The following is a 72,089-nucleotide window of genomic DNA, read 5'->3' on the forward strand; positions in this document are numbered from 1 at the left end:
TTGAATCGGGTAAAGGTTTGAATAGGGTAAAGGTTTGAATAGGGTAAAGGTTTGTATAGGGTAAAGGTTTGAATAGGGTAAAGGTTTGAATCGGGTAAAGGTTTGAATCGGGAAAAGGTTTGAATCGGGTAAAGATTTGAATAGGGTAAAGGTTTGAATAGGGTGAAGGTTTGAATCTGGTAAAGGTTTGAATAGGGTAAAGGTTTGAATAGGGTAAAGGTTTGAATCGGGTAAAGGTTTGAGAAGGGTAAAGGTTTGAATAGGGTGAAGGTTTGAATCTAGTAAAGGTTTGAATAGGGTAAAGGTTTGAATAGGGTAAAGGTTTGAATCGGGTAAAGGTTTGAATAGGGTAAAGGTTTGAATAGGGTAAAGGTTTGAATCGGGAAAAGGTTTGAATCGGGTAAAGGTTTAAATCGGGTAAAGGTTTGAATAGGGTAAAGGTTTGAATCTGGTAAAGGTTTGAATAGGGTAAAGGTTTGAATAGGGTAAAGGTTTGAATCGGGTAAAGGTTTGAATAGGGTAAAGGTTTGAATAGGGTAAAGGTTTGAATCTGGTAAAGGTTTGAATAGGGTAAAGGTTTGAATAGGGTAAAGGTTTGAATAGGGTAAAGGTTTGAATCTGGTAAAGGTTTGAATCGGGTAAAGGTTTGAATCTGGTAAAGGTTTGAATAGGGTAAAGGTTTGAATCTGGTAAAGGTTTGAAAAGGGTAAAGGTTTGAATAGGGTAAAGGTTTGAAAAGGGTAAAGGTTTGAATAGGGTAAAGGTTTGAATCGGGTAAAGGTTTGAATCTGGTAAAGGTTTGAAAAGGGTAAAGGTTTGAATAGGGTAAAGGTTTGAAAAGGGTAAAGGTTTGAATCGGGTAAAGGTTTGAATCTGGTAAAGGTTTGAATAGGGTAAAGGTTTGAATAGGGTAAAGGTTTGAATAGGGTAAAGGTTTGAATCTGGTAAAGGTTTGAATAGGGTAAAGGTTTGAATAGGGTAAAGGTTTGAATAGGGTAAAGGTTTGAATCTGGTAAAGGTTTGAATAGGGTAAAGGTTTGAATCGGGTAAAGGTTTGAATCAGGTAAAGGTTTGAATAGGGTAAAGGTTTGAATCTGGTAAAGGTTTGAATAGGGTAAAGGTTTGAATAGGGTAAAGGTTTGAATAGGGTAAAGGTTTGAATCTGGTAAAGGTTTGAATAGGGTAAAGGTTTGAATCGGGTAAAGGTTTGAATCAGGTAAAGGTTTGAATAGGGTAAAGGTTTGAATAGGGTAAAGGTTTGAATCACGTAAAGGTTTGAATAGGGTAAAGGTTTGAATAGGGTAAAGGTTTAAATCAGGTAAAGGTTTGAATAGGGTAAAGGTTTGAATAGGGTAAAGGTTTAAATCGGGTAAAGGTTTGAATCTGGTAAAGGTTTGAATCGGGTAAAGGTTTGAATAGGGTAAAGGTTTGAATAGGGTAAAGGTTTGAATAGGGTAAAGGTTTGAATCGGGTAAAGGTTTGAATAGGGTAAAGGTTTGAATAGGGTAAAGGTTTGAATAGGGTAAAGGTTTGAATAGGGTAAAGGTTTGAATCTGGTAAAGGTTTGAATCGGGTAAAGGTTTGAATCGGGTAAAGGTTTGAATCAGGTAAAGGTTTGAATAGGGTAAAGGTTTGAATAGGGTAAAGGTTTGAATAGGGTAAAGGTTTAAATCGGGTAAAGGTTTGAATCGGGTAAAGGTTTGAATAGGGTAAAGGTTTGAATCAGGTAAAGGTTTGAATAGGGTAAAGGTTTGAATAGGGTAAAGGTTTGAATAGGGTAAAGGTTTGAATAGGGTAAAGGTTTGAATCAGGTAAAGGTTTGAATAGGGTAAAGGTTTAAATCGGGTAAAGGTTTGAATCAGGTAAAGGTTTGAATCGGGTAAAGGTTTGAATCTGGTAAAGGTTTGAATCGGGTAAAGGTTTGAATAGGGTAAAGGTTTGAATAGGGTAAAGGTTTGAATCTGGTAAAGGTTTGAATAGGGTAAAGGTTTGAATAGGGTAAAGGTTTAAATCAGGTAAAGGTTTGAATAGGGTAAAGGTTTAAATCGGGTAAAGGTTTGAATAGGGTGAAGGTTTGAATCTGGTAAAGGTTTGACGAGGGTAAAGGTATGAATAGGGTAAAGGTTTGAATAGGGTAAAGGTTTGAATAGGGTAAAGGTTTGAATAGGGTAAAGGTTTGAATAGGGTAAAGGTTTGAATAGGGTAAAGGTTTGAATCGGGTAAAGGTTTGAATAGGGTAAAGGTTTAAATCGGGTAAAGGTTTGAAGAGGGTAAAGGTATGAATAGGGTAAAGGTTTGAATAGGGTAAAGGTTTGAATAGGGTAAAGGTTTGAATAGGGTAAAGGTTTGAATAGGGTAAAGGTTTGAATAGGGTAAAGGTTTGAATCGGGTAAAGGTTTGAATAGGGTAAAGGTTTGAATAGGGTAAAGGTTTGAATAGGGTAAAGGTTTGAATAGGGTAAAGGTTTGAATAGGGTAAAGGTTTGAATAGGGTAAAGGTTTGAATAGGGTAAAGGTTTGAATCGGGTAAAGGTTTGAATAGGGTAAAGGTTTGAATCGGGTAAAGGTTTGAATAGGGTAAAGGTTTGAATAGGGTAAAGGTTTGAATCGGGTAAAGGTTTGAATAGGGTAAAGGTTTGAATAGGGTAAAGGTTTGAATAGGGTAAAGGTTTGAATAGGGTAAAGGTTTGAATAGGGTAAAGGTTTGAATAGGGTAAAGGTTTGAATAGGGTAAAGGTTTGAATAGGGTAAAGGTTTGAATAGGGTAAAGGTTTGAATAGGGTAAAGGTTTGAATCGGGTAAAGGTTTGAATAGGGTAAAGGTTTGAATAGGGTAAAGGTTTGAATAGGGTAAAGGTTTGAATAGGGTAAAGGTTTGAATAGGGTAAAGGTTTGAATAGGGTAAAGGTTTGAATAGGGTAAAGGTTTGAATAGGGTAAAGGTTTGAATAGGGTAAAGGTTTGAATCTGGTAAAGGTTTGAATAGGGTAAAGGTTTGAATCGGGTAAAGGTTTGAATAGGGTAAAGGTTTGAATCGGGTAAAGGTTTGAATAGGGTAAAGGTTTGAATCGGGTAAAGGTTTGAATAGGGTAAAGGTTTGAATCGGGTAAAGGTTTGAATAGGGTAAAGGTTCGAATAGGGTAAAGGTTTGAATAGGGTGAAGGTTTGAATCTGGTAAAGGTTTGAATAGGGTAAAGGTTTGAATAGGGTAAAGGTTTGAATCGGGTAAAGGTTTGAATAGGGTAAAGGTTTGAATAGGGTAAAGGTTTGAATAGGGTAAAGGTTTGAATCTGGTAAAGGTTTGAATAGGGTAAAGGTTTGAATCGGGTAAAGGTTTGAATAGGGTAAAGGTTTGAATCTGGTAAAGGTTTGAATAGGGTAAAGGTTTGAATAGGGTAAAGGTTTGAATCGGGTAAAGGTTTGAATCGGGAAAAGGTTTGAATCGGGTAAAGGTTTGAATAGGGTGAAGGTTTGAATCGGGTAAAGGTTTGAATAGGGTAAAGGTTTGAATAGGGTAAAGGTTTGTATAGGGTAAAGGTTTGAATAGGGTAAAGGTTTGAATCGGGTAAAGGTTTGAATCGGGAAAAGGTTTGAATCGGGTAAAGATTTGAATACGGTAAAGGTTTGAATAGGGTGAAGGTTTGAATCTGGTAAAGGTTTGAATAGGGTAAAGGTTTGAATAGGGTAAAGGTTTGAATCGGGTAAAGGTTTGAGAAGGGTAAAGGTTTGAATAGGGTGAAGGTTTGAATCTAGTAAAGGTTTGAATAGGGTAAAGGTTTGAATAGGGTAAAGGTTTGAATCGGGTAAAGGTTTGAATAGGGTAAAGGTTTGAATAGGGTAAAGGTTTGAATCGGGAAAAGGTTTGAATCGGGTAAAGGTTTAAATCGGGTAAAGGTTTGAATAGGGTAAAGGTTTGAATCTGGTAAAGGTTTGAATAGGGTAAAGGTTTGAATAGGGTAAAGGTTTGAATCGGGTAAAGGTTTGAATAGGGTAAAGGTTTGAATAGGGTAAAGGTTTGAATCTGGTAAAGGTTTGAATAGGGTAAAGGTTTGAATAGGGTAAAGGTTTGAATAGGGTAAAGGTTTGAATCTGGTAAAGGTTTGAATCGGGTAAAGGTTTGAATCTGGTAAAGGTTTGAATAGGGTAAAGGTTTGAATCTGGTAAAGGTTTGAAAAGGGTAAAGGTTTGAATAGGGTAAAGGTTTGAAAAGGGTAAAGGTTTGAATAGGGTAAAGGTTTGAATCGGGTAAAGGTTTGAATCTGGTAAAGGTTTGAAAAGGGTAAAGGTTTGAATAGGGTAAAGGTTTGAAAAGGGTAAAGGTTTGAATCGGGTAAAGGTTTGAATCTGGTAAAGGTTTGAATAGGGTAAAGGTTTGAATAGGGTAAAGGTTTGAATAGGGTAAAGGTTTGAATCTGGTAAAGGTTTGAAAAGGGTAAAGGTTTGAATAGGGTAAAGGTTTGAATAGGGTAAAGGTTTGAATCTGGTAAAGGTTTGAATAGGGTAAAGGTTTGAATCGGGTAAAGGTTTGAATCAGGTAAAGGTTTGAATAGGGTAAAGGTTTGAATCTGGTAAAGGTTTGAATAGGGTAAAGGTTTGAATAGGGTAAAGGTTTGAATAGGGTAAAGGTTTGAATCTGGTAAAGGTTTGAATAGGGTAAAGGTTTGAATCGGGTAAAGGTTTGAATCAGGTAAAGGTTTGAATAGGGTAAAGGTTTGAATAGGGTAAAGGTTTGAATCACGTAAAGGTTTGAATAGGGTAAAGGTTTGAATAGGGTAAAGGTTTAAATCAGGTAAAGGTTTGAATAGGGTAAAGGTTTGAATAGGGTAATGGTTTAAATCGGGTAAAGGTTTGAATCTGGTAAAGGTTTGAATCGGGTAAAGGTTTGAATAGGGTAAAGGTTTGAATAGGGTAAAGGTTTGAATAGGGTAAAGGTTTGAATCGGGTAAAGGTTTGAATAGGGTAAAGGTTTGAATAGGGTAAAGGTTTGAATAGGGTAAAGGTTTGAATAGGGTAAAGGTTTGAATCTGGTAAAGGTTTGAATCGGGTAAAGGTTTGAATCGGGTAAAGGTTTGAATCAGGTAAAGGTTTGAATAGGGTAAAGGTTTGAATAGGGTAAAGGTTTGAATAGGGTAAAGGTTTAAATCGGGTAAAGGTTTGAATCGGGTAAAGGTTTGAATAGGGTAAAGGTTTGAATCAGGTAAAGGTTTGAATAGGGTAAAGGTTTGAATAGGGTAAATGTTTGAATAGGGTAAAGGTTTGAATAGGGTAAAGGTTTGAATCAGGTAAAGGTTTGAATAGGGTAAAGGTTTAAATCGGGTAAACGTTTGAATCGGGTAAAGGTTTGAATAGGGTAAAGGTTTGAATTGGGTAAAGGTTTGAATAGGGTAAAGGTTTGAATAGGGTAAAGGTTTAAATAGGGTAAAGGTTTGAATAGGGTAAAGGTTTGAATAGGGTAAAGGTTTAAATCGGGTAAAGGTTTGAATCGGGTAAAGGTTTGAATAGGGTAAAGGATTGAAAAGGGTAAAGGTTTGAATCTGGTAAAGGTTTGAATCGGGTAAAGGTTTGAATAGGGTAAAGGTTTGAATAGGGTAAAGGTTTGAATAGGGTAAAGGTTTAAATCGGGTAAAGGTTTGAATCGGGTAAAGGTTTGAATAGGGTAAAGGATTGAAAAGGGTAAAGGTTTGAATCGGGTAAAGGTTTGAATAGGGTAAAGGTTTGAAAAGGGTAAAGGTTTGAATCGGGAAAAGGTTTGAATCGGGTAAAGGTTTGAATAGGGTAAAGGTTTGAATAGGGTAAAGGTTTGAATCGGGAAAAGGTTTGAATAGGGTAAAGGTTTGAATAGGGTAAAGGTTTGAATCTGGTAAAGGTTTGAATAGGGTAAAGGTTTGAATCTGGTAAAGGTTTGAATAGGGTAAAGGTTTGAATCGGGTAAAGGTTTGAATCAGGTAAAGGTTTGAAAAGGGTAAAGGTTTGAATAGGGTAAAGGTTTGAATCGGGTAAAGGTTTGAATAGGGTAAAGGTTTGAATAGGGTGAAGGTTTGAATAGGGTAAAGGTTTGAATAGGGTGAAGGTTTGAATAGGGTGAAGGTTTGAATAGGGTAAAGGTTTGAATAGGGTAAAGGTTTGAATAGGGTAAAGGTTTGAATCGGGTAAAGGTTTGAATAGGGTAAAGGTTTGAATAGGGTAAAGGTTTGAATAGGGTAAAGGTTTGAATCTGGTAAAGGTTTGAATCGGGTAAAGGTTTGAATAGGGTAAAGGTTTGAATAGGGTAAAGGTTTGAATCGGGTAAAGGTTTGAATCTGGTAAAGGTTTGAATAGGGTAAAGGTTTGAATAGGGTAAAGGTTTGAATAGGGTAAAGGTTTGAATAGGGTAAAGGTTTGAATAGGGTAAAGGTTTGAATCTGGTAAAGGTTTGAATCGGGTAAAGGTTTGAATCGGGTAAAGGTTTGAATAGGGTAAAGGTTTGAATAGGGTAAAGGTTTGAATAGGGTAAAGGTTTGAATAGGGTAAAGGTTTGAATAGGGTAAAGGTTTGAATAGGGTAAAGGTTTGAATAGGGTAAAGGTTTGAATAGGGTAAAGGTTTGAATCTGGTAAAGGTTTGAATCGGGTAAAGGTTTGAATCGGGTAAAGGTTTGAATCAGGTAAAGGTTTGAATAGGGTAAAGGTTTGAATAGGGTAAAGGTTTGAATCAGGTAAAGGTTTGAATAGGGTAAAGGTTTAAATCGGGTAAAGGTTTGAATCGGGTAAAGGTTTGAATAGGGTAAAGGTTTGAATTGGGTAAAGGTTTGAATAGGGTAAAGGTTTAAATAGGGTAAAGGTTTGAATAGGGTAAAGGTTTGAATAGGGTAAAGGTTTAAATCGGGTAAAGGTTTGAATCGGGTAAAGGTTTGAATCGGGTAAAGGTTTGAATTGGGTAAAGGTTTGAATAGGGTAAAGGTTTGAATAGGGTAAAGGTTTGAAAAGGGTAAAGGTTTGAATAGGGTAAAGGTTTGAATCGGGTAAAGGTTTGAATAGGGTAAAGGTTTGAATCGGGTAAAGGTTTGAATAGGGTAAAGGTTTGAATCGGGTAAAGGTTTGAATAGGGTAAAGGTTTGAATCGGGTAAAGGTTTGAATTGGGTAAAGGTTTGAATAGGGTAAAGGTTTGAATAGGGTAAAGGTTTGAAAAGGGTAAAGGTTTGAATAGGGTAAAGGTTTGAATCGGGTAAAGGTTTGAATAGGGTAAAGGTTTGAATCGGGTAAAGGTTTGAATAGGGTAAAGGTTTGAATCGGGTAAAGGTTTGAATAGGGTAAAGGTTTGAATCGGGTAAAGGTTTGAATAGGGTAAAGGTTCGAATAGGGTAAAGGTTTGAATAGGGTGAAGGTTTGAATCTGGTAAAGGTTTGAATAGGGTAAAGGTTTGAATAGGGTAAAGGTTTGAATCGGGTAAAGGTTTGAATAGGGTAAAGGTTTGAATAGGGTAAAGGTTTGAATAGGGTAAAGGTTTGAATCTGGTAAAGGTTTGAATAGGGTAAAGGTTTGAATCGGGTAAAGGTTTGAATAGGGTAAAGGTTTGAATCTGGTAAAGGTTTGAATAGGGTAAAGGTTTGAATAGGGTAAAGGTTTGAATCGGGTAAAGGTTTGAATCGGGAAAAGGTTTGAATCGGGTAAAGGTTTGAATAGGGTGAAGGTTTGAATCGGGTAAAGGTTTGAATAGGGTAAAGGTTTGAATAGGGTAAAGGTTTGAATAGGGTAAAGGTTTGAATAGGGTAAAGGTTTGAATCGGGTAAAGGTTTGAATCGGGAAAAGGTTTGAATCGGGTAAAGATTTGAATAGGGTAAAGGTTTGAATAGGGTAAAGGTTTGAATAGGGTGAAGGTTTGAATCTGGTAAAGGTTTGAATAGGGTAAAGGTTTGAATAGGGTAAAGGTTTGAATCGGGTAAAGGTTTGAGAAGGGTAAAGGTTTGAATAGGGTGAAGGTTTGAATCTAGTAAAGGTTTGAATAGGGTAAAGGTTTGAATAGGGTAAAGGTTTGAATCGGGTAAAGGTTTGAATAGGGTAAAGGTTTGAATAGGGTAAAGGTTTGAATCGGGAAAAGGTTTGAATCGGGTAAAGGTTTAAATCGGGTAAAGGTTTGAATAGGGTAAAGGTTTGAATCTGGTAAAGGTTTCAATAGGGTAAAGGTTTGAATAGGGTAAAGGTTTGAATCGGGTAAAGGTTTGAATAGGGTAAAGGTTTGAATAGGGTAAAGGTTTGAATCTGGTAAAGGTTTGAATAGGGTAAAGGTTTGAATAGGGTAAAGGTTTGAATAGGGTAAAGGTTTGAATCTGGTAAAGGTTTGAATAGGGTAAAGGTTTGAATCTGGTAAAGGTTTGAATCGGGTAAAGGTTTGAATCTGGTAAAGGTTTGAAAAGGGTAAAGGTTTGAATAGGGTAAAGGTTTGAAAAGGGTAAAGGTTTGAATAGGGTAAAGGTTTGAATCGGGTAAAGGTTTGAATCTGGTAAAGGTTTGAAAAGGGTAAAGGTTTGAATAGGGTAAAGGTTTGAAAAGGGTAAAGGTTTGAATCGGGTAAAGGTTTGAATCTGGTAAAGGTTTGAATAGGGTAAAGGTTTGAATAGGGTAAAGGTTTGAATAGGGTAAAGGTTTGAATCTGGTAAAGGTTTGAATAGGGTAAAGGTTTGAATAGGGTAAAGGTTTGAATAGGGTAAAGGTTTGAATCTGGTAAAGGTTTGAATAGGGTAAAGGTTTGAATCGGGTAAAGGTTTGAATCAGGTAAAGGTTTGAATAGGGTTGAAGGAGCTGGGGCTCCCACGTCGATCAGAAGAATGGACGCGACAAAAAGCTGGAATTCATCTGAGTTGCTTTATTGAAATCAAACACTCAGGCACTCTGAAAACCCGTTTATCGGTCAGCAATATATATCTATTAACCCAGGGGGTTTGCCCAGGCCCGGCGCCAGGGGGCGTGGCCCAGCGTCCTGGCTGCGGCCTGGCAAGTTGAGGGCGAGCCTGCCCGGGCGTCCCGACCGAGGCCTGGCAAGTTGAGCGCGGGCCTGCCCGGGCGTCCTGGACGAGCCCGGCATGGTGATCACTCCGCGTCCTTGATAGGTGCAAGGCGATTGTGAAACCCCAGCGGCAGCCGCTACACACGTCCCCCCAGAATCGACTTGCACCGGCAGGGTCAACTTGAGGGGGGTCCTGATGACCCGGCCGAAGCGACCCCTGGCGGGTCGTGGGAGGGGGTCCGGTGAGGTGGTGGGCGGTCGAGTGGGGGGCCCCGTGGACGGGGGGCGGCCTCGCCGCGGCGGAAGGGCCACCCGTGGTGGGTGGTCGACGTCCACGTGCACCGGCTTGAGGCGGTCCACTGCAATCCGGTCCGACCTGCCGCCGATGTCGATGACGAACGACTTGTCGTCCCGTCGCAGCACCCGGAAGGGCCCGTCGTACGGCGGCTGGAGTGGCCACCGATGTGCGTCGTGACGCACAAAAACATACTCCGCTGTGCGGAGTGCTGGGGGGACGTAGGACCGGGGGTCACCGTGGTGGGATGTCGGCACGGGGGCAAACCGTCGGGCGGCCTCCTGGAGGTCCGAGCGCTGGTGAGCTGCGGACCAGGGACTGGTAGCGTCGGGCACGAATTCGCCCGGGACGCGTAGCACCTGGCCATAGACCAGCTCGGCGGTGGATGCCTGGAGGTCCTCCTTGGGGGCCGTGCGAAGGCCCAAAAGGACCCACGGCAGCCGGTCGGCCCAACCGCCGTCTTGAAGGCCGGCCATGAGCGCGGCCTTCATGGAGCGGTGGAATCGCTCGCACAACCCGTTTGCTTGGGGGTGGTAGGCCGTAGTACGGTGGAGCTTGACCCCCAGGTTGCGGGCGACCGCGCCCCACAGCTCGGAGGTGAACTGTGGTCCGCGGTCTGACGAGATGTCCGCCGGTGCGCCGAAGCGGGCGACCCAGGTGGCGATGAAAGCCTGCGCCACGTCGGCGGTGGTGGTGGAGACGAGGGGAACGGCCTCCGGCCACCTGGTGGTCCTGTCCACCATGGTGAGCAGGTGTGTGAACCCCCGTGACGGGGGGAGGGGGCCCATCAGATCCACGTTGACGTGGTCGAAACGTCGTTCGGGCACGGTGAAAGGTGCCAGCGGGGCCTGGGTGTGTCGGTGGACCTTGGCCCGTTGGCAGGCCGTGCAGGCGCTGGTCCAATCGCGGACGTCCCGACGAAGGCCGTGCCAGACGAAACGCGCCGACACCAGCTTCTGGGAAGCTTTCCGGCCCGGGTGGGAAAGGCCGTGGAGGGAGGCGAAGATGCGGCGTTGCCAGGTGACGGGCACGATGGGGCGAGGCTGGCCTTGGGAGACGTCGCAGAGCAGGACAGTGTCCGCACAGGGGATGTCGGCCAGGCGGAGGCCCGTGTCCGCCGCCCGGAGGGCTTGCACCGTGGTGTCGGTGGTTTGGTCCGCCGCCATAAGCGCAAAATCCACGCCCAGGTGGACCGCGTTCGCGCTGGCCCGGGAAAGACAGTCGGCCACGGCGTTGTTTTTGCCGGCGACGTGCCGGATGTCCGTGGTAAACTCCGACACGGCGGAGAGGTGGCGCTGTTGGCGGGCCGACCATGGCTCCGTGACCTTGGCCATGGCGTAAATCAACGGCTTGTGGTCGACGAACGCCGTGAAAGGTCGGCCCTCCAGGAGGTGGCGGAAATGGCGGACGGCCAGGTGTAGACCGAGGAGCTCCCGGTCAAACGTGCTGAATTTGAGCTCGTTCGGCCGGAGCTGCCGGCTGAAAAAAGCGAGTGGCTGCCAAACCCCGTTCACCCATTGCTCATGGACGGCGCCCACCGCGTAGTCGGAGGCATCCGTGGTGAGGGCGATGGGAGCGTTGAGCACCGGGTGAGCGAGCAGTGTTGCGTCGGCGAGGGCCCGCTTTGAGCTTTGGAAGGCCGCATCCATTGCTGCGGACCAGACGATGTCGTGCTTGGCCGGCTTGCCCCGGAGGGCTTCGTAGAGGGGCCGCATGAGGTGAGCAGCGCGGGGCACGAAGCGGTGATAAAAATTCACCATTCCCAGGAATTCCTGCAGGGCCTTTATGGTGCGGGGACGCGGGAATGTGGTGATGGCCTCGACCTTGGTTGGCAGCGGCACGGCCCCGTTCTTGGTGATGTGGTGGCCCAAAAAATCAACGGCCGTCGTGCCGAAGTGGCATTTGGCCGGGTTGACGATGAGGCCGTGCTCGCTGAGGCGCTCGAACAGTGTTCGGAGGTGGAGGAGGTGCTCGGCCCGGGACGTGCTGGCGACGAGGATGTCGTCCAGGTAAACGAAAAGGAACGGCAGGTCACGCAGCACGCCGTCCATCAAGCGCTGGAACGCCTGAGCCGTGTTCTTGAGACCAAACGGCATCCGCAAGAATTCGAATAAGCCGAACGGCGTGATGACTGCCGTTTTAGGGACGTCGGCCGCCCTGACAGGTACCTGGTGATATCCCCGTATGAGATCAATTTTCGAAAAAATGACCCGTCCCGCCAGACGGGCGGAGAAGTCTTGGATATGCGGGATCGGGTACCTGTCGGGGGTGGTAGCGTCATTCAGACCGCGGTAGTCGCCACACGGGCGCCATCCACCCCCCGGCTTTGGCACGATGTGCAGTGGCGAGGCCCACGCGCTATCGGAGCGCCGCACGATGCCGAGGTGCTCCAACGCGTCGAATTCGGCCTTCGCTACGGCGAGCTTGGCTGGGTCGAGGCGGCGGGCCCTGGCGTAGACCGGCGGGCCCGTGGTTGGTATGTGGTGCTCGATCCCATGCCGTACTGCGACGGCCGAAAACGTCGGCCGCGTGAGGGCCGGGAACTCCGTGAGCAGGCGAGCAAACTCGTTCGCCGCCGGGACGGTGCATGCCAGCTCGGTCGGCGCGGAGCTGCTCAATGTGCATACCAGGGAGCTGAAGGTTTCAGCGTTGATTAAACGACGCCGTTGGACGTCCACCAGCAGTCCGTGTGCGCAGAGGAAGTCGGCGCCTAGCAGAGCCACGGGCACGTTGGCGGTTACAAACGTCCAAGCAAAGCATTGGCCGCCGAAGCAGAGGGTGACGTTGCGCGGGCCGAAGGTGCGGATAGTCGATCCGTTGGCCGCAACTAAGGAGGGGCCGCAAACCGCGGATTGCCTGTCCTGGTCAGAGGTGGGTATGACGCTCAGTTGGGCGCCGGTGTCGCACAGGAAGCGCCGTCCGGACGCTTTATCCGTGATGAACAGTAAGTTGCCCGTATGGCCGGCGCTCATGGCTGGTAATGAATGCCGGCCCGGCCGTTTCCCGGCCTGCCGAAGGTGCACGGGGGTCGGCATGTCCGGGCCTTTTGTCCGAACCTGGCATGATAGTAACACCACGCTTGGTCGGGTGGAGGTGGTCGGCACGGTAGAGCGGCCGCCAATTGCGTCGGCAGTTCGGCCGTCGACCGTGCCGGGTGCTCGGGCGCCATGGTTGTTGCGTCGGACGGCGGTGGGTCCCATGTCGCCGCTGCGATGCGCCGTCCTGCAGCGGAGATCTTGTCGGCTTCTCTGGCAAGGGCCCGGGGATCTGTGATCGTCGTGCTTGCCAGGGCGAGGCGTACCGGGTTAGGCAGCTGACGGAGGAACAGCTCCCGGAACAGGAATGCCGGAGAGTGCTCGCCGAGCAGTGAAAGCATGTAGTCCATTCGCTCGGAAGGGCGCGTGTCGCCGAGCTCAGGCAGTTCGAGCAGGCGCCGTGCGCGTTCCGCCGATGGGAGGGCGAAAGCATCGAGGAGAAGCTGCTTAATCGCGCCGTATTTGTCAGCGGCTGGCGGGCTTTCGAGGAGGCTCAGGGCGCGGGCTGCGGTAGCCGACTCGAGCGCAGCTACCACATGGTGGAAGCGGGTGTCGTCGGCCGTGATGCCTCGCAGGGCGAACAGGGACTCCGCCTGTGCGAACCAAACCGCAGCGTGAGCCTCCCAGAAGGTAGGCAGTTTAAGGGCGACTGCCGTGTCCATGTCGATAGGTCACCAATGAAGGAGCTGGGGCTCCCACGTCGATCAGAAGAATGAACGCGACAAAAAGCTGGAATTCATCTGAGTTGCTTTATTGAAATCAAACACTCAGGCACTCTGAAAACCCGTTTATCGGTCAGCAATATATATCTATTAACCCAGGGGGTTTGCCCAGGCCCGGCGCCAGGGGGCGTGGCCCAGCGTCCTGGCTGCGGCCTGGCAAGTTGAGGGCGAGCCTGCCCGGGCATGCCCGGGCATGCCCGGGCGTCCCGACCGAGGCCTGGCAAGTTGAGCGCGGGCCTGCCCGGGCGTCCTGGACGAGCCCGGCATGGTGATCGCTCCGCGTCCTTGATAGGTGCAAGGCGATTGTGAAACCCCAGCGGCAGCCGCTACAGGGTAAAGGTTTGAATCTGGTAAAGGTTTGAATAGGGTAAAGGTTTGAATAGGGTAAAGGTTTGAATAGGGTAAAGGTTTGAATCTGGTAAAGGTTTGAATAGGGTAAAGGTTTGAATCGGGTAAAGGTTTGAATCAGGTAAAGGTTTGAATAGGGTAAAGGTTTGAATAGGGTAAAGGTTTGAATCACGTAAAGGTTTGAATAGGGTAAAGGTTTGAATAGGGTAAAGGTTTAAATCAGGTAAAGGTTTGAATAGGGTAAAGGTTTGAATAGGGTAAAGGTTTAAATCGGGTAAAGGTTTGAATCTGGTAAAGGTTTGAATCGGGTAAAGGTTTGAATAGGGTAAAGGTTTGAATAGGGTAAAGGTTTGAATAGGGTAAAGGTTTGAATCGGGTAAAGGTTTGAATAGGGTAAAGGTTTGAATCGGGTAAAGGTTTGAATAGGGTAAAGGTTTGAATAGGGTAAAGGTTTGAATCTGGTAAAGGTTTGAATCGGGTAAAGGTTTGAATCGGGTAAAGGTTTGAATCAGGTAAAGGTTTGAATAGGGTAAAGGTTTGAATAGGGTAAAGGTTTGAATAGGGTAAAGGTTTAAATCGGGTAAAGGTTTGAATCGGGTAAAGGTTTGAATAGGGTAAAGGTTTGAATCAGGTAAAGGTTTGAATAGGGTAAAGGTTTGAATAGGGTAAAGGTTTGAATAGGGTAAAGGTTTGAATAGGGTAAAGGTTTGAATCAGGTAAAGGTTTGAATAGGGTAAAGGTTTAAATCGGGTAAAGGTTTGAATCGGGTAAAGGTTTGAATAGGGTAAAGGTTTGAATTGGGTAAAGGTTTGAATAGGGTAAAGGTTTGAATAGGGTAAAGGTTTAAATAGGGTAAAGGTTTGAATAGGGTAAAGGTTTGAATAGGGTAAAGGTTTAAATCGGGTAAAGGTTTGAATCGGGTAAAGGTTTGAATAGGGTAAAGGATTGAAAAGGGTAAAGGTTTGAATCTGGTAAAGGTTTGAATCGGGTAAAGGTTTGAATAGGGTAAAGGTTTGAATAGGGTAAAGGTTTGAATAGGGTAAAGGTTTAAATCGGGTAAAGGTTTGAATCGGGTAAAGGTTTGAATAGGGTAAAGGATTGAAAAGGGTAAAGGTTTGAATCGGGTAAAGGTTTGAATAGGGTAAAGGTTTGAAAAGGGTAAAGGTTTGAATCGGGAAAAGGTTTGAATCGGGTAAAGGTTTGAATAGGGTAAAGGTTTGAATAGGGTAAAGGTTTGAATCGGGAAAAGGTTTGAATAGGGTAAAGGTTTGAATAGGGTAAAGGTTTGAATCTGGTAAAGGTTTGAATAGGGTAAAGGTTTGAATCTGGTAAAGGTTTGAATAGGGTAAAGGTTTGAATCGGGTAAAGGTTTGAATCAGGTAAAGGTTTGAAAAGGGTAAAGGTTTGAATAGGGTAAAGGTTTGAATCGGGTAAAGGTTTGAATAGGGTAAAGGTTTGAATAGGGTGAAGGTTTGAATAGGGTGAAGGTTTGAATCTGGTAAAGGTTTGAATAGGGTAAAGGTTTGAATAGGGTAAAGGTTTGAATCGGGTAAAGGTTTGAATAGGGTAAAGGTTTGAATAGGGTAAAGGTTTGAATAGGGTAAAGGTTTGAATCTGGTAAAGGTTTGAATCGGGTAAAGGTTTGAATAGGGTAAAGGTTTGAATAGGGTAAAGGTTTGAATCGGGTAAAGGTTTGAAAAGGGTAAAGGTTTGAATCGGGAAAAGGTTTTAATCGGGTAAAGGTTTGAATCTGGTAAAGGTTTGAATCGGGTAAAGGTTTGAATAGGGTAAAGGTTTGAATAGGGAAAAGGTTTGAATCGGGTAAAGGTTTGAATAGGGTAAAGGTTTGAATCGGGAAAAGGTTTGAATAGGGTAAAGGTTTGAATAGGGTAAAGGTTTGAATCTGGTAAAGGTTTGAAAAGGGTAAAGGTTTGAATCTGGTAAAGGTTTGAATAGGGTAAAGGTTTGAATTGGGTAAAGGTTTGAATCAGGTAAAGGTTTGAATAGGGTAAAGGTTTGAATCTGGTTAAGGTTTGAATAGGGTAAAGGTTTGAATCTGGTAAAGGTTTGAAAAGGGTAAAGGTTTGAATAGGGTAAAGGTTTGAATAGGGTAAAGGTTTGAATAGGGTAAAGGTTTGAATCTGGTAAAGGTTTGAATAGGGTAAAGGTTTGAATCGGGTAAAGGTTTGAATCAGGTAAAGGTTTGAATAGGGTAAAGGTTTGAATAGGGTAAAGGTTTGAATCACGTAAAGGTTTGAATAGGGTAAAGGTTTGAATAGGGTAAAGGTTTGAATAGGGTAATGGTTTGAATAGGGTAAAGGTTTGAATAGGGTAAAGGTTTGAATAGGGTAAAGGTTTGAATAGGGAAAAGGTTTGAATAGGGTAAAGGTTTGAATAGGGTAAAGGTTTGAATCGGGTAAAGGTTTGAATAGGGTAAAGGTTTGAATCGGGTAAAGGTTTGAATAGGGTAAAGGTTTGAATAGGGTAAAGGTTTGAATCTGGTAAAGGTTTGAATAGGGTAAAGGTTTGAATCGGGTAAAGGTTTGAATAGGGTAAAGGTTTGAATAGGGTAAAGGTTTGAATAGGGTAAAGGTTTGAATAGGGTAGGTTTGAATCGGGTAAAGGTTTGAAAAGGGTAAAGGTTTGAATAGGGTGAAGGTTTGAATCTGGTAAAGGTTTGAATAGGGTAAATGTTTGAATAGGGTAAAGGTTTGAATCGGGTAAAGGTTTGAATAGGGTAAAGGTTTGAATAGGGTAAAGGTTTGAATCGGGAAAAGGTTTGAATCGGGTAAAGGTTTAAATCGGGTAAAGGTTTGAATAGGGTAAAGGTTTGAATCTGGTAAAGGTTTGAATAGGGTAAAGGTTTGAATAGGGTAAAGGTTTGAATCATGTAAAGGTTTGAATAGGGTAAAGGTTTGAATAGGGTAAAGGTTTGAATCTGGTAAAGGTTTGAATAGGGTAAAGGTTTGAATAGGGTAAAGGTTTGAATAGGGTAAAGGTTTGAATCTGGTAAAGGTTTGAATCGGGTAAAGGTTTGAATCTGGTAAAGGTTTGAATAGGGTAAAGGTTTGAATAGGGTAAAGGTTTGAAAAGGGTAAAGGTTTGAATCGGGTAAAGGTTTGAATCTGGTAAAGGTTTGAATAGGGTAAAGGTTTGAATAGGGTAAAGGTTTGAATAGGGTAAAGGTTTGAAAAGGGTAAAGGTTTGAATCGGGTAAAGGTTTGAATCTGGTAAAGGTTTGAATAGGGTAAAGGTTTGAATAGGGTAAAGGTTTGAATAGGGTAAAGGTTTGAATAGGGTAAAGGTTTGAAAAGGGTAAAGGTTTGAATCGGGTAATGGTTTGAATCTGGTAAAGGTTTGAATCTGGTAAAGGTTTGAAAAGGGTAAAGGTTTGAATAGGGTAAAGGTTTGAAAAGGGTAAAGGTTTGAATCGGGTAAAGGTTTGAATCTGGTAAAGGTTTGAATAGGGTAAAGGTTTGAATAGGGTAAAGATTTGAATAGGGTAAAGGTTTGAATCTGGTAAAGGTTTGAATAGGGTAAAGGTTTGAATAGGGTAAAGGTTTGAATAGGGAAAAGGTTTGAATAGGGTAAAGGTTTGAATCGGGTAAAGGTTTGAATCTGGTAAAGGTTTGAATAGGGTAAAGGTTTGAATAGGGTAAAGGTTTGAATAGGGTAAAGGTTTGAAAAGGGTAAAGGTTTGAATCTGGTAAAGGTTTGAATAGGGTAAAGGTTTGAATCGGGTAAAGGTTTGAATCAGGTAAAGGTTTGAATAGGGTAAAGGTTTGAATCTGGTAAAGGTTTGAATAGGGTAAAGGTTTGAATAGGGTAAAGGTTTGAATCTGGTAAAGGTTTGAAAAGGGTAAAGGTTTGAATAGGGTAAAGGTTTGAATAGGGTAAAGGTTTGAATAGGGTAAAGGTTTGAATAGGGTAAAGGTTTGAATAGGGTAATGGTTTGAATCGGGTAAAGGTTTGAATAGGGTAAAGGTTTGAATAGGGTAAAGGTTTGAATCGGGTAAAGGTTTGAATAGGGTAAAGGTTTGAATAGGGTAAAGGTTTGAATCGGGTAAAGGTTTGAATAGGGTAAAGGTTTGAGTAGGGTAAAGGTTTGAATAGGGTAAAGGTTTGAATAGGGAAAAGGTTTGAATAGGGTAAAGGTTTGAATCGGGTAAAGGTTTGAATAGGGTAAAGGTTTGAATAGGGTAAAGGTTTGAATAGGGTAAAGGTTTGAATAGGGTAAAGGTTTGAATCTGGTAAAGGTTTGAATCGGGAAAAGGTTTGAATCTGGTAAAGGTTTGAATTGGGTAAAGGTTTGAATAGGGTAAAGGTTTGAATCTGGTAAAGGTTTGAATAGGGTAAAGGTTTGAATCTGGTAAAGGTTTGAATAGGGTAAAGGTTTGAATAGGGTAAAGGTTTGAATAGGGAAAAGGTTTGAATAGGGTAAAGGTTTGAATCGGGTAAAGGTTTGAATAGGGTAAAGGTTTGAATAGGGTAAAGGTTTGAATCTGGTAAAGGTTTGAATAGGGTAAAGGTTTGAATAGGGTAAAGGTTTGAATCTGGTAAAAGTTTGAATAGGGTAAAGGTTTGAATCTGGTAAAGGTTTGAATAGGGTAAAGGTTTGAATAGGGTAAAGGTTTGAATAGGGAAAAGGTTTGAATAGGGTAAAGGTTTGAATCTGGTAAAGGTTTGAATAGGGTAAAGGTTTGAATAGGGTAAAGGTTTGAATAGGGTAAAGGTTTGAATAGGGTAAAGGTTTGAATCGGGTAAAGGTTTGAATAGGGTAAAGGTTTGAATCGGGTAAAGGTTTGAATAGGGTAAAGGTTTGAATAGGGTAAAGGTTTGAATCTGGTAAAGGTTTGAATAGGGTAAAGGTTTGAATAGGGTAAAGGTTTGAATAGGGTAAAGGTTTGAATAGGGTAAAGGTTTGAATCGGGTAAAGGTTTGAATAGGGTAAAGGTTTGAATCGGGTAAAGGTTTGAATAGGGTAAAGGTTTGAATAGGGTAAAGGTTTGAATCGGGTAAAGGTTTGAATAGGGTAAAGGTTTGAATAGGGTAAAGGTTTGAATAGGGTAAAGGTTTGAATAGGGTAATGGTTTGAATAGGGTAAAGGTTTCAATAGGGTAATGGTTTGAATAGGGTAAAGGTTTGAATAGGGTAATGGTTTGAATAGGGTAAAGGTTTGAATAGGGTAAAGGTTTGAATAGGGTAAAGGTTTGAATAGGGTAAAGGTTTGAATCGGGTAAAGGTTTGAATAGGGTAAAGGTTTGAATAGGGTAAAGGTTTGAATCGGGTAAAGGTTTGAATAGGGTAAAGGTTTGAATAGGGTAAAGGTTTGAATAGGGTAAATGTTTGAATAGGGTAATGGTTTGAATAGGGTAAAGGTTTGAATAGGGTAAAGGTTTGAATCTGGTAAAGGTTTGAATAGGGTAAAGGTTTGAATAGGGTAAAGGTTTGAATAGGGTAAAGGTTTGAATCTGGTAAAGGTTTGAATCGGGTAAAGGTTTGAATCGGGTAAAGGTTTGAATAGGGTAAAGGTTTGAATAGGGTAAAGGTTTGAATAGGGTAAAGGTTTGAATAGGGTAAAGGTTTGAATCAGGTAAAGGTTTGAATAGGGTAAAGGTTTGAATAGGGTAAAGGTTAAAATCGGGTAAAGGTTTGAATCGGGTAAAGGTTTGAATAGGGTAAAGGTTTGAATTGGGTAAAGGTTTGAATAGGGTAAAGGTTTGAATAGGGTAAAGGTTTGAAAAGGGTAAAGGTTTGAATAGGGTAAAGGTTTGAATCGGGTAAAGGTTTGAATCGGGTAAAGGTTTGAATCGGGTAAAGGTTTGAATAGGGTAAAGGTTTGAATCGGGTAAAGGTTTGAATAGGGTAAAGGTTTGAATAGGGTAAAGGTTTGAAAAGGGTAAAGGTTTGAATAGGGTAAAGGTTTGAAAAGGGTAAAGGTTTGAATCGGGTAAAGGTTTGAATCTGGTAAAGGTTTGAATAGGGTAAAGGTTTGAATAGGGTAAAGGTTTGAATAGGGTAAAGGTTTGAATCTGGTAAAGGTTTGAATAGGGTAAAGGTTTGAATAGGGTAAAGGTTTGAATAGGGTAAAGGTTTGAATCTGGTAAAGGTTTGAATAGGGTAAAGGTTTGAATCGGGTAAAGGTTTGAATCAGGTAAAGGTTTGAATAGGGTAAAGGTTTGAATAGGGTAAAGGTTTGAATCACGTAAAGGTTTGAATAGGGTAAAGGTTTGAATAGGGTAAAGGTTTGAATAGGGTAAAGGTTTAAATCGGGTAAAGGTTTGAATCGGGTAAAGGTTTGAAAAGGGTAAAGGTTTGAATTGGGTAAAGGTTTGAATAGGGTAAAGGTTTGAATAGGGTAAAGGTTTAAATAGGGTAAAGGTTTGAATAGCGTAAAGGTTTGAATAGGGTAAAGGTTTAAATCGGGTAAAGGTTTGAATCGGGTAAAGGTTTGAATAGGGTAAAGGTTTGAATAGGGTAAAGGTTTGAATAGGGTAAAGGTTTGAATAGGGTAAAGGTTTAAATCGGGTAAAGGTTTGAATCGGGTAAAGGTTTGAATAGGGTAAAGGTTTGAATAGGGTAAAGGTTTGAATAGGGTAAAGGTTTGAATAGGGTAAAGGTTTGAATCAGGTAAAGGTTTGAATAGGGTAAAGGTTTGAATAGGGTAAAGGTTTGAATAGGGTAAAGGTTTAAATAGGGTAAAGGTTTGAATAGGGTAAAGGTTTGAATAGGGTAAAGGTTTAAATCGGGTAAAGGTTTGAATAGGGTAAAGGTTTGAAAAGGGTAAAGGTTTGAATCGGGTAAAGGTTTGAATCTGGTAAAGGTTTGAATAGGGTAAAGGTTTGAATAGGGTAAAGGTTTGAATAGGGTAAAGGTTTGAATAGGGTAAAGGTTTGAAAAGGGTAAAGGTTTGAATCGGGTAATGGTTTGAATCTGGTAAAGGTTTGAATCTGGTAAAGGTTTGAAAAGGGTAAAGGTTTGAATAGGGTAAAGGTTTGAAAAGGGTAAAGGTTTGAATCGGGTAAAGGTTTGAATCTGGTAAAGGTTTGAATAGGGTAAAGGTTTGAATAGGGTAAAGATTTGAATAGGGTAAAGGTTTGAATCTGGTAAAGGTTTGAATAGGGTAAAGGTTTGAATAGGGTAAAGGTTTGAATAGGGAAAAGGTTTGAATAGGGTAAAGGTTTGAATCGGGTAAAGGTTTGAATCTGGTAAAGGTTTGAATAGGGTAAAGGTTTGAATAGGGTAAAGGTTTGAATAGGGTAAAGGTTTGAAAAGGGTAAAGGTTTGAATCTGGTAAAGGTTTGAATAGGGTAAAGGTTTGAATCGGGTAAAGGTTTGAATCAGGTAAAGGTTTGAATAGGGTAAAGGTTTGAATCTGGTAAAGGTTTGAATAGGGTAAAGGTTTGAATAGGGTAAAGGTTTGAATCTGGTAAAGGTTTGAAAAGGGTAAAGGTTTGAATAGGGTAAAGGTTTGAATAGGGTAAAGGTTTGAATAGGGTAAAGGTTTGAATAGGGTAAAGGTTTGAATAGGGTAATGGTTTGAATCGGGTAAAGGTTTGAATAGGGTAAAGGTTTGAATAGGGTAAATGTTTGAATCGGGTAAAGGTTTGAATAGGGTAAAGGTTTGAATAGGGTAAAGGTTTGAATCGGGTAAAGGTTTGAATAGGGTAAAGGTTTGAGTAGGGTAAAGGTTTGAATAGGGTAAAGGTTTGAATAGGGAAAAGGTTTGAATAGGGTAAAGGTTTGAATCGGGTAAAGGTTTGAATAGGGTAAAGGTTTGAATAGGGTAAAGGTTTGAATAGGGTAAAGGTTTGAATAGGGTAAAGGTTTGAATCTGGTAAAGGTTTGAATCGGGAAAAGGTTTGAATCTGGTAAAGGTTTGAATTGGGTAAAGGTTTGAATAGGGTAAAGGTTTGAATCTGGTAAAGGTTTGAATAGGGTAAAGGTTTGAATCTGGTAAAGGTTTGAATAGGGTAAAGGTTTGAATAGGGTAAAGGTTTGAATAGGGAAAAGGTTTGAATAGGGTAAAGGTTTGAATCGGGTAAAGGTTTGAATAGGGTAAAGGTTTGAATAGGGTAAAGGTTTGAATCTGGTAAAGGTTTGAATAGGGTAAAGGTTTGAATAGGGTAAAGGTTTGAATCTGGTAAAAGTTTGAATAGGGTAAAGGTTTGAATCTGGTAAAGGTTTGAATAGGGTAAAGGTTTGAATAGGGTAAAGGTTTGAATAGGGAAAAGGTTTGAATAGGGTAAAGGTTTGAATCTGGTAAAGGTTTGAATAGGGTAAAGGTTTGAATAGGGTAAAGGTTTGAATAGGGTAAAGGTTTGAATAGGGTAAAGGTTTGAATCGGGTAAAGGTTTGAATAGGGTAAAGGTTTGAATCGGGTAAAGGTTTGAATAGGGTAAAGGTTTGAATAGGGTAAAGGTTTGAATCTGGTAAAGGTTTGAATAGGGTAAAGGTTTGAATAGGGTAAAGGTTTGAATAGGGTAAAGGTTTGAATAGGGTAAAGGTTTGAATCGGGTAAAGGTTTGAATAGGGTAAAGGTTTGAATCGGGTAAAGGTTTGAATAGGGTAAAGGTTTGAATAGGGTAAAGGTTTGAATCGGGTAAAGGTTTGAATAGGGTAAAGGTTTGAATAGGGTAAAGGTTTGAATAGGGTAAAGGTTTGAATAGGGTAATGGTTTGAATAGGGTAAAGGTTTCAATAGGGTAATGGTTTGAATAGGGTAAAGGTTTGAATAGGGTAATGGTTTGAATAGGGTAAAGGTTTGAATAGGGTAAAGGTTTGAATAGGGTAAAGGTTTGAATAGGGTAAAGGTTTGAATCGGGTAAAGGTTTGAATAGGGTAAAGGTTTGAATAGGGTAAAGGTTTGAATCGGGTAAAGGTTTGAATAGGGTAAAGGTTTGAATAGGGTAAAGGTTTGAATAGGGTAAATGTTTGAATAGGGTAATGGTTTGAATAGGGTAAAGGTTTGAATAGGGTAAAGGTTTGAATCTGGTAAAGGTTTGAATAGGGTAAAGGTTTGAATAGGGTAAAGGTTTGAATAGGGTAAAGGTTTGAATCTGGTAAAGGTTTGAATCGGGTAAAGGTTTGAATCGGGTAAAGGTTTGAATAGGGTAAAGGTTTGAATAGGGTAAAGGTTTGAATAGGGTAAAGGTTTGAATAGGGTAAAGGTTTGAATCAGGTAAAGGTTTGAATAGGGTAAAGGTTTGAATAGGGTAAAGGTTAAAATCGGGTAAAGGTTTGAATCGGGTAAAGGTTTGAATAGGGTAAAGGTATGAATTGGGTAAAGGTTTGAATAGGGTAAAGGTTTGAATAGGGTAAAGGTTTGAAAAGGGTAAAGGTTTGAATAGGGTAAAGGTTTGAATCGGGTAAAGGTTTGAATCGGGTAAAGGTTTGAATCGGGTAAAGGTTTGAATAGGGTAAAGGTTTGAATCGGGTAAAGGTTTGAATAGGGTAAAGGTTTGAATAGGGTAAAGGTTTGAAAAGGGTAAAGGTTTGAATAGGGTAAAGGTTTGAAAAGGGTAAAGGTTTGAATCGGGTAAAGGTTTGAATCTGGTAAAGGTTTGAATAGGGTAAAGGTTTGAATAGGGTAAAGGTTTGAATAGGGTAAAGGTTTGAATCTGGTAAAGGTTTGAATAGGGTAAAGGTTTGAATAGGGTAAAGGTTTGAATAGGGTAAAGGTTTGAATCTGGTAAAGGTTTGAATAGGGTAAAGGTTTGAATCGGGTAAAGGTTTGAATCAGGTAAAGGTTTGAATAGGGTAAAGGTTTGAATAGGGTAAAGGTTTGAATCACGTAAAGGTTTGAATAGGGTAAAGGTTTGAATAGGGTAAAGGTTTGAATAGGGTAAAGGTTTAAATCGGGTAAAGGTTTGAATCGGGTAAAGGTTTGAAAAGGGTAAAGGTTTGAATTGGGTAAAGGTTTGAATAGGGTAAAGGTTTGAATAGGGTAAAGGTTTAAATAGGGTAAAGGTTTGAATAGCGTAAAGGTTTGAATAGGGTAAAGGTTTAAATCGGGTAAAGGTTTGAATCGGGTAAAGGTTTGAATAGGGTAAAGGTTTGAATAGGGTAAAGGTTTGAATAGGGTAAAGGTTTGAATAGGGTAAAGGTTTAAATCGGGTAAAGGTTTGAATCGGGTAAAGGTTTGAATAGGGTAAAGGTTTGAATAGGGTAAAGGTTTGAATAGGGTAAAGGTTTGAATAGGGTAAAGGTTTGAATCAGGTAAAGGTTTGAATAGGGTAAAGGTTTGAATAGGGTAAAGGTTTGAATAGGGTAAAGGTTTAAATAGGGTAAAGGTTTGAATAGGGTAAAGGTTTGAATAGGGTAAAGGTTTAAATCGGGTAAAGGTTTGAATCGGGTAAAGGTTTGAATAGGGTAAAGGTTTGAATAGGGTAAAGGTTTGAATAGGGTAAAGGTTTGAATAGGGTAAAGGTTTAAATCGGGGAAAGGTTTGAATCGGGTAAAGGTTTGAATAGGGTAAAGGTTTGAATAGGGTAAAGGTTTGAATAGGGTAAAGGTTTGAATAGGGTAAAGGTTTGAATCAGGTAAAGGTTTGAATAGGGTAAAGGTTTGAATAGGGTAAAGGTTTAAATCGGGTAAAGGTTTGAATAGGGTAAAGGTTTGAATTGGGTAAAGGTTTGAATAGGGTAAAGGTTTGAATAGGGTAAAGGTTTGAAAAGGGTAAAGGTTTGAATAGGGTAAAGGTTTGAATCGGGTAAAGGTTTGAATAGGGTAAAGGTTTGAAAAGGGTAAAGGTTTGAATAGGGTAAAGGTTTGAATCGGGTAAAGGTTTGAATAGGGTAAAGGTTTGAATCGGGTAAAGGTTTGAATAGGGTAAAGGTTTGAATCGGGTAAAGGTTTGAATAGGGTAAAGGTTTGAATAGGGTAAAGGTTTGAATAGGGTAAAGGTTTGAATCGGGTAAAGGTTTGAATTGGGTAAAGGTTTGAATAGGGTAAAGGTTTGAATAGGGTAAAGGTTTGAAAAGGGTAAAGGTTTGAATAGGGTAAAGGTTTGAATCGGGTAAAGGTTTGAATAGGGTAAAGGTTTGAATCGGGTAAAGGTTTGAATAGGGTAAAGGTTTGAATCGGGTAAAGGTTTGAATAGGGTAAAGGTTTGAATAGGGTAAAGGTTTGAAAAGGGTAAAGGTTTGAATCGGGTAAAGGTTTGAATCGGGTAAAGGTTTGAATAGGGTGAAGGTTTGAATCTGGTAAAGGTTTGAATAGGGTAAAGGTTTGAATCTGGTAAAGGTTTGAATAGGGTAAAGGTTTGAATAGGGTAAAGGTTTGAATCGGGTAAAGGTTTGAATCGGGAAAAGGTTTGAATCGGGTAAAGGTTTGAATCGGGTAAAGGTTTGAATAGGGTGAAGGTTTGAATCTGGTAAAGGTTTGAATCGGGTAAAGGTTTGAATAGGGTAAAGGTTTGAATAGGGTAAAGGTTTGAATAGGGTAAAGGTTTGAATCTGGTAAAGGTTTGAATAGGGTAAAGGTTTGAATAGGGTAAAGGTTTGAATCGGGTAAAGGTTTGAAAAGGGTAAAGGTTTGAATAGGGTGAAGGTTTGAATCTAGTAAAGGTTTGAATAGGGTAAAGGTTTGAATAGGGTAAAGGTTTGAATCGGGTAAAGGTTTGAATAGGGTAAAGGTTTGAATCGGGAAAAGGTTTGAATCGGGTAAAGGTTTAAATCGGGTAAAGGTTTGAATAGGGTAAAGGTTTGAATCTGGTAAAGGTTTGAATAGGGTAAAGGTTTGAATAGGGTAAAGGTTTGAATCGGGTAAAGGTTTGAATAGGGTAAAGGCTTGAATAGGGTAAAGGTTTGAAAAGGATAAAGGTTTGAATAGGGTGAAGGTTTGAATCTGGTAAAGGTTTGAATAGGGTAAAGGTTTGAATAGGGTAAAGGTTTGAATAGGGTAAAGGTTTGAATAGGGTAAAGGTTTGAATAGGGTAAAGGTTTGAATCGGGTAAAGGTTTGAATAGGGTAAAGGTTTGAATCGGGAAAAGGTTTGAATCGGGTAAAGGTTTAAATCGGGTAAAGGTTTGAATAGGGTAAAGGTTTGAATCTGGTAAAGGTTTGAATAGGGTAAAGGTTTGAATAGGGTAAAGGTTTGAATCGGGTAAAGGTTTGAATAGGGTAAAGGTTTGAATAGGGTAAAGGTTTGAATCTGGTAAAGGTTTGAATAGGGTAAAGGTTTGAATAGGGTAAAGGTTTGAATAGGGTAAAGGTTTGAATCTGGTAAAGGTTTGAATCGGGTAAAGGTTTGAATCTGGTAAAGGTTTGAATAGGGTAAAGGTTTGAAAAGGGTAAAGGTTTGAATAGGGTAAAGGTTTGAAAAGGGTAAAGGTTTGAATCGGGTAAAGGTTTGAATCTGGTAAAGGTTTGAATAGGGTAAAGGTTTGAATAGGGTAAAGGTTTGAATAGGGTAAAGGTTTGAATCTGGTAAAGGTTTGAATAGGGTAAAGGTTTGAATAGGGTAAAGGTTTGAAAAGGGTAAAGGTTTGAATCTGGTAAAGGTTTGAATAGGGTAAAGGTTTGAATCGGGTAAAGGTTTGAATCAGGTAAAGGTTTGAATAGGGTAAAGGTTTGAATCTGGTAAAGGTTTGAATAGGGTAAAGGTTTGAATAGGGTAAAGGTTTGAATAGGGTAAAGGTTTGAATCTGGTAAAGGTTTGAATAGGGTAAAGGTTTGAATCGGGTAAAGGTTTGAATCAGGTAAAGGTTTGAATAGGGTAAAGGTTTGAATAGGGTAAAGGTTTGAATCACGTAAAGGTTTGAATAGGGTAAAGGTTTGAATAGGGTAAAGGTTTAAATCAGGTAAAGGTTTGAATAGGGTAAAGGTTTGAATAGGGTAAAGGATTAAATCGGGTAAAGGTTTGAATCTGGTAAAGGTTTGAATCGGGTAAAGGTTTGAATAGGGTAAAGGTTTGAATAGGGTAAAGGTTTGAATAGGGTAAAGGTTTGAATCGGGTAAAGGTTTGAATAGGGTAAAGGTTTGAATAGGGTAAAGGTTTGAATAGGGTAAAGGTTTGAATAGGGTAAAGGTTTGAATCTGGTAAAGGTTTGAATCGGGTAAAGGTTTGAATCGGGTAAAGGTTTGAATCAGGTAAAGGTTTGAATAGGGTAAAGGTTTGAATAGGGTAAAGGTTTGAATCAGGTAAATGTTTGAATAGGGTAAAGGTTTGAATAGGGTAAAGGTTTAAATCGGGTAAAGGTTTGAATCGGGTAAAGGTTTGAATAGGGTAAAGGTTTGAATTGGGTAAAGGTTTGAATAGGGTAAAGGTTTGAATAGGGTAAAGGTTTAAATCGGGTAAAGGTTTGAATCGGGTAAAGGTTTGAATAGGGTAAAGGTTTGAATAGGGTAAAGGTTTGAATAGGGTAAAGGATTGAAAAGGGTAAAGGTTTGAATCTGGTAAAGGTTTGAATCGGGTAAAGGTTTGAATAGGGTAAAGGTTTGAATAGGGTAAAGGTTTGAATCGGGTAAAGGTTTGAATAGGGTAAAGGTTTGAATAGGGTAAAGGTTTGAATAGGGAAAAGGTTTGAATAGGGTAAAGGTTTGAATCAGGTAAAGGTTTGAATAGGGTAAAGGTTTGAATCTGGTAAAGGTTTGAATAGGGTAAAGGTTTGAATAGGGTAAAGGTTTGAATAGGGTAAAGGTTTGAATAGGGTAAAGGTTTGAAAAGGGTAAAGGTTTGAATAGGGTAAAGGTTTGAATCGGGTAAAGGTTTGAATAGGGTAAAGGTTTGAATCGGGTAAAGGTTTGAATAGGGTAAAGGTTTGAATAGAGTAAAGGTTTGAATAGGGTAAAGGTTTGAATAGGGTAATGGTTTGAATCGGGTAAAGGTTTGAATAGGGTAAAGGTTTGAATAGGGTAAAGGTTTGAATAGGGTAAAGGTTTGAATAGGGTAAAGGTTTGAATAGGGTAAAGGTTTGAATAGGGTAAAGGTTTGAATCGGGTAAAGGTTTGAATAGGGTAAAGGTTTGAATAGGGTAAAGGTTTGAATCGGGTAAAGGTTTGAATAGGGTAAAGGTTTGAATAGGGTAAAGGTTTGAATAGGGTAAAGGTTTGAATAGGGTAATGGTTTGAATAGGGTAAAGGTTTGAATAAGGTAAAGGTTTGAATCTGGTAAAGGTTTGAATAGGGTAAAGGTTTGAATAGGGTAAAGGTTTGAATAGGGTAAAGGTTTGAATCTGGTAAAGGTTTGAATCGGGTAAAGGTTTGAATCGGGTAAAGGTTTGAATAGGGTAAAGGTTTGAATAGGGTAAAGGTTTGAATAGGGTAAAGGTTTGAATAGGGTAAAGGTTTGAATCAGGTAAAGGTTTGAATAGGGTAAAGGTTTGAATAGGGTAAAGGTTTAAATCGGGTTAAGGTTTGAATCGGGTAAAGGTTTGAATAGGGTAAAGGTTTGAATTGGGTAAAGGTTTGAATAGGGTAAAGGTTTGAATAGGGTAAAGGTTTGAAAAGGGTAAAGGTTTGAATAGGGTAAAGGTTTGAATCGGGTAAAGGTTTGAATAGGGTAAAGGTTTGAATAGGGTAAAGGTTTGAATAGGGTAAAGGTTTGAATCGGGTAAAGGTTTGAATAGGGTAAAGGTTTGAATAGGGTAAAGGTTTGAAAAGGGTAAAGGTTTGAATCGGGTAAACGTTTGAATCGGGTAAAGGTTTGAATAGGGTTGTAGTGGAAGTGGTGAGTGAGACTCAAGACGCCAATGGTCGGAAACAGGTTTTACAAAAGGTCATGACTTTATTATTAACTGGTTATTCACTTCATTCCATTACCAAATAATATCGTTTAACTCAATGGACCAGGTTAACTCTATCCGCATAGTCCTTCTTGTTCGGCTGCAGCGCCGAACTCGTGGTACGCGTTCATTCCGTCGTGCAGGGCTTCTGAGGATGAGTCCTCTCTTGGCTCAAAGTCCCTTCTGTTTATATCGGCACACTTCATTTAATCCTCTGTCCGCTGAAATCGTAATCCCTTCTCCGCTGCTTACTCAGTCGTCTCACTGGCACCAGCTCCCTCCCCTCCTGCTGCGAGTTCCATTTACCAAACAATAGGGGGGTGCTCCAGCCTGGGGCTGTGACCAGGTGGACAAGAGATTACCATGTTCGTGCACATTCCTGACTTCATTTACGAAATCGTCTATCTGCTTCGTTACCAGCCCTAATCAATGAGTTACCATTCCCAATCAATGAGTTACATTTCCACAATTCCCTCATCTTTTTGTTTTTGTTTATATTAACCATTAATCTAAACATCAATATAAGTAAACAATCAATCACTACAAGTAAACATCAATACAAGTATAAGTAAATAATCATAACTTTGGTAATCAAATTCCCTTAGGCATACACCGTCATCCTGCAAGAATCACAAAACATTTCGTTGGTCATTGACTCCTTCCATATTGTTCAATCTATTGCATTTGCATCACAAATATATTTTCAAAACAACACTTCACCATCACCAAGATACAACAATTTCACTTCATTTTCAAGTTTTGTAAAGCATCTGCACCATCTGGCAAAAACGTTTGCCTCCACACAAATGTTGACTTTGTTTGAAAGGAAGGGCTGATCACTTGTGTTTGAATCCAGGTATGAAACATTTTCTCCGAATGTCTTCATAGCTCCTGCACTACTTCGTGTAGGATTTCGCTGTTGTGGTAACATTGCGGAGTCATAGACTGACCCTGCTCTCCTTGTCGCATTCTTGCCACTTTTTGCTGTAAACCATTGTAATTCCTGAACAAGGCCTTCACCCAGTTGTAGTCGACTTGCCTCCTCCCTCATTGTGAGTGGGCAGCAAGTATTGGTGTGACGTTGATTGCCCAGCAAGATGTGGAACAGGGATGCTGGATGCATCCACAATGATGTTGGGACCATGGTGTTCAGGTCATCCATGGTCCATACCAGGAGTGGCCCGCAGAATCGCGCACAGCTGTTGTGAAAAGGCACAGCCATTGGTTTGCAGCTCCATGCTGGCTCCCCGGAAGTTGGTGAAGTAATAACATATCTCCCCGCATTTCACAGAGGTTGCGGGTAAAATGTCGTTGTCCTGCAACTTCTGATGTGATGAATGTTCGAAGCCTTCGAACAAGAGTAAGTGATCGCCTTTCTTTCATATGTTGCAGTGTGATCCAGGCAAATGGTCACATAAATTTCCTTGGTGAAGGTAAGCATTCATCTCCAAGTTACACGGGAGAATGTCTTCATCATTCTTTGAGAAAGAGGGTGTATGCCATGATTAACTTCATTTTTAGCCACAAATTTTCTTTCTCGAACTTCTTCCCAATTCCGTTCGCACTCCCTTCAAAATGTGATCTCGTCTTATCCTTATGCTCAGTCACATCTGAATCTGGTTTCCGCACACACTGAATCAGATAGGGTACATCTTACCATGAAATCAGCATAATCATGTATATCTTCCGACAGTTTCACATTCAACAATTTGTTGTTTTTCCTTAACACAAAAAGTTATATTCATTTATATGCGTCACACAAATAATATTCAATCAGGTATGTATTTTATTACTAAACTAAGAATAGCATCCACAATTGCTTTCAGGTTAATATAGTTCAAAAATTAACTCATGCAGGTATTTTAGCACTACTCTAAGAAAATAAATTGTATATGATTACAATCACAAACGGGAATACCTAATTCCCAACAACAATTTTCCCAAACCAACAAATTAAGCATAATGTATTATTACCATAATTCCTCTCCACTTTTTCTTTTCCCTCTTTTTTTTTTTTTTCCTAACAGTGTGTCACTCGTGGTGATATGAGTTCACTGATATTGTAATTGACACAACTCATAACATTGTTGTTATGCCATTATCTTAATTCTACTGTATTCATTTGCAACATCACTTGATTTAATCTTTTAATCTCAGTATTTATGTCGCCATAAAAGTCTTCCTTTTCTGGTTCCACATTTCTTTCCTCATTTGTCACTTCATGCGTTATCATCGTGTTGTTGGTTGTGTGGAAGTGTAATCAGTGTAACTTATTAATTGGCACTGGTAACTTATTAATTAACCTGGTAACAAAGCAGATACATTTTACATGCAAACTCTGTGAAAGACGAGTTTGTAAATGAGTCAGGAATGCGCCCGAACATGATGATCTCTTGTCCACCTGGTCACAGCCCCTGGCTGAAGCACCCCCCTATCGTTTGGTAAACGGAACTCACAACAGGAGGGGAGCGAGCTGATACCAGGACTTGGTACATGCATGACCTCGGGGCATTAGCGGAGAGGGGATTAAGTCCAGTTTGTCCATATAAATGAGAGCAAACGTGGAGTCGAGAGGACCTGCTACCAGAAGCTCTGACCAATGGGAGTGGCAGAGGAACATCAGCCGAACGAGAAGGACCATGCGAAAAGAGTTAACCTGATCCATTATATTATGCGGTATTATTTGGTAAATGGAATGAAGTGAATAACCAGTTAATAAACCAGACCTTTTGTAAACCTGTGTCCGGTCATTGGAGTCCTGTGAGTCTCTCAGCTACAAATTCTCCAACAATCTGGAGGCACCGCTGGAATTTCGAGTGGACGTCGTCAAGGGTCAAGGTGAGCATGACCTCTTGGGGATCTGTCCATTATGAAATATGAATTCTGAAGATGGAGGATGTGGTGTGTGGGACTGGCGATTGTCCATAGGAAATACAAGGATGAAACGTGTTAAACGACTGTAGCAATTTATTCGTGTTTTCTTTCTCTAAATGATTTCTGTAAATACGTATTTTTGCGCTGGTCATTAAGGGTCTTACTGTGACCTGGGAGCAAACGGAGCAAGCGTGCACCTTGCGACCATTTGCTTCCAGGACGTGTAAGGCCGGTACACTCGTTTACCCACCCGTACACGTATAAAGTACTTCTTTTTTTTGCACTTGTTCAAAGCTCGAAGCTCGACTTGCTCGACGAGCGAGCGACTTGCTCGGCGCTCGGCGAGCGACAGGGAACCGGGAAAGGGAATTATATTTATATATATATATTTTTACCTCATTCCAATTTATGGTATTGCGACAAAAAGGCTTATATCTTTGGAAACGACTGGTCGGATTTAGACAAATTAAAACTAGTTCGATCAACAAATAAATTCATGACAGACAATCCCGCCTCATGCCGGTCCAGAATTACTGTGAAAGATGGCGATTGGATAAAAAATTGCATACCAACACTCCCTCACTGTCCCTCATTGTCCCTCATGTCCATTCCGGCACCCTGTCTCTTCCTCCCGCTCCTTTTCCCTCCCTTTACTTCCCATTGGCGGACGTTTTGCGAGAAGCAAAGCATTTTGCAGGACGCTTCCAGGAAATAAAACCAGTGCTGTTGTTTTTTGTGACGAAATTTGCCAGATAAATAGCATGGGTGACACGACGAAATGATCGAATGTAAAGTGAATCGAATGAAAATGAAGGATTTTTCAAATTGTTGTGGACTTTGGCCTATGTTGAATAAAATGTAGTGATTGAATAAAATAGTTGACGGATATATAAATCCCATTCGAATGTAAAGTGAATCGAATGAAAATGAAGGATTTTTCAAATTGTTGTGGACTTTGGCCTATGTTGAATAAAATGTAGTGATTGAATAAAATAGTTGACGGATATATAAATCCCATTCGAATGTAAAGTGAATCGAATGAAAATGAAGGATTTTTCAAATTGTTGTGGACTTTGGCCTATGTTGAATAAAATGTAGTGATTGAATAAAATAGTTGACGGATATATAAATCCCATTCGAATGTAAAGTGAATCGAATGAAAATGAAGGATTTTTCAAATTGTTGTGGACTTTGGCCTATGTTGAATAAAATGTAGTGATTGAATAAAATAGTTGACGGATATATAAATCCCATTCGAATGTAAAGTGAATCGAATGAAAATGAAGGATTTTTCAAATTGTTGTGGACTTTGGCCTATGTTGAATAAAATGTAGTGATTGAATAAAATAGTTGACGGATATATAAATCCCATTCGAATGTAAAGTGAATCGAATGAAAATGAAGGATTTTTCAAATTGTTATGGACTTTGGCCTATGTTGAATAAAATGTAGTGATTGAATAAAATAGTTGACGGATATATAAATCCCATTCGAATGTAAAGTGAATCGAATGAAAATTAAGGATTTTTCAAATTGTTGTGGACTTTGGCCTATGTTGAATAAAATGTAGTGATTGAATAAAATAGTTGACGGATATATAAATCCCATTCGAATGTAAAGTGAATCGAATGAAAATGAAGGATTTTTCAAATTGTTGTGGACTTTGGCCTATGTTGAATAAAATGTAGTGATTGAATAAAATAGTTGACGGATATATAAATCCCATTCGAATGTAAAGTGAATCGAATGAAAATGAAGGATTTTTCAAATTGTTGTGGACTTTGGCCTATGTTGAATAAAATGTAGTGATTGAATAAAATAGTTGACGGATATATAAATCCCATTCGAATGTAAAGTGAATCGAATGAAAATTAAGGATTTTTCAAATTGTTGTGAACTTTGGCCTATGTTGAATAAAATGTAGTGATTGAATAAAATAGTTGACGGATATATAAATCCCATTCGAATGTAAAGTGAATCGAATGAAAATGAAGGATTTTTCAAATTGTTGTGGACTTTGGCCTATGTTGAATAAAATGTAGTGATTGAATAAAATAGTTGACGGATATATAAATCCCATTCGAATGTAAAGTGAATCGAATGAAAATGAAGGATTTTTCAAATTGTTGTGGACTTTGGCCTATGTTGAATAAAATGTAGTGATTGATTGAACTAGTTGACGGATATATAAATCCCATTCAAATGTCAAGTGAATCGAATGAAAATTAAGGAATTATTTCATTATGAGCGATTAATGAAGTACTCATTTAATTAATTACATTTCTTATTAAATTACAGTAATTACATTACAGTAATTACCTGAGGTAATTACAGTAATTACAGTTCCGGTAATTACAGTAATTACAGTAATCATTACAGTAATTGCAGTAATCTTATTACAGTAATTACATTACATTAACTCAGGCACCTTTTGAGTAAGGAAGCTGATATTTGGACATGACACGGACCAAGTGATGTGGCTGTCAAGGAAAATATTGATTTATTGATTAATCATTTAATAAATTAACTCGTTGATTTATAAATGACTTATTTAATTAAAAGTCCTCAGAAATACATCTTCGGATGAAATACTTACAGATTGGTTATGCTATGAGCCAATTGATTAAGGAAAATATTTTGTGATGGCCATATTGGCAATTTCGTGGCCATATTCGTGGCAACTCAGTTAGTGCCACTGCACCTTTAAAATGCATCCCTGCGTTCATTTTTCGATCGATTGAGTTGAAATTTTGAACAATCGGATCTGGACTGTCGCTGATAACGACTCTAGCACGCACTCGTCCAATCAGGATGGAGCGGTATGGTCCCCGGATTATCACTGCTCGCAGTGTTAATTAATTTTACTTTTTCTCTTGGTAATATAATTTTGAAGACATGCATGTCATGATAGAGGAAATGTTTGTTCTGTTAAACGGAATAAATGTTGTTTATTTGTGTGGGTGTGTATTTTTGTGTATTTGGATATATTTTCACGACTAATTCCAGTTATCGTCCTGCAAAATGTCTGCTCGTTCTTTTTCCTTTGAGTCGTAAATTCCTGTTGAACTCTCATTAAAATGCGGAATTAAGTACGCTGTGTGATGATGGAGATCCTTGATGACGAATCAGGAATAGTGAATGAGCAAACAAATATCACGGATGGTACGCCGGATAGGGAAAATGTAGATGAAACCCCTTTTGCTCAGGTGCTGTGCAGCGCTGCACAAAGATCCATATGAGGGGGGCCTGGGTGCTGTGTAATTAGTACACAAAGAACCAATTACTAGGGTGCTGAATAAACACAAAGATCCATTTTTGGAGCTGGTTCTCCCGGTGCTGTGATTTATTCAAAGAACCAAATCTTGTAAGAATTAAGATATGATTTGTCGACATTATAAATACTTTAATATATGTAACGATTTTGTAACGATCATCCTGCAAAAGGTCTGCTCATTCTTTTTCCTTTGAGTCGTAAATTCCTGTTGAATTCTCATTAAAATGCGGAATTAAGTACGCTGTGTGATGATAGAGATCCTTGATGACGAATCAGGAATAGTGAATGAGCAAACAAAATAACGAATGCTGCGGCTGGAGCAGTGGAAGCGATTTTTGAATTGTTCAATGATTATTCGATATTGTTATGACTTATTGTCAATAGGTATACTAAGTGGCCATGAGGTAGCCTGTTGCTATGTACAGTTTTATTCTATTGTTGATTATACCACATAGCTGTGGTGATAAAGGAAATGTTCGTTTTAAATAGATGATTATGATAGGACCATGACTATAAAATCATGATGATTATTATGAATGATATCATAGGGTTCAAATGCAGAATGCTGCATGAACTTGGGAAAGAACTTTCAAGCCCTATGGGATAAATTGGGTGTTACAAGCGATGGAGTTTCAAAATTTAGCAAGATTGAAGGAATTTTACAGTCTTATTTCAGGAGTTTTACGAAATTTATATTGCCAAGAGATTTGGGTACTATTAAAAGAAAAATGATGAGATATTTTTCCCAAAGAACTTTAATATCTGCCATCCATTTTGGCTGTCTCACGAATGAAGGATGAGTTGCCTTTAGTGGTTGCAAAGAAAATTTGTGGAGACCAGGCAAAATGGGGAAATATGTCAGATATGACCCTAGGACAGGACGGTGATTCATCAATTAACATGAGGTACGAACCAGAGGTGACGGTCAATGGATGGACCTGTCCTGACATCATTGGGGAAAGGGCTTATGCAAGGAGTCATCCAAAATGATTAATTTGATTTATTGATGAATATTGATGAATTAATTGAAATTGAATAATTGATTGAATTATTAATTGATTGAATCTAATTGATTGAATTTAATTGAATAAATTTAACTGAATAAATTGAACTGAATAAATTGAATTGAATATATTGATTGTTTGATTGATGAAAATGCGGTCTCAAGAAAGAAGCTTTGATATCTTTGCGAGATATTAACAATGTGGAGACAACCTGGGAAAATTGAGCAAGGTGGTGAGTTTATATACAGATATATATGTGCGGTTACCATTGTGTGATTTCCCCGTCAACAGAGCGGACACCTGAGGATTCACCCATTTCATACTGACCCTCCGGCTCATCTGCAAATACTGATCTGTGAGATTGGATTGTGCAAAAGCCACGGCTGAGGGAGATTCTCTGGAAATCACCGTGTGAACAGGTGGAGAGACCCTTCCTGGAGGTACGAGTGAAGCTTTAGAGGAACAAACTACAACACATCCAACGCTACTTTGATAAAAGGCAGAATGGGAAATGGAGCCTGCAAGAATACACAAGGACAACCAGAGATTCCACAAAAAGGTACTTGTACACATCATATGTACGACCGTTATGGTGCAGAAGCTATAAGGCAGGTCGAGAATTGGTATTTGTGGACAAAGGGACATGATGAGGAGTTTCCAAGAGATGGTACATTTGAGCGAAGTCGATTGGAAAGATTGGAACAAAGATTGAAAGCCAGGAAGAGACAGAATCTAACGGTAGACTGGCTTGCATTCCATCTTTGGGATGGTGAATCCAGACAACGGGAACAGCAAGAACGGATAACGGATCTAGAACTTAAAATAAAAAGGATACAGGATACAGTGGAGGAGACAAATGCACAACTGCCCTCGAAATTAGGAATGAAAGTGACGGTTGTCCCATCTGATTTCCAGTTGTCTCCCCAAAAAGGATGGTACAGAGAATTTTTTCGTGTTTCAGGAGACAACGAGAGATTGCAGTGGCAACTCAGGGATGTAGAGATGCAGCCCAGCAATACAAATGCACAGGTGGACAGAGCAGGTAACGACAGAAGCCGGTGCTTCAACTGTGGAGAGATGGGACACTGGATAAGGAGATGCCCATATCTGAGCAGAAGACAATTTCGACAGGGAAACCAAGGACAAAGAAACCAAGGACAAAGAAACCAAGATCAAGGGTACCAGTGCTGACCGATACCTCAGACAATGATTAGGCCTTCATTGCGACAAATCCCAAATGACGATTGGCCTCAACAAATTAGATTACTGGACAAACATGAATAACTGTCGATGATTCTTGGGTCTGAAAAGTTTTCGGAGCAAGAATTATTCATTTTTTCTTTTGCTTGTAAGCAAATTGATAATTAATTGATCAAATGCCGAAATTGGATCTTTTATGTTGGGCACACAATTTTAAATTTACAAAGTTGGAACAATTGCTTTGCAAATTTTAAACCAAGGGACAAGGGTCACGTGATGATCAGGTGGGAATTTCGGACTATTGTTCCACACGATTGATAAGTCAGTGGTCGACTGACATGTAAATGGGTGTGTAGTCAAATTTGGATAAATTATTGTGGGAACTGAAAGGGTAATTTCAATGTGACATCATAGGGGTTTTCTAAGAATAAGCTTTTGGTCCATTTGTGTATTAGCATTTCTAAAATTGAAGGACAAATTTTATGAAATTGAAATAAAATTGACACCCATCTTGATCTGTAAATAATAGTTCCAACGCAAACAAATACGCATAATGCATGTGTGTGTGTATTTTTTGTGTGTCAATGTTAGTGTTTTTTATTGTTTTGTGTATCAATCTTACAAGATTGTTGACACCGACAGTGTGCCTGTCTGGAAATGGATAGTTTTATGTGGATGGGATTGAATATGCAGAGAATCCGTAAAATAAAATAGAAATAAAATTTGATTATGAACATTATCTCTTTTGTCAAGGGAGATGGAATATAAAGATTTGATGTGCTGGGTTATGAGCAGCCATTAATTAAATAGTAAAATTGTGAGTAATTTGGGGATTCCATTTTTGATAGAATTTATATGAGAATAATAGCTATTTATGGATATGAGCTTCATAAAAAGAAATGAGGGAGTACAAAATTATCCAAATTTGGGAGAGGTCTTACACTGACTTCCCAGAATACTCTGCTCATGGATTTATATATATATATATATATAAACTTGAATTTTATCAGCATATAAATTGTGCTGCATGTATGGATGTGTATTAGGCATAGATGATATGGGAAAATAGTAAAGAAAATCTTGCTGATTTGAACAATTGTGAGTTTTAAAACGGAATGCATTGTGCATCTTAAACCAAGGGGCAGACATGAACGCGCTGTTACGTTATTTATACTCAGAACGCGCTGTTACGTGTACCTGCAACATATTTGTTAATCTCGCACACCTATATTGGCATACTGGTGTCAGTAGTACTCACTGGGTGCATAGAAATGGATGAGCAACAGTTAAGGGGGTGGGGAAAAAAAAAACACTTACTTGGATATTTTCTACAAAAGTAGGGGTTTCAATAAGTGGTACCATACACATGGGATTCATCAAATTAAGTTTTGGAGTTCAAACAAAGTCACTGGTTAACAGATGGGAATGGATAGTAAATAAATTCTTCGATGCTGGGTAAATGAAGTGAGATATTACAAAGACTTATTAGAGCTATTGTTCTTCCTTGCAGCAGTGGGAGAAAATTTAGATCCAACATAATGAATCTATAAATGAATGTGATAGGGATAATATCCTCAATTTGTACTAATTATTTGATTGTGGGTAAAGGAATTAATTAATCGTAGTGGATTGTTAACAAGCAGCCTGAAATGTCCTGAGAGTGTGCATCCATGTAATCAGAAATCCCAGATTTGTTTTTACAAACAACATTTTGGTAGAGATCTTATGTGGACGAATACTTGCTTGGTAGATAAAAACGGTACTGCATGTTGGCAGCCACTTCAGTGGCCATTTAGGCCGAACAAATAGGGAAAAACTGTAATGAATATGTAATTTACAGATGAGTATTTGGGAAGTAAAAAGGGAATTTATTGATTTGGGAGACATTTTTCGAAGGTTTATTAAAGTGTTGCAATATGACATTTGGCAAGGAAAATTATTGGATGGGAAAATTAGATCTGTTTATAAAATGAGTTTTGTTGACCCATTGAAGTTAATTCTTTGAATTGTTGTTTAATTAGCATGTTGAGTTCAAATTGGAAATAGTTTGGTAGAGCTTTGGTTAAAACCTTTGGTTGCAGTGTTTTGGAACAAATTGATAAACCGTAGGAGGTTGATAAGAATAGAAACAAATATGGACCTAAAATAGAAAGATTGTTATGATGATATGAATAAATACTGAGATTAAAAGATTAAATCAAGTGATGTTGCAAATGAAACAGTAGAATTAAGATAATGGCATAACGACAATGTTATGAGTTGTGTCAATTACAATATCAGTGAACTCATATCACCACGAGTGACACACTGTTAGGAAAAAGAGGGAAAAGAAAAAGTGGAGAGGAATTATGGTAATAATACATTATGCTTAATTTGTTGGTTTGAAAAAATTGTTGTTGGGAATTAGGTATTCCCATTTGTGATTGTAATCATATACAATGCTATTCTTAGTTTAGTAATAAAATACATACCTGATTGAATATTATTTGTGTGACGCATATAAATGAATATAACTTTTTGTGTTAAGGAAAAACAACAAATTGTTGAATGTGAAACTGTCGGAAGATATACATGATTATGCTGATTTCATGGTAAGATGTACCCTATCTGATCCAGTGTGTGCGGAAAGCAGATTCAGATGTGACTGAGCATAAGGATAAGACGAGATCACATTTTGGAGGGATTGCTAACGGAATTGGGAAGAAGTTCGAGAAAGAAAATTTGTGGCTAAAAAATGAAGTTAATCGTGGCATACACCCTCTTTCTCAAAGAATGATGAAGACATTCTCCCGTGTAACTTGGAGATGAATGCTTACCTTCACCAAGGAAATTTATGTGACCATTTGCCTGGATCACACTGCAACATATGAAAGAAAGGCGATCACTTACTCTTGTTCGAAGGCTTCGAACATTCACCACATCAGAAGTTGCAGGACAACGACATTTTACCTGCAACCTCTGTGAAATGCGGGGACATATGTTATTACTTCACCAACGTCCGGGGAACCAGCATGGAGCTGCAAAAAACGGCTGTGCCCTTGTCACAACAGCTGTGCACGATTCTGCTGGTTGCTCCTGGTAAGGACCATGAATGACCTGAACACCATGGTCCCAACATCAGTGTGGATGCATCCGGCATCCCTGTTCCACATCTTGCTGGCCAATCAACGTCACACCAATACTTGCTGCCCACTCACAATGAGGGAGGAGGCAAGTCGACTACAACTGGGTGAAGGCCTTGTTCAGGAATTACTCAAAAAGTGGCAAGAATGCTACAAGGAGAGCAGGGTCAGTCTATGACTCCGCAATGTTACCACAACAGCGAAATCCTACACGAAGTAGTGCAGGAGCTATGAAGACATTAGGAGAAAATGTTTCATACCAGGATTCAAACACAAGTGATCAGCCCTTCCTTTCAAACAAAGTCAACATTTGTGTGGAGGCAAACGTTTTTTACCAGATGGTGCAGATGCTTTACAAAACTTGAAAATGAAGTGAAATTGTTGTATCTTGGTGATGGTGAAGTGTTGTTTTGAAAATATATTTGTGATGCAAATGCAATAGATTGAACGATATGGAAGGAGTCAATGACCAACGAAATGTTTTGTGATTCTTGCAGGATGACGGTGTATGCCCAAGGGAATTTGATTACCAAAGTGATTGATTATTTACTTATACTTGTAATGATGTTTACTTGTAGTGATTGATTATTTACTTATACTTGTAATGATGTTTACTTGTAGTGATTGATTGTTTACTTATATTGATGTTTAGATTAATGGTTAATATAAACAAAAAACAAAAAGATGAGGGAATTGTGGAAGTGTAATCAGTGTAACTTATTAATTGGCACTGGTAACAAAGCAGATACATTTTACATGCAAACTCTGTGAAAGACGAGTTTGTAAATGAGTCAGGAATGCGCCCGAACATGATGATCTCTTGTCCACCTGGTCACAGCCCCTGGCTGAAGCACCCCCCTATCGTTTGGTAAACGGAACTCACAACAGGAGGGGAGCGAGCTGATACCAGGACTTGGTACATGCATGACCTCGGGGCATTAGCGGAGAGGGGATTAAGTCCAGTTTGTCCATATAAATGAGAGCAAACGTGGACTCGAGAGGACCTGCTACCAGAAGCTCTGACCAACGGGAGTGGCAGAGGAACATCAGCCGAACGAGAAGGACCATGCGAAAAGAGTTAACCTGATCCATTATATTATGCGGTATTATTTGGTAAATGGAATGAAGTGAATAACCAGTTAATAAACCAGACCTTTTGTAAACCTGTGTCCGGTCATTGGAGTCCTGTGAGTCTCTCAGCTACAAATTCTCCAACAATCGCCTTATTCAGACACACCGTCACTAAGGCTTTCAAGCAAGCCACCACTAAAACAATTGCCAATATAACTACTAAACCAACAAACAAGTCTGCTACTCCTTGTATATATTCATACCTATGACATAATTATATGTCGATGACATTCAACATTATATACCAAACTAACAAGCTTCCTAAAAGGTAAATAAAGAAAATCCCTTTATATGTAACATAAATCAGATTATTTGTCTTACCCTGATCCCCCTATCTCCCGGGGTTGAACTCAATCCCCTGATCATGAGTGTAGTTGTGATACATTTTTTTCACTCATGTTGTATTAATATCAGCAGGTAATTGTATGTCATGTAGGCAAATAAATGTCACTATCCCAAGTAGGAATATCACATGTTGAAAATGTAATGTTTATCAATGCAAGGGGTGTTAAAATGTAATTCAAATGACTGTAGATCACGACTATCATTTATCTGCCACTGAATGTTCTGCTGGGCTGCTAGGTGCAGCCTCATTTTCTGTGGGATCGTCCACCTTAGCCCCATGTGCTTGCTTGCAATGAGAGGCATGAATCCAACTTTCTATTTTGGGTCCATATTTGTTTCTATTCTTATCAATCTCCTATGGTTTATCAACTCGTTCCAAGATACCGCAACCAAAGGTTTTAACCAAAGCTCTACCAAACTATTTCCAATGTGAACAAAAAATGCCAGTGAAACAATGATTCGAGGAATTAACTTCAAGGGGTCAATAAATTTATTCTATAACCAGATCTAATTTTCCCATCCAATAGTTTGCCTTGCCACATGTCATATTATAACACTTTAATAAACCTTCGAAAAATGTTTCCCATCTCAACAAATTTCCTTTTTTTTTTACAAATAGTCATGTGTAACTTACGTATTTAACTACAATTTCCTCTCAATTTGTTTGGCCTAACTGGCCGCAAAAGTGGCTGCCAGCATGCAGTACCGTTTTTTATCTACCAAGGAAGTGTTCCACACAAGACCTCTACCAAAATGTTGTTTGTAAAAACAAATCTGGGATTTCTGATTACATGGATGCACACTCTCAAGACATTTTCAGGCTGCTGTTAACAATCCACTACGATAAATTAATTCCTTTACCCACAATCAAATAATTAGTACAAATTGAGGATATTATCCCTATCACATTCTTTTATAGATTCATTATGTTGGATCTAATTTTTTCCAATAATTTTCCACTGCTGTAAGGAAGAACAATAGCTCTCATAAGTCTTAGTAATATCGTACTTAATTTGCCCAGCATCGAATAATTTATTTACTATCCTTTCTCATCTGTTAACCAGTGACTTTGTTTGAACTCCAGAACTGAAAACCCACAATAGTTCAAACCAGCAAAATTTTCTTTACTATTTTCCCATATCATCTATGCCTAAACCACATCCATACATACAGCACAATTTATATGCTGATAAAATTCAAGTTTATATATATAAAAATCCATGAGCAGAGTACTCTGGGAAGTCAGTGTAAGACCTCTCCAAAATTTGGCTAATTTTGTACTCCCACATTTTTATGAAGCTCATATCCATAAATAGCTTTGATTCTCATATAAATTCGATCACAATGGAATCCCAAGATTACTTCCAATTTTTTTTTACTATTAATGAATAGCTGCTCATAACTCAGCAAATCAAATCTTTATTCTCCATCTCCCTTGACAAAAGTGATAATTTTCATAATCAAATTATATTTCTATTTTTTATTTTTTTATTTTATGAATTCTCTCGATATGCAATCCCATCCCCATGGAACTATCTATTTTTCAGACAAGGCACACTGTCGGTGTCAACAATCTTGTAAGATTGATACACAAAAACAAAAACAACAAACACAAACATTGATACACAAAACACACACACACGCATGCATTATGCATATTTGTTTGCGTTGGAACCATTATTTACAGATCAGGATGGGTGTCAGTTTTATTTCATTTTCATAAAATTTGTCCTTCAATTTTATAAATGCTAATACGCAAATGGACCAAAAAGTTTATTTTTAGAAAACCCCTATGATGTCACATTGAAATTACCCTTTCAGTTCCCACCATAATTTATCCAAATTTGACTACACACCCATTTGCATGTCAGTCGACCACTGACCTATCAATCATGCGGAACACTAGTCCGAAATTCCCACCTGATCATCATGTGACTCTTGTCACTTGGTTTCAAAAATTTGCAAAGCAATTGTTCCAACTTTGTAAATTTAAAATTTTGTGCCCAACATAAAAGATCCAATTTCGGCATTTGATCAATTAATTATCAATTTGCTTGCAAGCAAAAGAAAAATGAATAATTCTTGCTCCGAAAACTTTTCAGACCCAAGAATCATCGACAGTTATTCATGTTTGTCCAGTAATCTAATTTGTTGAGGCCAATCGTCATTTGGGATTTGTCGCAATGAAGGCCTAATCATTGTCTGAGGTATCGGTCAGCCCTGGTACCCTTGATCTTGGTTTACCCTATGAACTTGTCTTCCTTTTGGTATACGGACATCCTCTTTTCCAATGTCCCATCCGTCCACACTTGAAACACCGGTTTCTGTCGTTGCCTGGTCTGTGCACCTGTGCACTTGTATTACTGGGCTGCATCTCTACATCCCTGAGTTGCCACTGCAATCTCTCATTATCTCCTGAAACACGAAAAAATTCTCTGTACCGTCCTTTTTGGGGAGACAACTGGAAATCAGATGGGACAACTGTCCCTTTCATTCCTAATTTCGAGGGCAGTTGTGCATTTGTCTCCTCCACTGTATCCTGTATCCTTTTTATTTTAAGTTCTAGATCCGTTATCCGTTCTTGCTGTTCCCATTGGCTGGATTCACCATCCCAAAGATGGAATGCAAGCCAGTCTACCGTTAGATTCTGTCTCTTCCTGGCTTTCAATCTTTGTTCCAATCTTTCCAATCGACTTCGCTCAAATGTACCATCTCTTGGAAACTCCTCATCATGTCCCTTTGTCCACAAATACCAATTCTCGACCTGCCTTATAGCTTCGGCACCATAACGGTCGTACATATGATGTGTACAAGTACCTTTTTGTGGAATCTCTGGTTGTCCTTGTGTATTCTTGCAGGCTCCATTTCCCATTCTGCCTTTTATCAAAGTAGCGTTGGATGTGTTGTAGTTTGTTCCTCTAAAGCTTCACTCGTACCTCCAGGAAGGATCTCTCCACCTGTTCAAACGGTGATTTCCAGAGAATCTCTCTCACCTGTGGCTTTTGCACAATCCAATCTCACAGATCAGTATTTGCAGATGAGCCAGAGGGTCAGTATGAAATGGGTGAATCCTCAGGTGTCCGCTCTGTTGAAGGGGAAATCATACAATGGTAACCGCACATATATATCTATATATAAACTCACCACCTTGCTCAATTTTCCAAGGTTGTCTTCACATTGATAATATCTCACAAAGATATTAAAGCTTCTTTCTTGAGACCGCATTTTCATCAATCAAACGATCAATATATTCAATTTAATTTATTCAATTCAATTTATCCAGTTAAATTTATTCAATTAAATTCAATCAATTAGATTCAATCAATCAACAATTCAATCAATTATTCAATTTCAATTAATTCATCAATATTCATCAATAAATCAAATTAATCATTTTGGATGACTCCTTGCATAAGCAATTTCCCCAATGATGTCAGGACAGGTCCATCCATTGACTGAGATCGAATCTCATCGGTCGTCACCTCTGGTTCATACCTCATGTCAATTGATGAATCACCGTACTGTCCTAGGGTCATATCTGACATATTTCCCCATTTTGCCTGGTCTCCACAAATTTTCTTTGCAACCACTAAAGGCAACTCATCCTTCATTCGTGAGACAGCCAAAATGGATGGCAGATATTAAAGTTCATTGGGAAAAATATCTCATCATTTTTCTTTTAATAGTACCCAAAATCTCTTGGCAATATAAATTTCGTAAAACTCCTGTAATAAGACTGTAAAATTCCTTCAATCATGCTAAATTTTGAAACTCCATCGCTTGTAACACCCAATTTATCCCATAGGGCTTGAAAGTTCTTTCCCAAGTTCATGAAATCATTCTGCATTTGAACCCTATGATATCATTCATAATAATCATCATGATTTTATAGTCATGGTCCTATCATAATCATCTATTTAAAACGAACATTTCCTTTATCACCACAGCTATGTGGTATAATCAACAATAGAATAAAACTGTACATAGCAACAGGCTACCTCATGGCCACTTAGTATACCTATTGATAATAAGTCATAACAATATCGAATAATCATTGAACAATTCAAAAAATCGCTTCCACTGCTCCAGCCGCAGCATTCGTCATTTTGTCTGCTCATCCGCGTGACCAAAACGAAATAAAGGGAGCTCAACCATTACACAGCGCTTTTAATGGCGCATGCCATAGGAACTCAACGCAATTTCGACTCGGCCAGAAAACGAGCAAATTTTGCAGGATGTTAACTGGAATTAGCCGTGAAAATATATACAAAATACACAAAAATACACACCCACAAAAATAAACAACAAAATCCAAACAAACCCAAGGTCGACCCTCTTACACAGTAAATTACATCATTTCAGCATCGTATTGATTGCTGAAATATTCCAGGGTTTATACACACCTTAAAAGAGGTATGCGTGGTGTTGCCCCCTCCCACGTTTATTCCAGGGTTTATACACACCTTAAAAGAGGTATGCGTGGTGTTGCCCCCTCCCACTTTTAATTCCTCATTAAATTCCTCATTAAATTACTCATTAAATTACTCATTAAATTACTCATTAAATTACTCATTAAATTACTCATTAAATTACTTATTAAATTACTCATTAAATTACTCATTAAATTACTCATTAAATTACTCATTAAATTACTCATTAAATTACTCATTAAGTTACTCATTAAATTACTCATTAAATTACTTATTAAATTACTCATTAAATTACTCATTAAATTACTTATTAAATTACTCATTAAATTACTCATTAAATTACTCATTAAGTTACTCATTAAATTACTCATTAACTTAACTTACATAGTTTCAGCATTGTATTGATTGCTGAAATATTCCAGGGTTTATACACACCTTAAAAGAGGTATGCGTGGTGTTGCCCCCTCCAACGTTTATTCCAGGGTTTATACACACCTTAAAAGAGGTATGCGTGGTGTTGCCCCCTCCCACGTTTATTCCAGGGTTTATACACACCTTAAAAGAGGTATGCGTGGTGTTGCCCCCTCCCACTTTTAATTACTCATTACATCGTTTCAATTAAAAACATCGCTTCTACTGCTCCAGCCGCAGCATTCGTCACTTTGTCTGCTCATCCGCATGACCAAAACGAAATAAAGGGAGCTCAACCATTACACAGCGCTTTTAATGGCGCATGCCATAGGAACTCAACGCAATTTCGACTCGGCCAGCAAACGAGCAAATTTTGCAGGATGTTAACTGGAATTAGTCGTGAAAATATATCCAAAATACACAAAAAATACACACCCACACAAATAAACAACATTTATTCCGTTCAACAGAACAAACATTTCCTATATCATGACATGCATGTCTTCAAAATTATATGACCAAGAGAAAAAGTAAAACTAATTAAAACTGCGGGCAGTGATAATCCGGGGACCATACCGCTCCATCCTGATTGGACGGGTGCGTGCTAGAGTCGTTAATAACGACAGTCCAGATCCGATTGTTCAAAATTTCAACTCAATCGATCGAAAAATGAACGCAGGGATGCATTTTAAAGGTGCAGTGGCACTAACTGAGTTGCCACGAATATGGCCACGAAATTGCCAATATGGCCATCACAAAATATTTTCCTTAATCAATTGGCTCATAGCATAACCAATCTGCAAGTATCTCATCCGAAGATGTATCTCTGAGGAATTTTAATTAAATAAGTCATTTATAAATCAACGAGTTAATTTATTAAATGATTAATCAATAAATCAAAATTTTCCTTGACAGCCACATCACTTGGTCAGTGTCATGTCCAAATATCAGCTTCCTTACTCAAAAGGTGCCTGAGTTAATGTAATGTAATTACTGTAATAAGATTACTGCAATTACTGTAATGATTACTGTAATTACTGTAATTACCGGAACTGTAATTACTGTAATTACCTCAGGTAATTACTGTAATGTAATTACTGTAATGTAATAAGAAATGTAATTAATTAAATAAGTACTTCATTAATCGCTAATAATTAAATAACTCGTGAATTCTTATCCGATTTACTTAACATTTGAGTGTCCCAAAAACGTTGGAGCAAAACGTTGCAACAACGAAAGTGAAACGTTGTAGCGACGTTGTGGACACGTCAGCAAAACCCAACATTTGAATGTTCCCAAAACGTTGGAGCAAAACGTTGCAACAACGAAAGTGAAACGTTGTGGCGACGTTGTGGAAACGTTAGCAAAACCCAACATTTGAATGTTCCCAAAACGTTGGAGCAAAACGTTGCAACAACGAAGTGAAACGTTGTGGTGACGTTGTGGAAACGTTAGCAAAACCCAACATTTGAATGTTCCCAAAACGTTGGAGCAAAACGTTGCAACAACGAAAGTGAAACGTGGTAGCGACGTTGTGGAAACGTCTTACAACAACATTATTTGGAAGTCTTTTGCTGTCAAAACACAATTTCTCTGCTGTCAAAGGCCCAAAACCCGGCCTCTGTGACTTCTCAGCCAATTGTCACTTTCTCTTGACAAAAACAAACATCTTCTATATTTATCCCATTAAAATCCCATTAAAATCCCATATCTTGTCACCCTTTGCATTGTTGAAAGCAATTAATTCCATAACTCAATATTACCTCACATCGTTACATCCTTACATCCTTACATCCTTACACCCACTTTTGTCCACAAATCTTTTTAGAAGTGAAACAAAATTTGTCTGTACTTTGTCTCATAGAATCCACAGTACCAGCATCGCAACCTCCCATCTGTCTATACCTTGTCACAACTCCAATTCATTCTTCAAGGCACAACCCAGAGTGATTTGAGAACTATACCCAGAGTTCTATACAATACCCAGTTTCAGAGAGTAAACAATTATATACTTTTTCATTATTTTTCCATTTAACTTGTTCAAAGAACGTTCATTTCGCAAAATCGAACCAACCACAACCTTCGCCATTAATATCTATTGTAAGCGTGCCGAATCAATAAGTATTACTTTTCCTATGAGCCTCGACCAGAGGGTGGTTGTTACTCACAAACACTCGTCGCTAGCTGTTCCATGCAATTTTCATCCAATCGCCATCTTTCATAATAATTCTGGACCGGTATGAGATGGGGTTGTCTGTCATGAATTTATTTGTTGATCGAACGAGTTTTAGGTGTTTTAGAAAATGGCGGGAAACCTTGTACCCACGGCTTTGGTCCTACACAATTTCGTTTAATTTATCGAAAAAACATTCTGTGGACCTGTCGTCTTAATCGCACACCCTGAGCAGACAGCTCAGGGGTACGTTTTCAAGTGCTAAACAAATGTACCGGCCTTACAAGACTTGGGAGCAAAATGGTCGCATGGTGCACTCATGCCCCGTTTGCTCCCAGGTCACAGTAAGGCCCTTAATGACCAGCGTCGACCTGGCACATTTTATTTAGACAGCGCAAAAATAAGTATTTACAGAAATCATTTAGAAAAACACGAATAATAGCTACAATCGTTTAAAACGTTCCATCCGTGACTTTGTCCGCTTATTCACTATTCCTGATTTGCCATCAAGGACCTCGATCATTCCCCGGCGTACTAACCTCCGCTTTTGTAAATGAGATTTCAACAGGATTACGACTCAAAGGAAAAAGAACGAGCAGACATTTTTTAGGACGTTACCTCGGACGATCGTTAAAATCGTTACATCTTAATCATACAAAAAATGGTTCTTTGGGTAGTAGCCACAGCACCCGGGAGTACCAGCTCAGCAATGGTTCTTTGTGATCCACTACCCAGCACCCTAGACCAACTCAAATGGATCCCTGTGTCGCGAGCACATCACCGGAGCCAAAAGGTCTCATCTATATCTTCCTTCTGAGGGCTCTCCTGCACCAATTGTGCGTGGAGAAGCCCACACACCAAATCCTCCATGTATATACAACATAACTATTCCCAAGTTCGTAAATCATACTGGACAAAAACAAGACACACTCACCTTTAAAGGTCTTGTATGTGTCCAATTGATCTCAGCGGTGCCTCCATATTGTAGTGGAAGTGGTGAGTGAGACTCAAGACGCCAATGGTCGGAAACAGGTTTTACAAAAGGTCATGACTTTATTATTAACTGGTTATTCACTTCATTCCATTACCAAATAATATCGTTTAACTCAATGGACCAGGTTAACTCTATCCGCATAGTCCTTCTTGTTCGGCTGCAGCGCCGAACTCGTGGTACGCGTTCATTCCGTCGTGCAGGGCTTCTGAGGATGAGTCCTCTCTTGGCTCAAAGTCCCTTCTGTTTATATCGGCACACTTCATTTAATCCTCTGTCCGCTGAAATCGTAATCCCTTCTCCGCTGCTTACTCAGTCGTCTCACTGGCACCAGCTCCCTCCCCTCCTGCTGCGAGTTCCATTTACCAAACAATAGGGGGGTGCTCCAGCCTGGGGCTGTGACCAGGTGGACAAGAGATTACCATGTTCGTGCACATTCCTGACTTCATTTACGAAATCGTCTATCTGCTTCGTTACCAGCCCTAATCAATGAGTTACCATTCCCAATCAATGAGTTACATTTCCACAGGGTAAAGGTTTGAATCGGGTAAAGGTTTGAATAGGGTAAAGGTTTGAATAGGGTAAAGGTTTGAATAGGGTAAAGGTTTGAATCGGGTAAAGGTTTGAATAGGGTAAAGGTTTGAATCTGGTAAAGGTTTGAATCGGGTAAAGGTTTGAATCGGGAAAAGGTTTGAATCGGGTAAAGGTTTGAATAGGGTGAAGGTTTGAATCTGGTAAAAGTTTGAATCGGGTAAAGGTTTGAATAGGGTAAAGGTTTGAATAGGGTAAAGGTTTGAATAGGGTAAAGGTTTGAATAGGGTGAAGGTTTGAATCTGGTAAAGGTTTGAATCGGGTAAAGGTTTGAATAGGGTAAAGGTTTGAATAGGGTAAAGGTTTGAATAGGGTAAAGGTTTGAATCTGGTAAAGGTTTGAATAGGGTAAAGGTTTGAATAGGGTAAAGGTTTGAATCGGGTAAAGGTTTGAATCGGGAAAAGGTTTGAATCGGGTAAAGGTTTGAATCGGGTAAAGGTTTGAATAGGGTAAAGGTTTGAATAGGGTGAAGGTTTGAATCTGGTAAAGGTTTGAATAGGGTAGAGGTTTGAATAGGGTAAAGGTTTGAATCAGGTAAAGGTTTGAATAGGGTAAAGGTTTGAATAGGGTAAAGGTTTAAATCGGGTAAAGGTTTGAATCGGTTAAAGGTTTGAATAGGGTAAAGGTTTGAATCGGGTAAAGGTTTGAAAAGGGTAAAGGTTTGAATAGGGTAAAGGTTTGAATCGGGTAAAGGTTTGAATCGGGAAAAGGTTTGAATCGGGTAAAGGTTTGAATCTGGTAAAGGTTTGAATCGGGTAAAGGTTTGAAACGGGTAAAGGTTTGAATAGGGTGAAGGTTTGAATCTGGTAAAGGTTTGAATAGGGTAAAGGTTTGAATAGGGTAAAGGTTTGAATCAGGTAAAGGTTTGAATAGGGTAAAGGTTTGAATAGGGTAAAGGTTTGAATTGGGTAAAGGTTTGAATGGGATAAAGGTTTGAATGGGGTAAAGGTTTGAATGGGGTAAAGGTTTGAATGGGATAAAGGTTTGAATGGGGTAAAGGTTTGAATGGGGTAAAGGTTTGAATCGGGTAAAGGTTTGAACAGGGTAAAGGTTTGAATCGGGTAAAGGTTTGAATAGGGTAAAGGTTTGAATCGGGTAAAGGTTTGAATAGGGTAAAGGTTTGAATAGGGTAAAGGTTTGAATAGGGTAAAGGTTTGAATAGGGTAAAGGTTTGAATTGGGTAAAGGTTTGAATCGGGTAAAGGTTTGAATAGGGTAAAGGTTTGAATCGGGTAAAGGTTTGAATAGGGTAAAGGTTTGAATAGGGTAAAGGTTTGAATAGGGTAAAGGTTTGAATAGGGTAAAGGTTTGAATAGGGTAAAGGTTTGAATAGGGAAAAGGTTTGAATAGGGTAAAGGTTTGAATAGGGTAAAGGTTTGACGAGGGTAAAGGTTTGAATTGGGTAATGGTTTGAATAGGGTAAAGGTTTGAAAAGGGTAAAGGTTTGAATAGGGTAATGGTTTGAATAGGGTAAAGGTTTGAATAGGGTAAAGGTTTGAATAGGGTAAAGGTTTGAATAGGGTAAAGGTTTGAATAGGGTAAAGGTTTGAATAGGGTAAAGGTTTGAATAGGGTAATGGTTTGAATAGGGTAAAGGTTTGAATAGGGTAATGGTTTGAATAGGGTAATGGTTTGAATAGGGTAAAGGTTTTAATTGGGTAAAGGTTTGAATAGGGTAAAGGTTTGAATTGGGTAAAGGTTTGAATTGGGTAAAGGTTTGAATAGGGTAAAGGTTTGAATAGGGTAATGGTTTGAATAGGGTAAAGGTTTGAATAGGGTAATGGTTTGAATAGGGTAATGGTTTGAATAGGGTAAAGGTTTTAATTGGGTAAAGGTTTGAATAGGGTAAAGGTTTGAATTGGGTAAAGGTTTGAATAGGGTAATGGTTTGAATAGGGTAAAGGTTTGAATAGGGTAATGGTTTGAATAGGGTAATGGTTTGAATAGGGTAAAGGTTTTAATTGGGTAAAGGTTTGAATAGGGTAAAGGTTTGAATTGGGTAAAGGTTTGAATTGGGTAAAGGTTTGAATAGGGTAAAGGTTTGAATAGGTTAAAGGTTTGAATAGGGTAAAGGTTTGAATAGGGTAAAGGTTTGAATAGGGTAAAGGTTTGAATAGGGTAAAGGTTTGAATTGGGTAAAGGTTTGAATAGGGTAAAGGTTTGAATTGGGTAAAGGTTTGAATTGGGTAAAGGTTTGAATAGGGTAAAGGTTTGAATTGGGTAAAGGTTTGAATCGGGTAAAGGTTTGAATAGGGTAAAGGTTTGAATAGGGTAAAGGTTTGAATTGGGTAATGGTTTGACGAGGGTAAAGGTTTGAATAGGGAAAAGGTTTGAATAGGGTAAAGGTTTGAATAGGGTAAAGGTTTGAATAGGGTAAAGGTTTGAATAGGGTAATGGTTTGAATAGGGTAATGGTTTGAATAGGGTAAAGGTTTGAATAGGGTAATGGTTTGAATAGGGTAATGGTTTGAATAGGGTAATGGTTTGAATAGGGTAATGGTTTGAATAGGGTAATGGTTTGAATAGGGTAAAGGTTTGAATAGGGTAAAGGTTTGAATAGGGTAAAGGTTTGAATAGGGTAAAGGTTTGAATAGGGTAAAGGTTTGAATAGGGTAAAGGTTTGAATAGGGTAATGGTTTGAATAGGGTAATGGTTTGAATAGGGTAATGGTTTGAATAGGGTAAAGGTTTGAATAGGGTAAAGGTTTGAATAGGGTAAAGGTTTGAATAGGGTAAAGGTTTGAATAGGGTAATGGTTTGAATAGGGTAATGGTTTGAATAGGGTAATGGTTTGAATAGGGTAATGGTTTGAATAGGGTAATGGTTTGAATAGGGTAAAGGTTTGAATTGGGTAAAGGTTTGAATAGGGTAATGGTTTGAATCGGGTAAAGGTTTGAATAGGGTAAAGGTTTGAATAGGGTAAAGGTTTGAATAGGGTAAAGGTTTGAATAGGGTAATGGTTTGAATAGGGTAATGGTTTGAATAGGGTAATGGTTTGAATAGGGTAATGGTTTGAATAGGGTAAAGGTTTGAATAGGGTAAAGGTTTGAATAGGGTAATGGTTTGAATAGGGTAATGGTTTGAATAGGGTAATGGTTTGAATAGGGTAATGGTTTGAATAGGGTAATGGTTTGAATAGGGTAAAGGTTTGAATAGGGTAAAGGTTTGAATAGGGTAATGGTTTGAATCGGGTAACGGTTTGAATAGGGTAAAGGTTTGAATAGGGTAAAGGTTTGAATAGGGTAAAGGTTTGAATAGGGTAAAGGTTTGAATAGGGTAATGGTTTGAATAGGGTAATGGTTTGAATAGGGTAATGGTTTGAATAGGGTAAAGGTTTGAATTGGGTAAAGGTTTGAATAGGGTAAAGGTTTGAATAGGGTAAAGGTTTGAATAGGGTAAAGGTTTGAATAGGGTAATGGTTTGAATAGGGTAAAGGTTTGAATAGGGTAATGGTTTGAATAGGGTAATGGTTTGAATAGGGTAATGGTTTGAATAGGGTAATGGTTTGAATAGGGTAATGGTTTGAATAGGGTAAAGGTTTGAATAGGGTAAAGGTTTGAATAGGGTAAAGGTTTGAATAGGGTAAAGGTTTGAATAGGGTAAAGGTTTGAATAGGGTAATGGTTTGAATAGGGTAATGGTTTGAATAGGGTAATGGTTTGAATAGGGTAATGGTTTGAATAGGGTAATGGTTTGAATAGGGTAATGGTTTGAATAGGGTAAAGGTTTGAATTGGGTAAAGGTTTGAATAGGGTAAAGGTTTGAATCGGGTAAAGGTTTGAATAGGGTAAAGGTTTGAATAGGGTAAAGGTTCGAATAGGGTAAAGGTTTGAATAGGGTAAAGGTTTGAATGGGGTAATGGTTTGAATCGGGTAAAGGTTTGAATCGGGTTAAGGTTTGAATCGGGTAAAGGTTTGAATAGGGTAAAGGTTTGAATAGGGAAAAGGTTTGAATCGGGTAAAGGTTTGAATGGGGTAATGGTTTGAATCGGGTAAAGGTTTGAATAGGGTAAAGGTTTGAATTGGGTAAAGGTTTGAATAGGGTAAAGGTTTGAATCGGGTAAAGGTTTGAATAGGGTAAAGGTTTGAATAGGGTAAAGGTTCGAATAGGGTAATGGTTTGAATAGGGAAAAGGTTTGAATAGGGTAAAGGTTTGAATGGGGTAAAGGTTTGAATCGGGTTAAGGTTTGAATCGGGTAAAGGTTTGAATAGGGAAAAGGTTTGAATTGGGTAAAGGTTTGAATGGGGTAAAGGTTTGAATCGGGTAAAGGTTTGAATAGTGTAAAGGTTTGAATAGGGTAAAGGTTCGAATAGGGTAAAGGTTTGAATAGGGTAAAGGTTTGAATTGGGTAAAGGTTTGAATGGGGTAAAGGTTTGAATGGGGTAAAGGTTTGAATAGGGAAAAGGTTTGAATGGGGAAAAGGTTTGAATAGGGAAAAGGTTTGAAAAGGGTAAAGGTTTGAATGGGGTAATAGTTTGAATCGGGTAAAGGTTTGAATCGGGTAAAGGTTTGAATAGGGTAAAGGTTTGAATAGGGAAAAGGTTTGAAAAGGGTAAAGGTTTGAATCGGGTAAAGGTTTGAATCGGGTAAAGGTTTGAATCGGGTAAAGGTTTGAATCGGGTAAAGGTTCGAATAGGGTAAAGGTTTGAATAGGGAAAAGGTTTGAAAAGGGTAAAGGTTTGAATCGGGTAAAGGTTTGAATCGGGTAAAGGTTTGAATCGGGTAAAGGTTCGAATAGGGTAAAGGTTTGAATAGGGAAAAGGTTTGAATAGGGTAAAGGTTTGAATAGGGTAAAGGTTTGAATTGGGTAATGGTTTGAAAAGGGCAAAGGTTTGAATTGGGTAAACGTTTGAATAGGGTAAAGGTTTGAATAGGGTAAAGGTTTGAATGGGGTAAAGGTTTGAATAGGGAAAAGGTTTGAATGGGGAAAAGGTTTGAATAGGGTAAAGGTTTGAATAGGGTAAAGGTTTGAATAGGGTAAAGGTTTGAATAGGGTAAAGGTTTGAATTGGGTAAAGGTTTGAATAGGGTAAAGGTTTGAATAGGGAAAAGGTTTGAATAGGGTAAAGGTTTGAATAGGGTAAAGGTTTGAATAGGGTAAAGGTTTGAATCGGGTAAAGGTTTGAATGGGGTAATGGTTTGAATCGGGTAAAGGTTTGAATAGGGTAAAGGTTTGAATAGGGTAAAGGTTTGAATAGGGTAAAGGTTTGAATTGGGTAAAGGTTTGAATAGGGTAAAGGTTTGAATAGGGAAAAGGTTTGAATAGGGTAAAGGTTTGAATAGGGTAAAGGTTTGAATAGGGTAAAGGTTTGAATTGGGTAAAGGTTTGAATAGGGTAAAGGTTTGAATAGGGAAAAGGTTTGAATTGGGTAAAGGTTTGAATAGGGTAAAGGTTTGAATTGGGTAATGGTTTGAAAAGGGCAAAGGTTTGAATTGGGTAAACGTTTGAATAGGGTAAAGGTTTGAATAGGGTAAAGGTTTGAATAGGGTAAAGGTTTGAATAGGGTAAAGGTTTGAATAGCGTAAAGGTTTGAATAGGGTAAAGGTTTGAATTGGGTAAAGGTTTGAATAGGGTAAAGGTTTGAATTGGGTAAAGGTTTGAATAGGGTAAAGGTTTGAATAGGGTAAAGGTTTGAATTGGGTAAAGGTTTGAATAGGGTAAAGGTTTGAATAGGGTAAAGGTTTGAATAGGGTAAAGGTTTGAATTGGGTAAAGGTTTGAATGGGGTAAAGGTTTGAATGGGGTAAAGGTTTGAATCGGGTAAAGGTTTGAATCGGGTAAAGGTTTGAATCGGGTAAAGGTTTGAATCGGGTAAAGGTTTGAATCGGGTAAAGGTGTGAATCGGGTAAATGTTTGAATCGGGTAAAGGTTTGAATCGGGTAAAGGTTTGAATCGGGTAAAGGTTTGAATGGGGTAAAGGTTTGAATGGGGTAAAGGTTTGAATTGGGTAATGGTTTGAATAGGGCAAAGGTTTGAATTGGGTAAAGGTTTGAATGGGGTAAAGGTTTGAATGGGGTAAAGGTTTGAATCGGGTAAAGGTGTGAATCGGGTAAATGTTTGAATCGGGTAAAGGTTTGAATCGGGTAAAGGTGTGAATCGGGTAAATGTTTGAATTGGGTAAAGGTTTGAATGGGATAAAGGTTTGAATGGGGTAAAGGTTTGAATCGGGTAAAGGTTTGAATGGGGTAAAGGTTTGAATGGGGTAAAGGTTTGAATGGGGTAAAGGTTTGAATGGGGTAAAGGTTTGAATGGGGAGCGGGTTGGGGAGTGCGGCGGGGGGCCGGAGAGGGGGGGGGGGGGTGGTGAGGAGTTGTTTTTGTTGTTATCATGCTTGTTGTTGTTGTTGTTGTTTCTGCCGTTATGTTTGTCAGGCCATTACCAATTCAGTCCACTGCCGGATTCGAACCTTTACCCGATCCAAACGTTTCCCAGATTCAATTTTATTTTCCCTAATTCAAACCTTTACTGCATTCGAACGATTAACCGATTCAGTCCATTACAGGATTCGAACCATTATCGGATTACCATAGTTCATTATCAGCCTGGTGTTGGCTTCGCGGTTCGGGTGCCGGCTTGGGATCCTAGGATCCTGGGTTCGAATCCCGGTCGATCGCTGAATTAACGCCAGGGGGGGTTGACTCAGCCTGTCATCCTTCCGAGGTCGGCAAATTGAGTACCAGCTTGCTGGGATGAATGATCCCGGTGTGTACCCCGGTTTAGAATAGGTACACCGTATCCCTGCGCATCGTAAGAGGCGACCAAGGGTTGGCGTCGGGAAGGGCATCCGGTCATAAAAACATTGCCTCAAAACAGGGAACCATGATTGTCATGGAGCCTGCAAGGCCAACCCCTGCTTGTCCCTGCTCTAGCGGGGAAAATGGCCTTAAAACGATCATTCATAGTCCATTATCAATCCTTTGCAGGATTCGAACCATTATAGGATTACCATAGTCCATTATCAATCCTTTACAGGATTCGAACCATTATTGGAATGCCATAGTCCATTATCAATCCTTTACGGGATTCGAACCATTATTGGAATACCATAGTCCATTATCAATCCTTTTCAGGATTCGAACCATTATTGGAATACCATAGTCCATTATCAATCCTTTTCAGGATTCGAACCATTATTGGAATGCCATAGTCCATTATCAATCCTTTACGGGATTCGAACCATTATTGGAATGCCATAGTCCATTATCAATCCTTTACAGGATTCGAACCATTATTGGAATACCATCGTCCATTATCAATCCTTTACAGGATTCGAACCATTATTGGAATACCATCGTCCATTATCAATCCTTTTCAGGATTCGAACCATTATTGGAATGCCATCGTCCATATTATCAATCCTTTACAGGATTCGAACCATTATTGGAATACCATCGTCCATTATCAATCCTTTTCAGGATTCGAACCATTATTGGAATGCCATAGTCCATTATCAATCCTTTTCAGGATTCGAACCATTATTGGAATGCCATAGTCCATTATCAATCCTTTACAGGATTCAAACCATTATGGGATTACCATAGTCCATTTTATCAATCCTTTACAGGATTCGAACCATTATTGGAATGCCATAGTCCATTTTATCAATCCTTTTCAGGATTCGAACCATTATCGGATTACCATAGTCCATTATCAATCCTTTACAGGATTCGAACCATTATTGGAATGCCATAGTCCATAATTTACCCGATTTACGCATCCGCCTTTTGTACACAGAAATCCACAACACCCCCTCATTTTTGTAATGGTACAACCCTAACTTTGAATCGGGTAAAGGGTAAAGGGTAAAGGATAAAGGGAAAAGGGTGCTAACTTCACGGACATCTGTGCAGGTGATAGAAATAGGAGTTCAGAAAAAAGTAAATCCGGATGTAAAAGAATTTGTAAACATCGACATGACACTTTTTGTTGTTGTTGTTGTTGTTGTTTTCACGATCGAGTCTCGTGAAAGAGCTAACATTTATCACACAAAAAATCAAACAGACACACAAAACATATAAGGGTAGCGGTAGACAAGATGGGGAGAGAAGGGGCAGCACACAAACACAACATTTGAGAGCAGGGACATGGGGAGATCTGTGGGAGGGCTTGGTGGGAGGAGGCGTAGGAAGGGGAGGAGGGGTGGGAGAAGTGAAAAACACGTGGACACTGCAAGGACTTCCAGGAAGGAAGTTTGTATTTCAAAAAAGTGAATCTGGGGTGAAATTAGCGAGGGTAGAAAAGATCAAGGTTTTGGATGGGGGAAGATAAGAGATGGTGGTGAACAGCTGTTTTAAAGACTTGGAGGGAGGAGTGGGATTGAAGGGAGTGGGGGAGTTTGTTCCAGAGGCGGGAGAAAAGTGGAATTAAAGAGTGAACGTGAGCAGAGACCCTAGATTTTGGTAGTTTCAACAGAAGAGGGTTACTGAAAGAGCTTGTGTGTCCTGCAGGAATATTTGTGGGACAGAGCACAGACAGACATGGGGGAGCTTCAGTCATGTGAAAAAGTAAGTACACCCTGTTGTGAAAAACCAATCAGGTCCACACAACTTAGTCCAACGGGTGTTTTTTTTTTTTTTTTGTATACAAGATCGAGGCTCGTGAAAGAGCGAACATTAATCACACAGAAAGACAAACCGACACATAAAACATATAACATCGGGAGCGGTAGACAAGATGGGGAGAGAGGGGGAAGGACACAAACACAACATTTGAGAGCAGTTGGTTTAATTCCATTAAGACCATGACATCATTCTGTAATACAGGAAATGCAATAGGAATAAGATTTGGCATCACATGGGTCCATCCATAACATTCAATGCAAGCAAGCTTAATATTCTATGCAGGCGTACCGTTAGCGAGTCTGCTAGATGTAACATGTCACAGGAGAAGTCTCGGAGCACCGTCCGCAGCGGGTCTTATAGCCGCGCCCCTAGTGGTGTCAGCGAGCAGCGAGCATCACCCCGGGTTCAGTACGAATACGATTTCACTACATTCTCCCCCCGTTAGAATTATACTGCAGAGCGGCTAGAAGTGAGCGAGCGTCAGCACGAACAGGGTGCGGAACAGGGTATCAGTCGACCCAACCGTACCGGTCCGGGCAGCGAATTTCTCTGCCAGCACGCGTCCGAAATTCCCCGGGTATGGCATCACGTATCCCAGTGTCCCCGGCGTCGGAGGCGCCACCAGGGTCAGGTGACGAAGGGGGTACCGCCAAGCCGTCGGGCCCGGGTAGACGCGGCGAGGGGAGGGTCGGTAGACTTTCGGCGATGGGTGCGTCGGGAGAGTCCATAGTCTCATAGATGGGTTCGTTCGGTTCGTCCGATTCCCTACTCGGGTCGGCGTTCCCGCATGGGGCAAGATGACGTACGGAGACAGTAGCCTCACGTCCATCAGCCGTCATCACACGAACATGCTCAGGATTAGCCTGGAGAACCTGCACTTTGTCCACTAGGGGGTCGTACTTGCTCGTGCGAACCGCCCGTTTAAGGTAGGCCGGCCCGGGCCCAGCGAGCCAACTGGGTAAAGACCGTATACACCCCGTGCTCCTGGGGTGGTGGAAAAGTCGCTCGTGGGGAGTTTGGTTGGTTGCCGTACACAGGAGAGCCCTGATCGAGTTCAACGCCGCAGGTAGCGACCAAGCCCATTTATCGAGGCCCCGGCCGAGGGTCCGGAGGTGGAGCATGACGGCCCTCCAGATAATCCCGTTGAAGCGTTCGATCTGCCAATTTGCCTGGGGTCTGTACGGTGTGGTATAACTAGAAGCGATGTTATTTTGGAGCAGATAGCCACGCACCTCCTGAGACAAGAAGACCGCACCCCGGTCGGTATGCACATAGGCCGGGTACCCGAACATAGAGAAGAAGTTCTGTAAGCATCGCATCACCGTGGTAGCAGTCATGTCCACGCACGTATAAGCGAAGGGGAATCGCGAGTACTCATCGACGATAGTGAGCAGTTGGCGAGAGCTACTCGACACCGGCAATGGGCCCTTGAAATCCATCGCCAAGCGTTCCCACGGCCTCGTAGCCCTAACCAGAGTCCCCATGGGTGGGTTATAGAAACGCGGTTTGATTTCCGCGCATACAGCACAGTCGCGACAGATACGGCGGATATCGTCAATCGAGTATGGGAGATTGCCACGCCGCACAAAATGAGCGAAATGCGTTACGCCCGGATGGCCCGCAGTGGCATGCAGCACACATAGGCCCTCCAAAGAGGTGATACCCGCGCATGTAGCCAGCCTCGATAAGGCGTCGGCGGCCTGGTTATCCTTCCCCGGGCGGTATTTGATGGTGTAACAAAAGTCGGCGAGTTCGATACGCCAGCGAGTGATTTTCTCATTCTTAATGCGCTGGGCGTGTAAGGTGTCGTACATGAACGCAACACTTTGCTGGTCCGTGACGATTTGGAAGCACCGCCCGAGTAAGTACGGGTGCCATCGCCGAATAGACTCGACGATCGCATACGCTTCCTTTTCGACAGACGAGTGTCTCCGCTCAGCGGTGGTAAGAGTCCGTGAAAAGAAGCCACCGGACGCCCTCCTTGGGAGAGGGTCGCCGCGATGGCCTGATCCGAGGCATCACTTTCGAGGACGAAAGATCCGCTCTCGTCGATCGTCGCCACGGCGGCACTGGCGATGTCGGCCTTAAGGCCTCCAAAGGCCGCCAACGCGGCCGGACGCAGTGGGAAGGTGTCGCAGGCCACGAGGGGGCAAAGTTTCGCGGAGAAATTTTGTACCCATTTGGAGTAATGGGCGAATAGCCCGAGGACGCGCTTCAGGGACGCCCGATCGCAGGGAGGGGCCATGTCAAGCAAAGGTCGCAGACGCTCCTTATCCGGAGCGACAGAGCCATGGGTCACGGTGTACCCCAGAAGATCTATCTTGCGTAGAGAGTATTGGCACTTATCCTCATTCATGGTTAAGTGATACCTCTGCGCGACCTCGAGGAAGCGCTTCGGATTAGCATCATGGTGCCCTTGGTCATACCCACAAACCGTAAGATTGTCTAGGTAGACGAAAACATCGGTTAAGTGCTCCCTCGCAATGAGGTCATCCATGGCCCTCTGGAAACAGGTGACCCCGTTCGTTACCCCAAAAGGCAATCGAGTAAACTGGTACAACCGCTGCCCCGACTCAAAAGCGGTATAGATACAATCCGCCCTAGAGATAGGGATCTGATGGTACGCACTACGGAGATCGAGAGTGCTGGAGACCGAATACTGGGCCACCTGTCGCACCAGTGCGTCCATCCCCGGAAGGGGGTAGGCATCCAGCTGTGTAAAGCGGTTAATCGTTTGGGAATAGTCGATTACCATGCGTCTGCGGTGGGCCTCGCTCCGCACCACCAAGACCTGGGCTCGCCACGGTGACCGGCTAGGTTCTATGATACCGTCTTTCAAGAGCTTAGCCGTTTCGTCCGCAATGAATTGCATGTCTGCGCGAGAGTGGCACCGTGATTTTACCGCGACAGGGGTACAGTCGGAGGTTAGATTGGGGAACAGCGAAAGTGGCTGGATGTCCATTTTCGCTAGGGCACACACAGCAAGCGCGTCCGCCCCCACAACAAGCGTATCAGACCCACCAAACTCCATTTCCAGACGACCATGCCACTTAAGAAAATCGTGTCCTAACAGAATATCAGCACATAAAGCAGGTAAAACCATAAGGTAGACATCTGGAAAAACCCGTCCCTTTATCACGAGTTTCAATCGGCATTCCCCCTTCATGCTGAGTCGAAGTCCCTGGGAAGCCATGAAGATCCGTCTCGTAGACCTCAAGACCTGCCAACCATGCCTGTGCACTAGTCGCTGGTCGATAAAACTATCCGTAGACCCTGTATCCACCAAGGCCCGCTCACAATGGCCTTCGACCATGAGGGGAATAAGGGCTTGAGCCAGGCCGGACGAGCCTGCTGGGAGTGGGACTGAACCCCCCGAGTGGGTCGGACGAGCCTCGCGGGCGGATCCTATGCCAGCAGCAGTTTTGCGGTCGTTGCTGGAGTCTTCGTTGTCCATGGGGGATCCGTTAAAGCCACCAGAGAGCTTTCCCATGCTTCCCGGTGTTTTGCGATTCAAAATCTGACAATTTTGATGGGGAAAAGCCTCCGTAGTATTTGAAAGCGTCTTTTGACACTTTTGGCAGAAGAGGGCCTCCGTAGTATTCGAAATCGCCTTTTTACGGGTGAGGGCCACCGTAGTTGGTACCGAACCCATGTCGCCGCCAGTGGATGCCTTTTGCTCATGAGCGACATGACAAGAACGTACCGCTGGGGCTTGGCGAGGCTCCAAAGCCCCTCGCGTGGCCCGGAGGCTGGTCAAGGACGCATACGCCATGCCTGATTGAGGATGAGACTGTGGTGGCTGTCCGGTGATGCCCGCCAAGGTCGACTGAGCGCCCAGGGGCCCGCAGAGAGGGGCCCTGCCCTTCAAAGCCGGGTAAGGCGCTGGGTTCCGGGCTCGGCTCGTAGGCTCCGCAATGAGCCCATTCAAGGTCGTGCGCGGCCGCGAGCCGCGTGCGGTTTTCCGGCACACTTTCGCGTAATGCCCCTTTTGCGAGCACAAATGGCATATGGCGTCCCGAGCCGGACACACGGCCCGGGAATGACGTTGTCCCCCACAGAAATAGCAGGTGGCCCCGCGTAAGGCCTTGGGTCTGGCCGTTGCGGCAGCCATCAGGACTGGGTCCTCCTCCGGAGCATCCTGGGGTTTCGCGAGCATGTCCGCTTCCTCGGCGGTAGCACTCTCCGGCCGTGCGTGTAGCGAAGTTCCCGCCAAGAGGCGCGTGCGATCATAGGTGTTCGATTGCAACCACGCTTCGGTGTATACCTTTCCTTGCTCGAGTGCCGTAGCGAAGGTCAGGTCGGTCTTTTCCAGGAGTTTGAGCCTTAGGTCTTGGGAGGAGACCCCAGTGACATAGGCGTCTAAAAGAAGGTCATCTTGAGACTGCGCGTGAGTCCGTGGCTCCCTGGTGCTGTCCAGCAAGAGCTGCCGGAGCTCCTGGGCGTAGTGGTCCATCGGCTCGTTGGGTTGCTGACGTCGCGTCAGTAGCAAATACCGAGCATACACCGGGCTCTTTTCCTTTATGTACAACCGTTTGAGCTCCTCAATCGCGAGGTCGTACGTCGCACATTGTGCGATGGAATTGTACACCTTGTAGTCGATTTTTGAATGAAGCGTTGCTAGCTTCGCGGCAGCCGTCGGCTCGGTCTCAGACTCCGCGAAATGATGCTCCAACGTTTTGAGCCAGTGCTTCAGTTGCAATCCTCCATCCGAGGCTTGCGGGTCGGCACAGAATGTTGCAACCCCCAGCGTCTTGTTGCCCGCCATGTCGGTAGATCGTTAATGGAATTAAGTGTTGTGAAAAACCAATCAGGTCCACACAACTTAGTCCAACGGGTGGTTTAATTCCATTAAGACCATGACATCATTCTGTAATACAGGAAATGCAATAGGAATAAGATTTGGCATCACATGGGTCCATCCATAACATTCAATGCAAGCAAGCTTAATATTCTATGCAGGCGTACCGTTAGCGAGTCTGCTAGATGTAACATGTCACAGGAGAAGTCTCGGAGCACCGTCCGCAGCGGGTCTTATAGCCGCGCACCTAGCGGTGTCAGCGAGCAGCGAGCATCACCCCGGGTTCAGTACGAATACGATTTCACTACACACCCCATGTAAACGTTTTCAACATATTTCAACATCCAGCTGTTTGATTTTCATTTCAACAATATTGATAGATAAAGGTGATATAATATAACAAATATGAAACATTTACATTTTGTCGTCCATTGTATAATTTAAATAAACATAAATGCAAATTTCGCATGTGGAAAAAGTAAGTACACCCCTACATTTATCACTCCTTCAAATACCTAAAATTAGAATCAGGTGCACCAGCTCAGGTGCAAATGATTAGAACATCATTAGAGAGAATGTTGGAGGAAACTGTCTTATTTAAACCTCAGACATTTAGTTTGGTTTGCTCTTTGTTGTTGAAGTGTGCGGCATCACCATGCCAAGATCAAAAGAGCTCTCTGAGGCCTTCAGAAAGAAGGTTATAGATGCCTACGAGTCTGGGAAGGGATTTAAAAAGATCTCCAAACATTTTAAAATCAATCATTCGACTGTCCGGAAGATCATCTACAAGTGGAGAAGATTCCAAACAACTGCCAACTTTTTCAGGCCAGGCCGCCCCAGCAAGTTCAGCCCGAGAGCAGACCGCAAGATGCTGAAAGAAGTCTCTAAGAACCCCAGAATGTCATCACGGGACCTACAGGTAGCTCTTGCCACTGTTGATGTCAAAGTGCACGTGTCTACCATGAGAAAGAGGCTGCACAAATTTGAACTACCTGGGAGGTGTGCCAGGAGGAAACCTTTGCTGTCCAGAAAGAACATCAGGGCAAGACTAAAGTTTGCCAATGAACACCTCGGCAAAGACCAGCACTTCTGGAACAATGTGCTCTGGACAGATGAGTCAAAGGTAGAGCTATTTGGCCACAGTACCAGAAGACATGTTTGGCGAAAACCAAAGACAGCTTTTGACCACAATAACCTGATACCAACTGTAAAGCATGGTGGTGGAAATATTATGGTTTGGGGCAGCTTTGCTGCATCAGGGCCTGGGCAGCTCACCATCATAGAATCCACTATGGATTCTTCATTGTACTCGAGGGTGCTTGTGGATAATGTGTGGCCACCTGTCGGAAAGTTGAAACTCAACCGGAAGTGGACCTTGCAACATGACAATGATCCTAAACATACCAGTAAATCCACCAAGGAATGGCTGAAAAGAAAGAAATGGAGGGTTCTGGAATGGCAAAGTCAAAGCCCGGATCTAAATCCCATCGAGATGTTGTGGGGGATTTGAAACGAGCTGTGCATGCAAGAAACCCCTCAAACATCGCACAGCTGAAAGAATTCTGCATGGAGGAGTGGGCAAAAATTTCTCCCAGTCGATGTCAGAGACTGGTAGACAGTTATAAGAAACGCCTACTTGAGGTTGTGTCTGCCAAAGGGGGCAATACTACCTCTTAGAGCCAAGGGTGTACTTACTTTTTGCACATGCGAAATTTGCATCTATGTTTATTTAAATTATACAATGGACTACAAAATGTAAATGTTTCATGATATTTGTTGTATTATATCACCTTTATCTATCAATATTGTTGAAATGAAAATCAAACAGCTGTATGTTGAAATATGTTGAAAAAGTCAAAAGTTTACATGGGGTGTACTTACTTTTGCACGTGACTGTATGCCAGAGAGGAGTTTGGAGAAGATATAAACGGAAAATGTGGAAATGTGGTTTTCCCAGGAAAGATCATGGCAGGCAGTGAGACCCAAAAGCTTGAGTGACAGAACTTCTTCGAGAGGATTATTGAGTAAGTAGATGGGAGGGTTTTCTCGACGGTCTTCTCGGAGAGACACTGTGAAAGTGTGAGATTTGTCAGGATTGAAAGACATGTTCCACTTGTTTGACCAGTTTGAGATATTATCCAGGTCTGCAGAGAGCGAAGAGCCTGCTGCCTGTCGATCTGAGGGATGAGGTATGGAGCGGCAGAGAGTGGAATCATCAGCCAAACGATCGAGAGGATTTTCCAGAGAGTCGGAGAGATCATTAATGAAGATCAGAAAAAGCACAGGGCCCAGAACACTGTCTTGAGGAACTCCAGCCTGGACAGAGATGATTGATGGCTGCTTGAAGACCGTGCCAGTCGGCCTGAGTGAAATGCCAGACTCGTCGACGCTGAGGAGGATCTCTGAGAATTATTGCCAGAGAGATGTCAACTTTATCAAGCAAATTATCAGATAAACCAATTGGAAGAAAAACAGCAAACATTCGTAGGGAAGTGAGAGATGAGAGAATTCCATTCAGGGCCACACGTTGACTGCGACTGGAGAGGAAGTTGGCAAGCCATGCGTGGAGATTTCCATCCATATTTCCATGGATACCATAGGAGTAGATTTTGGTGAGCAGGGCGGGGTGCCAGACCGCATTGAAGGCATGAGATATGTCAAGGGAGACAGCTCTGATTTCCTGTTTGGCATTGAAGACCTCCATCCATTTTTGAGACAGCCGAAGCAGCATGTCTAGAGTAGAATGACCTGGTCTGAATCCAAATTGATGATCCGAGATTAAGCCATTGGAAAAGAGGAAGGCTTTCATGTCGGAAGAGATGCTGGATTCCATGACCTTCCTGATTATTGGGAGCAGGCTGATTGGTCTGTAGTTGCAAGGATCTGTTTTTGCACATTTTTTGTGTAAAGCGGTGATGTTGGCTGATTTCCAAGCAGATGGCAGATGAACTTCAGCAAAAGAGAGGGTGACGAGAGCAGAGAGAGGGCGAGATAGAGCGGAAGAGCAGGATTTTAGGACTTGTGGGCTGATGCCATCTGGTCCAGTTGCAGAATCAGAGTCGAGGTTTGACAGAAACTTATCCATCTTGTTGGGTGAGAAGGACACAGAGTCCAGGAGCAGCTGGGTTTGACTGGGTAAGGTGGGTACAGGAGAGATGGGTTCAGGACACAAGATTTTGAGGCAAACACAGAGTTGAGGCATTCGGCTTTGTCACGTGCGGAGTCAGCTGTGTAGCCGTTTGACGTAAGGGAGGGGATGGAAGGGGAACAAACGCCAGAAACAGATTTGACCAGACACCACCAGGATTTGGAAGAGGGTGACAGGTTTGAGAGTTTAGTCTTGAGAGTGGAGAGATAATGTTTTCTGGCTCCCTGAGGGTAGACACACACTTGTTCAAAGCTTTGTGAAAGAAACGGAGATTGCCTTCTGTTGGCTTTGCCTTCCATGAGGGAAAGGCAAATTGTTTCAGGGTAACTGCCTCACCACAAGCTTCAGTGTACGATGGACGGGAGGAAGGGTATGACAACTAAAGACGAGATGGGATGAATTTGTGCATGAGAGAGAGAGCAATTTACTTTGGAAGAATTCCCAGGATTGGCTGATGTCAGAGGCAGTGGAGTTGGGAGACCAGTCCAGATGATTGATGGCTGCTTGAAGACCGTGCCAGTCGGCCTGAGTGAAATGCCAGACTCGTCGACACTGAGGAGGATCTCTGAGAATTGCCAACTTTATCAAGCAAATTATCAGATAAACCAATTGGAAGAAAAACAGCAAACATTTGCAGGGAAGTTTGTCATAACCAAGTCAAGAAGAAAAGATGCTCCGTTGATTGAGATCCGGGTCGGGAAATTAACAGATTGTGTCAGTCCCAATGAGTCGCAGAAGTCCTTTGCTGAGATGCCATGGCTGGTGCGAGAGGTACCCACACCCAGCCAGCTGGCATGATGACAGTCTCCACATATGATGAAGAGAGAGTTGGGATGAGTGGATAGAAGTTGGTCCATGTTGTCAGACAGTGAGATGTAAATAGAGTCATTTGCGGTACAACACACATATGAACAAAAGGTGGGAGCGGAGGGGAAGCCATAGCCAGATGTACTCCTGGGGGTGGAGTGGAGAGAGGGCAGTGCAGGGAGAGTGAGGAAGAGAGTTTTTGATAAAGAGAGCAACTCCATCACCAGGTCTTTGGGGTATTTTTGGTCTTTTCGATCTTTCGGATCTTTGCGGTCTTTTGGGTCCTCATGGTCTTGTGGTTCCTTTGGGTTATTTTGGTTTATTGGGTCATTTGGCCAAGTCTTCCGGGTCTTTAACAGTGTTTTGGGTCTTTGGGGTATTTTGGGTCATGGGATCTTTTCGTTTCTCAGTGTCCTTGGCGTCTTCCAAACTCGCTTTGCAAATTGGGCAGACGTCTTCGTCAAGCTCTCCGTTATCCATTTTCAAATCCTGAAACAAAAAATATTTATTTAAGTCTTGGTAGTAAGGAAAAACAGTAATGATTCATGATATCACATGACGTAATTGAGACAGCAACGTCATTATGACGTCACAATGACGTCATAGAAATTTTCTGATGTGTTCATTAGGTAAAGCAACCATGTTTCTATCTATTTGTAATACATTTATAGGGTCTAAATTGAACAAGAAAATTTTTTTCTGTACATTGAAAATTTTGGGGGTGCCATTTTGAAAATATGCTAATTAACCACTTTCCCGGAGTCAAATTTTGGTAAACTTTTTTTCAGGGGTCTAGTACAACCTAATGATACACCTAAAACAAAAAAACCTTTATTATAATTTTTTTTGGGGTTAGGCCCTTATTTTTCATATATTGACCCGTCTATGTGTATTTTGAGTCTTCAGGGTGATAGGGATTTAATTAATTTAGCATTGAATGATTTGACAAGACTCAAGAAATTAATTGTCCAAGCTCGTCTCAGAAGTACAATCTGCTGATTTTAATGACACATGGGAGTTCTCAATTAACTGGTACCAAAGGTATTTACAAAACACACTTCAATTCAGAGTAACACATACACGAATAAAATCAAATCACCATGCCGGCTCAGTGTACCACATTCAAACATACAATTGAACCGAGAGCCTCGCCGATGTTCTGCTGCACGGCTATTTATGGTCAAAGATGAAAAAGGGAAAGGTCGAATAAGGTTCAGCGAGATAACAGACATTTCGGCGTTTCGTGATTCCTCCACTCCTTGGCAGTCAGCTCTCTCTTCGTTATCTTCAACTCTAGCGGACATGGATGTCAAGGCATGAGGAGCAGAGATTTCTAACTGCTTTTTTAAAGATAAACAGAACTTACTGCTCCTATGAGACAAAAACATTCTTAGCGAGTGTCGGGACATCTGCTCTTTCTCAATCTCCCTCTAGGAGAAAAACTGGGTTGCAAAAGTTCAAATGAGTGAGAGTTATACATCATTGTTACAAGTTCTATATTTTAATCTTTAGTATATAGAGACTTGGCATTTAATATGGAATATTTTTTTTGTGGGGGTGAACTTACTTTTCAAGATGACTTAGAACCAAAAGTTAATTGGAATTATGTTGAAATTATTCTAGATTTTGTTCATGTGACCTTTAAAAGAAACAAAAACCACATTTGACATTTCGAAGCAAATAAATTGATCCTTGAAAGTGATGTAAACTGATATCGAACTCGATTCACGGACAGTACTTTGTTAAACTTCTGTACGTTTTCCAGAAGTATCTCTTTATTTTGCACATTAGCCAAATTTTTTTTCAACAAAAACAAAAGCTAAATTATGACTGGGATTACGGACAGTAAAATTACAGTTCAGTACTTCGTGTAACCCCCACGAGCATTCAGGAGAGCACGTACACATCGAGGCATGGTGTTCACGAGATTTGCAAAGGTTTGGACAGCAATCGCTTGCCATGCAGTGACAATAGTCTGCTGCAATTCACGCACAGAGGTAGGCTGCTGGCCCAAGTTGTCGATTTGACGCGTTCATTCTGCCCACAAGTTCTCTATCGGATTCATATCCGGGGACATGGCAGGCCACTCCATATGCTCTACACCACGGTCAGCAAGAAAGTGTTGGATCATGCGAGCACGATGAGGCCGTGCATTGTCATCTTGGAAGACAAAGTTTCCTCGAAAGGCTGCACGGGCAAATGGAAGCAATGTTTCTTCCAGAATGACCCTGTACTTGAACTGGTGCAGGTTTCCATTCAGAACAACCAGGTCAGTTTTGCCCCCTGCATGAATAGCAGCCCAAACGGTCATGCCACCACCGCCAGCTTGGACTCTTGGCACGATACAATCTTCGTTGTGGGCTTCATGCACTTGTCTGCGCACTCGGACGCGGCCATCTTGACGATAGACCAGAAATCTAGACTCGTCACTGAAGATCATGTGATTCCAGTGTCCTGGCTGCCATTGACGGTGCTCTCTGGCCCACTGCAATCGGCGCTGGCTGTGTTGTCTGGTCAGGTGTGGCTTTCTCGGGGGACGCCTGGCACGATAGCCTGCTTGAACCAGTCGTTGGTTGACTAGCCTTCTGGATACAGGCACATTTGTCAGTTGCTGCCACTCAGCCCGAAGCCGATTAGCTGACTTGGTACGGCCATTGCACACTAACCGGTGCAGCTGGCGATCATCTCTCCTTGTGGTTGTGCGTGGACATCCTGGCCTTGGTATTGGAGTAGGGACACCCCTCTGAGCATTTCGTTTCAGGATCTTTGCCACCTGACCTTGAGTGATGCCATACTGCCGAGCAATAGCGCACTGTTTCACGCCAGAATTTCGTAAAGCCACCACTCCATGACAAACAGCATTGTCAAGTTGACAGACCATCTCCAGAGGAAGCGGCAATAACTTTTGTAGACGTGCAGCAGTTGTTTTCCACTAATACGGAATGCAGCAACCCATATATACCGGATTGTGAAGCCAATCGTCAAATGTACCTGTCCTTATATTTTGTCACGCCACCTGTGATATAATCCTGTTATTGACTTCTTGCTGCGAAAGACAATCAGTGACATGATTCTTTCAATAAAGACATCACCAAAGGGTAAAAGAAACTCACCAGATTGATATACTGAGTTCAGAAAGTAAACCCAAGTCAAGAAAAAAAAATATATTCCATATTAAATGCCAAGTCTGTATGTATATATATATATATTGTCGCGGATCTCTACGTCGGCCTTTTTCCCCTTAAGAAGGGGGGATTAATCCCCTTTGTTTTTGACTGACCAATGTGAGTCCTGAAGTTGCACAGCTCCCTCCGGAGAGGCAGGGGCGCAACCTCGTTCGCGACCGCGGACAGATGTTAATTGCCGAGCGGTTTAGCAACCGCGGCACGAACCATTAGCAGAGACTATACCCGATCCTGAAACGTTGGCCAAAATTGCGCCACAGGTTTTCAATGGGGAAATCACAAAGACGACCGGACGAGCATGAAGAAGAAGAACGAAGGTAGGAAATACAAATATAATTTATTACTCACTATTATTTACACAATCAAAAGAACCAAGGAGAAGGAAAGAAAAGAAAATAATTTACAGAAGGAGGGAAGGACCAGAAGACACAGTGCAATTCTAACTTACCTATACAAGCTTACTTAAACCCCAGGACAACATAGAAGACGGACGACAGTCAGACTTACATGGGGGGGGGGGGGGGGGGGAGGTGGGGGGGATTGCAGTTAGGATTGGCTGGAGGAGAGGAAGGTTCAGCTGGAGGTGGATGGCTGGACGGACGAGGAAGGTGGGATCACAAGGCGGGAAGGATGCGGGTGGTTGGTGTGATCCCGGCTCGAGTTGAGCAGCCGCCGACTCTCCTCAAAAGCAACGCTGCTATCAACGCTCAAGCTGCAGTGGTCAAAGCTGCGGTGGTTCAGCTCCGCGCTGCTGCTCCTCCTCCACTGGGCTCAACTCCACTCTCGGTGGACTGCTCTTCCTCCACTGATGGACTTGAACTCAACTGGTGGACTGCGGTACTCAACAACTCTCTGACGCATCTCTCGCGTCTCCGAGACAGAGCACATGGCCAATGGCGTCTTGCGGGATAGAAAACCACTCGCACCGCTGGGATAGAAAACCAAAGGGGACCTATCTTATTTGAATTCTGTGCAATGCAGTGTCAATTAATGGAAGACACACCCTTAAACTAATACACATAATAAGGAAATAACTATTTAGAAGGATATATGATTTGCTACGTGCATGTATATGGATTAACTAGGAGGACACGACCTTTGACCTTTACACTACGGAGGGTGATATTTACAACAAGATTCATTACACTACACAGGGTGATATTTACAACAATTCTCAAATCCACAACAATATATATATATATATATATATATTGTTGCGGATATGAGATTGGCATCCATCCATATCCGCTTGTAAATATTCCCCTATTTCCTCAGTACTTCCCAACTATCCCCAATTCCCCATTCCCTAGTCCCATTTTCTGTAAACAACACTCTGTAGACCCGACCTTCCCCTATTTCCCCCATTAAATGTCGCATCCAGGTCCACCGCATCTCACGTAGACAACTATAGGACATCTTGCTAGTTATTCTTCGTCTATGTCAGTTAAGGACTCGTTTCCATTAATTCTGACTCTTCGTTGCACCAGAATGTGATTGTATGGCACCGTTAGGAAGTTTAGGACCTCCCAATACCTCCCCGCAGCTTTTCCTCACGGTTCAGCAACAACAACAACAACAGCAACAACAACGGCGGCGGCGCGGGGAGTGCGCGTCCTCACTCCGGCTTGGTTAGCCGCCATCGAACATGTGCTCGACGGGGTTACCACGTAGGGGCTCGCTGTCAGCTCCTCGTCAAGGGCGGAGCCCGGTAACCCCCCGCACCCAATAGAAGCGGCGGACCGATCCCATCTGGGGCGGGGCCAACGAGCCGAGGGCGTGTCACTCCCCGCTGAGCATGCGCAGGAAGAGGGAGGTGACGTCAGATGCGCGCTGGACTTGAAGGAAGAGAGACGCCACCTCTGAGCGCTGCAATACCTCCCCGCATCTCTGGACTGGACCGAGCTGTATCCTGTCCCTGAGCCAAGGTGCACCTTGTGCTATCGACTGC

The sequence above is a fragment of the Myxine glutinosa genome, chromosome 1 (assembly GCF_964187855.1).
Source record: "Myxine glutinosa chromosome 1, kmMyxGlut1.1, whole genome shotgun sequence".
Classification (NCBI taxonomy): Eukaryota; Metazoa; Chordata; class Myxini; order Myxiniformes; family Myxinidae; genus Myxine; species Myxine glutinosa.